Source organism: Solanum stenotomum, chromosome 5 (assembly GCF_019186545.1).
Source record: "Solanum stenotomum isolate F172 chromosome 5, ASM1918654v1, whole genome shotgun sequence".
Lineage (NCBI taxonomy): Eukaryota > Viridiplantae > Streptophyta > Magnoliopsida > Solanales > Solanaceae > Solanum > Solanum stenotomum.
In genome coordinates, this window is record NC_064286.1 from 53890416 (window position 1) to 53951363 (window position 60948).

Here is a 60948-nt window from a genome sequence, read left to right on the forward strand (position 1 = left end):
TATCATATGATAAAATAATTCTCTTTTTCATCTTGTTCTTTCCCCAATTAAAAAAACACATAAAATAGAAGTAATTTCCTTACCACAGAAAATACCATCAATAAATTTCTTAAGTTTGTTTTCTCCTGTATTCAGATTAGCAAACCATAAATAATAAAAGATGAAAAGAAAAACACAAAGACCTATCCGAGTTCACAGAACCCACTGTGTGTCCTTAAGAAATTCAATCCCCTCAAGTACCCGAGGTTGCAGATTAATTCCTCCCAAGATAAAACGGATTAACCATTAAAGAAGTAGCGATACCTCAAACTTCGATAATTTCAACGAACTCAAAATGACAGCAACGAATCACACACACAGACACGATCGATCGATTTTGTTTTGTAAGAAATGTATGGAAAAGAAGGGAAGAATTAGATACAGAAAAATGAGAGAAAACCTCTCTATTTATAGCCAACAAAGGGTAAAGGTCACAACCCTCGGGAAAGAAGACAACCTTTCAGAAAGGTCACAACACTTTGGAAAAGGCATAACCTTTCAAACGGTCACAATCCTTTAGAAAGGACACAACCTTTCATAAAGTTCACAACCCTTCGGCATAGTCACAACTCTTCAGGAGAGTCACAACCCTTCATTTCCTGTTCACACCTTTAAAACCCAACATTTTCCCTGTACACATGTTTTGCTTTGGGTTATTACTTGTTCATATATATTTATATATCCTGTGAATCTTATAATTAGTCAAGGATCTCACCTTAAAAGTGTTCAATCAGAACTGTTAATGCTTGAATATTTTTTTTTGAATCAAGCTTTATCTCTTTAGTATTGTTTGAGAGCATGTGTAAGTTTGTCTTGGATTAAATAAAAATGAATGCATGATTGGTCTGTCCATCTCTTTAACCACTCGTTATGTTAAGCTTTTTGGGGTGATTGTTCTTCATTGTTTATTTCCGTTGGCATTTTTCTCATTTTTATTAGCCTTCCTTTGGGACTTCTAAGTGCTTAATATCCTTCAGTTATCATTATTAAATAAAAATTTTATTTACGCTAGGAAGTCCCTCACTAATTATGTATGTCTGTGTTTAATAGATCTGTCAAATTAAGTGTTTATTTGGTCATTAACTAATTTTGAGCAACAATCTTACAAATTATGCCAAGTTTAAAGGGCTATCTAGATAATGGTAACCATTGGCACATATTGTCAATAATTTGCTCTAAATTACCCTTATGGTTAAATGTTACCCAATGGATCAAAAATGTTATTTTTCTTAATAGATTATAGTAATATATAGATATACTTTAAAATAATTTGTTCTTGATAATAATATTATTGTTAAAATCACTTTAATTAATAAATAAGTAGAAAACATATTTTATTTCTTCTGAATCTTACTTTAACAATTAAAATAGAATAAGTCTGTGTAGCATTTAAACTGATTATATAGGTCATATATATATACACATAATAATGACAATATTTTTTAATAAAATAGAAAATATTTTAATTTTCTATTTTATGTATAAGCTTCATTCATTGCTGATCAATCACATGTAACAACCCGTTTCCGTCGTTATGGAAAAGCTAATGGGGAAAGAAATTGGGCCAGAAAATTTTTGAGTAGTGTCTTGGAAATATCTAGCCTAGTCCAGATTTGGACGAAATCTGAGTCAGGTAAGGTCTAGACAAATCTGGTAACGAATGGGGGATTTAATTATGAATTTGATCATGAGTGGATAACCAAGACGTTAAGGAGTCTCTACGACTTTACGAATTGAATCAGGCGAGTAGAACTCTTGAAATTGATCTTGGCATGAAAGGGTAGTTTCTGAACGTCAGGGGTTGAGGTGTGTTATGAAATGGGAGCTTGGAACTCAAATTCCGAGCTTCTGTCTCCGTGCAAGCCGACGGGGGCGGGACAATCGCGAACCTAAGTCGGGAAAATCCTAAAATTGTTATTTTCTGCAAAACTTCGTTCTTGAGAGCTAGGAGACGACCCAAGGTGATTCTTGACAGTTTTCCACTATTTCTAGCGCTAAAGATAAGTTAATTACTCCCCCACCGTATTTCGATTTCTAGAACTTAGAATCTTGGGTAATTATCATTGGGGGAGGGTTTTGGCCTAAAGTTAATGGTGGGAAAAGCCCTAGCTGAACTTTAGGATCATGGGTTTGGTCTTGGTTATTAAGATTGTTATAATCTGGGTAAATTAGACCTTGTTTATTGATCCTTGCGTAATTACTTTTGTTTAGACTAAGAACAGGCAGAAAGAATCTGAAAGAAAAGGCTCAAGTGTCTTAGGAGGATTCAAGCTTGGTTTCGAGGCAGGTGATGGTTTGATTTCCGATTTGTGTGATATATGCCGGTTGATTGCTACATTGTATGCATGCGTGTGTGTCAATACAAAAATGTGAATCGAACCTAATGAAATGATTATGTGCGAACAACTACATGCAATGAACTTACATACTTGACTATGCGACTATATGTACCATTCATTATGGTGTGGTTGTGATTGTGGTTGTGCTGATTGGATCGGGTGTCACGTTCCGACACATACATTGGATCGGGTGTCACATTTCGACACATATATTGGACCGAGTGTCACGTTTCAACACATACATTGGATCGGGTGTCACATTCCGACACACTAACTGCAGTTTGTGTATGGGTTCCATGAGAGAACCACTTGTGATTATTGTGCTTATGTCTACTTGTCATTGATAATGGAAGATTGTATGTTGCTCTAAAATGATGACTGAACTGTATTCCGTCTATGTATGCTTATTGTTTGTAATTGCTTGCGTGTATTGTGCTTATGGGAGTGGTTTGAACCTACCAGTACACTGTGGTTGTGTACTAATATTGCACTTGCCCGTTCTTTGTTGAGTACAGGGCATCTTTAGGCGACTACTGACAGACCTCAGTTAGGAGATCACTGATCGAGACCGGATTCAAGGGTAAGTTAATTCTTCCAGGCTATCATGGGTCCTCTATTGTTTAGTCCATTCTTTTCGGACTCAAACTTTATAGTTAAATTTATTCGTGTTGGTATCGGAGTTGCACCCCTTGTTCTTAGACTTGTCGTTAGTAGAGTTTTGGTACATTGTCTTTCAGATTCTAGAGGTTGAATTTCCGCAATAGTTATGTTTAGATGTCTATTTAAGTTTTCGGAGTTTATGGGAACTCCATGTTATTCTATCATTTAAACCTGCTTCCATATCTTTAAATACTTAGTTTTGCGTTAAGTTGCTTAATCGGGTTGTAGTAATGATTCTTCCACTGGAGGGTTAGTATAAATGCCAATCACGGCGATTTGGGTCGTGACATCACATTTATGTATACACTTCATTCATTGATATTATATTGTTATAGTTGAAGGTTGTAACCAAATGACACAAGGTTGCTAATTAGAGTTTTGTGGTGCTTGTTTGTATAAATTCTTAATTTTTGGTTATTGGTGATTGCAATTGATTTGCCTGTCAGATGTAAGTAATTGAATTCGAGGAGCATGAATGTTCTTGAAGTTGTTCGCTTAAGCCTCTTTGAGTTCTACTAATTTCTCTATTGCTTCTTTTCTTCCTCCTTTCTATTGTAGAATTAGTTCTGGGAACGTGTACGTTAACCCCAAAATACTTCATATAAATTTTATATTGCAAATGACATATTTTATTTCCTTTAAATCTATTGTCATGTAGTAAAAATAATTTTAAAATCCATCACTTTTACTATAGAAAGTACATATGTCTTTCTAATAAAAAGACTGAAATTACTCAAAGCTAAAAGAGTTTGAAACAAAGTAGAGTAATTTTGGTTAATAGGGCAAAGCTGAAAGCACCATAAAGTTATTTCGATTACAATATCAGATCAGATTGGCGAATATTTAAATAAACAGAACAATATCATAGTATTGACTATTGAATTAGAAGAGTCAAATATTTTCCTTAACAAACAAATGAAGCTACTAATGAAATTATTGAACAAAGAATTGGATATGTATTAGAAGAAAGTTTGTTGCCTCGAACTCCATTATTTGACAATTTAAGTTGGTGGAAGACAAATGGATTGAAATTTCCTACTTTACAAAAGATGGCCCGTGACCTCTTAGCCATTCTTGTGTCTACAGTTGCTTCTGAATCGGTGTTTAGCACTAGTGGGAGGTTGATTAGTTCAAATCGCAGTAGACTCCATCCTACTACTTTGGAAGCTCTGATGTGTGCTCGCACTTGGTTATGGAACGAAATAAATGGTAACTAAAATATGCACAACTTTTATTTACTAAAAAAAAATATAGTTACATAGTTACTTGTTTATCTATTAAAAAAAAATAGCAAGAATTGAGAGATTACTATGTTTAAAGGAGTTGTTGTTGTGTTGTAATAGTTTTATATGGAAATATGCACAACTTTTATTTCCCCGTCTTAGATTTTTATTTGTATACATATGTTTTAGACTGATCATGGGCTTATATTTTTAGCTGCAGCATTATTGAGCTTCTTGATTCTAGCAAAAGTTGCATTTCTAGTTGGTTGTGATGAAGTTGTCGTTGGCCTGTGACCTCATTCATCACCGGTGTAATCTTCATCCTTCACCGTAATTAGACTTTATTTCCAAAATAACATTTAATTTCAATTAAAAAGAGTATAAGTTGTACTAACAGTAATTCTAGGCATATTATAATTTCTAATATCGCTGGATGTAATACCTCTTATGTGACTACTATAGATTATCCGCTTTGAGATAGTACATGGCACATATCGTTTTTTTAGGTTTTATCTGTATATGTTTACCCGAAAAAGTACGGTTGAATTTATACGTGAGGTTTAAAGGATAATAAGTATCATTCCGATCGAGGCAAATCAATGGCAAAGAGACATTCAAATTCAAATAAAAAGACTAAAAACCTTATTATCAAATATGTTTTATTAATTCATTATCCAGAGACATGTTTTAAGGTTAGAACGTTACTAACAGTAACGACGACTCTTAATCCAATCACAGACCTCCAATAAGCTATTGACAAATTGAACATATTAAGCAATTGGAGCGACGATAAAGTTGTCCTCTGTGTGAACTGTATAGGTCACATATTTGAGTCGTGCAAGCAGTCTAATTGAAGGTAAATGCAGAGAAAGAAGAAGAAAGCTTTTATTGATTGAGCTCAAAGACTACTGAATACAGATGGAAGAGTTGATATTTATAGACTCTTCATTCCTACTTTGTAACTAACTTGTGTAACAAACTATTTAGAAGTTGTTATAACTAACTTCATACAATGACTTATTTACCCCTAACTAATCTTACTACTTTTCTTAAACTGATTTAAAGTATCTTCATATCACAACAGCCCCCTTCAAGCTAGGTGGGGCAAAAATGTTAAACACACCTAGCTTGGACAAAAGATACTCATGTTGCACTCTGGCTAACCCTTTAGTTAGGATATCAGCTGGTTGTTCTTGAGTAGGAAGATAGTTAACACTAATTAAACCTTGTTGTAACCTCTCCCTTATGAAATGACAATCTATTTCAATATGCTTAGTTCTCTCATGGTATACAGGTTTTGCAATCTGTATGGCAACCTTGCTATCACATTATACTTGGACTGACAATTGAACTTCAGTGTCTACTTCTTTCAGCATTCCAAGCAGCCACACTAGTTCTGATACAGTGGAAGCAAGACTTCTGTATTCAGATTCAGCAGAACTCCTTGAAACTGTAGTCTGTTTCTTAGCCTTCCATGAAACCAATGAATTACCAATCTTAATCATATAACCTGTAACAGACTTTCTGGTTAGTGGACAAGCAGCCCAGTCTGCATCACAAAATGCAGTAACCATACCATCAAAACAACTAGACAGTAGTAGACCTTGACCAGGTTGTCTTTTTAAGTATCTGATCACTCTTAATGCAGCCTCCATATGAGACTTATTTGGATGCTGCAAGAACTGACTAAGAGTTTGAGTACTGAAGGTTATATCAGGCCTAGTCATGTTGAGATATAGCAGTTTACCAATTAACTTCTGATACATTGCCTGATCTACCAAAGGATCTTTTGAGGCTTCTTGATTCTTGTTTACATGATCATCATACTGCTTGGATGTAAGTTTCACATTGGTGTCAATAGGGGTTCCTGCAGGTTTAGATGCTAACATACCAACCTATAAGCTCTAATGCATACTTTCTTTGATGCATTAGTATACCCTCTGCTGACCTAGTGAACTCAATACCTAGAAAGTATTTTAGTTCCCCTAAGTCCTTCATTTTAAACGCTTGCTGCAATGCCTTCTTTGTCTCATCTATCAACTTAAGACTACTCCCAGTTATCAGCATGTCATCTACATACACAAGAACAATAATGATCCCTTATGCGATTTATTAATGAACAATGAATAATCATATTGGCTTTGTTTAAAATTGAGACTAATGAGAGCTTCAGTCAACTTCTGATTCCATTGTCTTGGAGCTTGCTTAAGCCCATAAAAGGACTTTGTCAGTCTACACACCTTGTCCCCCTGACTGACAAAACCTTGAGGCAATTGCATAGAGATTTCATCTTCGAGATCACCCTATATAAAGGCATTGAAAACATCCATTTGATGAATGTGCCAGTGCCTGGCAGCAGCAAGTGAAACTATAGACCTTACTGTAACCATCTTCACAACAGGAGAGAAAGTTTCTATGTAATCAATCCCTTCTTGCTGGCTATATCCCTTAGCAACTAATCTTGCTTTGAACCTCTCTATTTCCCCTGTTGATTTATACTTAAATTTGTATATCCATCTGCAGCCTATGGGCTTCTTGTCTAGTGGCAAGTCAGTGATCACCCAAGTCTTATTGGATTCTAATGCTTGAATTTCAGCCTGCATGGCCTCCACCCATCGTGCATCTTTGACAGCCTCTGAGTATGTAGCAGGTTCAGTAATTGTAGAAGTAGCAGTTATGTAACATTGATATGTAGGTGATAGATGTGCATAGTTCATGTAATGACATAAAGGATACTGAACATCTTGACTGATGTTCAAAGAAACAAAATCTTTCAGCCATGGAGGAGTCTGTTTAGATCTTGTAGACTTTCTAATAGGCTGCTCCTGAACCTCAGGCTGCTGCTGTGCATAAACCTCAGGCTGCTCTTGAACCTCAGGATGCTGTTGCTGGTCCTGAACTATGTCTTCACCAATATCAGTGGCAAAATCACTGTCAACACCTAGCTGATTCTGAGTCATCTCAGTATCACAAGTAGTTGTATCTCGATAAAATTCTTGCAGTCCTTGAAACATCACATCTGAAATATGCAGTGTATCTACAAACACCTTCTGCATTTCAACATTATCTCCTTGTGAAANGCCTCTGAGTATGTAGCAGGTTCAGTAATTGTAGAAGTAGCAGCTATGTAACATTGATATGTAGGTGATAGATGGGCATAGCTCATGTAATGACATAAAGGATACTGAACATCTTGACTTATGTTCAAAGAAACAAAATCTTTCAGCCATGGAGGAGTCTGTTTAGATCTTGTAGACTTTCTAATAGGCTGCTCCTGAACCTCAGGCTGTTGCTGCTCATAAACCTCAGGTTGCTCTTGAACCTCAGGATTCTGCTGCTGGTCCTGAACTATGTCTTCACCAATATCAGTGGCAAAATCACTATCAACACATGGCTGATTCTGAGTCGTCTCAGTATCACAATTAGCTGTATCGCGATAAAATTCTGGCAGTCCTTGAAACATCACATCTGAAGTATGCAGTGTATCTACAAACACCTTCTGCATTTCAACATTATCTCCTTGTGAAAAGGGAAACAGGTCCTCCCTAAAAATTACATCTCTGCTAACAAAGAAGGACCTGTTAGTGAGATCAAATAAAATGTACCCCTTTTGTATCTCTGAATATCCCATATGAACAGCTGACTTAGATCTTGGCCTTAGTTTTTCATGTTCAGTAAGATTTTTTGCATAACATAAACAACCAATTGTTCTCAAATGAGACAACATTGGTTTGATGCCATATAACCTCTCATAAGGAGTTTGATACTGAAGAACACTGCTAGGTAGCCTATTGATAATATAAGCTGCTGCTAAGACACGATGCCCCCAAAATCTCAAAGGAATTTTATCTTGAAACCTTAGAGCCCTGGTTACTTCAAGTAGGTGTCTGTGCTTCCTTTCAGCAACTCCATTTTGCTGAGGAGTATAGGGACATGACTTTTGATGAATGATTCCCAGATCTTGAAACATGGTTGTACAAACTGAGTTGACAAACTCTGCCATTATCAGACCTTAACACCTTTACAGTTTTACCAAATTGAGTCTTAACATACTGAAGAAACACTTTAAGAGATACACAGACATTAGACTTTTGTTTGAGTAAGAATAGCCAAGTCATTCTAGAAAAGTCATCCACTATAGTAAGAAAATAATTGTTTCCATCAAAAGTTGGTGAATTATAGGGACCCCAAAGGTCAACATGTATCAAGTCAAAGCAATTACAACTTCTAATTGTGCTGGAAGGAAAGACAAGTCTTGTTTGCTTAGCATAGGGACAAACTAAGCAATTAGAAACTTTACACATACTTTGCTTATTCATGTCAAACATCCTAGCAAGAACTACAGATGACACATGTCCTAATCTTTGATGCCACACTTTTATATCTGAGCATACTTGATTAACAGCAATTGTAGACTCTTTCACACCAATTGCAGACTCTTGCACACCATTGTCCTGCAGATGATTTAACTCTTTGAGCAGTAGATACAATCCACCTTCCTCTTTACCAACCTCCTTCACCCTTCCACTATAGAGCTCCTGGAAAACACAAAAATTAGGAAAGAAGGTGACTGAGCAACCTAATTCCTCAGTGATCTTGCTTACAAACAGAAGATTGTGCTTGAAGTCAGGTATGTGAAATGCATTTGAAATGACACTTCTGGGTGATAATTCACAGCAACCAACATGAGTCACCTGAGTAGTACTACCATTTGGAAGATATACACACTTAGGAACAATCAATTCAGATATAGAGTCATTGAGAAATAAATCTGAAGTAGAGACCATGTGATTTGTTGCACCAGTATCTATTATCCATACTTCACTACTTTCTGAAGTAAATAATTCTTTACCTGCAGCATTACAGTTAGAGACAGTTGGTTCTGATCATTGTTGGAACCCTTTAAGAATATGATCATACTGATCTTTTGTAAATGTACAACCCTTAAGCAATTGTTTGACATCATTTTCAGCTTGATCCATTGGTCTATTGATGATAGAGAGTTCAGCTAGCACTTCATTGTTAACCTGTTGGTGTTCAACCTTTCTTCCCCACCCTGGTGATTGACATTGACATTTGTATTCATACCATAGGAGAAAAGAGCCTGACCTGACTGATGTTGATCAGAATAACTGGCGTCTGAACCAGTCCCTTGAACCTTCCTCTTAGACTTGAAATCAGGTGGGTAACCTACAATCTTATAGCAAAACTCCTTGCTATGGCCTTTACATTTACAGAAATCACATACCAATAGAGAATTCTTCTTAAATCTCTGACTTACACCTGAACTTCCTGCAGATTTTGAATACAAGGCAATGGAGTCTGTACCCACAACATTCATCCCCAAACTATTGGTGTGTGTGATTACAGACCTCTGACTTTCATCTCCTACTACCAATGCATATGCATGATTAATAGATGGTAAAGGGTCCATCATGAGAATTTGACCCCTTGCCTGATGATATGATTCATTTAAGCCCATCAAAAACTGATATAGTTTCTGTCTATTCATGTGAGCTACAAAACCTCTAGATTTCTCACAATTACAGCCAGGAGAAGGCACTAAAACTTCAAATTCATCCCACAATGTCTTGAGTTTAGTGTAATAGACAGAAACAGATGCAGTACCTTGTTGCATCGTAACAATGTCTTTGTGCAGGCTATAGGTTCTAGATCCATCTACCCTATCAAACCTTCAAATCACTCCAAACTTCAAAAGCACTAGATGCAAAAGCAATACCACATAGTAAACTCTTAGACACTGAGTTCATCAACCATGATAAGACAATCGCATTAACCCTCTCCCATTGTCCCCACAATTCTTCACCATACATCTCTTTTCTGCAAGTGCCATCAACCAATCTTACTTTATTTCTACCCAACAAAGCTAGTCGAATTGATCGATACCACAGAGTATAGTTCTCAACACCAAGCAATTGAAAAGAGATAATGTTGATTCCACTCACATCAGAAGGACTTAGAAACAAGGGATGGTTATAGTCAATACCTTGTCCTTGCACAGAACTGGTATTGAAAGAAGTATTTGCCATACTTGCATCTTGGCCATTGTTACTAGGTTGAATCGGATCTGCTTCAACTCTGACATTCACCATTAAAAACTTCTACAGAAAACCTTTGTCGCAGAAGCAAAAGAAAACGGAACAATTGAACAGCAGATTTGTCAGTCAAACTGTGATCTGCAACGAGTTCCTAAACAGCAATGAATTCAATTGATGAATCTGTGAATCAATTTGATGATTCTGTGATTCTTTAACAGAGACCCAAGTGCACAGTGATCACTGTGACACAAGCTCTGATACCATGAAGGTAAATGCAGAGAAAGAAGAAGAAAGCTTTTATTGATTGAGCTCAAAGACTACTGAATACAGATGGAAGAGTTGATATTTATAGACTCTTCATTCCTACTTTGTAACTAACTTGTGTAACAAACTATTTAGAAGTTGTTATAACTAACTTCATACAATGACTTATTTACCCCTAACTAATCTTACTACTTTTCTTAAACTGATTTAAAGTATCTTCATATCACAACACTAATGCTTGTATTAGGTTAGGTTGTCTACATCACACTTCTTTGAGTGTGACCCTTGCACAAATCCTGCTAATACAGAATGCTTTGTGCGCCAGGCTGGCCTTTCTTTTCCCAATTGTCGGTACTTGCTGTTCAACAGGCACTGAGAAGCACATTTTCTGAATAATACTATCTGTTAACTTCCCATTATTAATTTAGCACCCATATTGTTCTGTAACAATTTCAGAAACAAATGTTCAAGGTAGATATTTTATGGCTAAAGGTTGTAAAATTTCTAGCTATGACCAAAATAGGCTGTTTGTCACCTAGCTTGAGTACTTAAGTGCGCCTTAAACGAGCTTTTGACAACGTTGTAAGCAGAAACTTATTCTGTAAAGCAGTTATCTTTGGACAGAGGCCAGAACATTATAGTATATATCGATCGAGCATCTACTGTACACAAATGGTTACCTTCATTTCGAGTTCCAAGTGCTAATACATCCAGGAAAGACAGGCTTCTGTTAGTTTTGATTGTGTTCATGATCACAGATGTGAACTTATCACCTGGAGTTGCTCCTTAAACGTTTTGAATCTATATCTAATCGATGCCAGAATTTGAGGTCCTATGTATGAAATTAGGTAACAGAGTTGATAAACAATACTGAAAAGAGAGATCATAATATCAAACATGGAAGAAAACTATTCTTAGTCACCAAATATATTGAGTTTGTTTAGTTGGAACCCACAAACCAACAAACCAATATGCAACTAGGATATCAGTAGTGAAATTCGAACTACTAATATCCGTCCTTCCCAGCTACTTCTAGCTCTATCTTACATGAGAAGGTTAACAAATGGCTACTCTATGTTCTAAGGAGGGACAATACATGCACGTCTAGTGGGACTTCATGTCTATCTCACTTTGCATTTCCCGGTTAGCAGAGGAGAAATTTACAAATACTAAAGAATATGAGCACCAAGATGCACTTATCTTGGTATAATCTCGGATACACTTTGAAAACTATGGAAATCTGTTGTATTTGTGGATGTTACACCTTTCTTTCCCTTGGAGGATGTAGTAATGTTACTACCACAACTCGATCGTTTAGAGCTATGTGGTCTGTAGACTCCTGGCTCGGTTAGCAACTTCTCATTTAGCTTGACCCCTTTAGACAACATTTCAATCACTTGCTTCATGTTAGGTCTTTGGTTATAAGCAGATTGAATACAAAATAAAGCAACTTTGATGAAGCGTAGCACTTCGGCTTCTGGATACTCTGTCAGCTCCGGATCAACAAGATCTAGAAGCCTTCCTTCTTCTCTAAGTTTCCATGCCTGCAACAGTTTAAGTTCAAGAAATCAGCATAATAAGATAGGATTTCTTGTAAAATCCTACTGGCAGGTCATATACTCTGTATTCAAAGTTCAAACCGATGTGAGGAGTTATCACTTTTCACATCCCCTTAAGATACAAACTCTACCGGCTTCTAAGGCTGGATAAAGGATTTGAGTCGCGGTAGGTTGATGGATGACTGAAATAGTCTAATTATGATCAATCCTCTGAATTTTGAGGTATTGAATACACAATTTGTATAGCCGACTCCAACTAGTTTGGCATTGAGGCGACTAATATATGCATCTAAAAAGTTATTATTCCTGAGGAAACCTACCCATTCCACTAGTATCAACAGATCTTCTCCAAATGCTGCATTGCTACTGCTACTGCCACTTACAATTTCGAGAATAAGAACTCCGAAACTGTAGACATCAGCTTTTTTTGTGAGCTGTCCTAGCAACGCATATTCGGGAGCAAGGTATCCTCTGCACAACAAGAAGATCTCCGATAGTGAGAACAGAAAAAAGGTCCTACTTTATGTGGAAAAAACAATGGATGCAGTTCAAAATTGCTTGTGTTTTCTCTCTTGAATGTACACTCACATTGTTCCAGCCACTCGAGTACTAACATGAGTGATATTATCAGGGAAAAGCTTCGCGAGTCCAAAATCTCCAATTTTAGGATGAAGATTTTCATCAATAAGGACATTACTAGCCTTAATATCCCGATGAACAATTGGTGGTTGTGCTTCCACGTGAAGAAATGCTAGACCGGATGCTGTACCTAAACATATAGCTGCTCTCTTGGTCCAGTTTAACGGAACATGTTTCCCTTTAGAACCTGCAATGGTAAATTGTATACGTCGTTAAGTCATGCACTTGGATAACACTCCTTCCAGTACTAAAAGCAGATGATCACAGAGAAATTGGCAAACAGAAAATAGAAATATCAAAATTTGGAAGCACATTATATCAGCTACTTGGGCCTTATGTTATCGTAAGGGTTCATGCACGGGCTAATGCAGACTCATTTGCTATCATCTATATACTTATGTTTTTTTGGTACAAATAAGCATTTAACTTTGTGAAAAGTACCTAGTAAAGCACTGGCAAGGCTGTTATTCTCCAAGTATTCGTACACCAGTATTCTATTGACACCCTCTACGCAACAACCAATCAACTGAACAAGATTTGGATGTTGGGTATTTGAAATCATATTAATCTCTGTCAAAAATTCACTGGTCCCTTGTTTTGATTCAGCGGAAAGACATTTGATAGCTACCGTCCTTCCATCCCTCAAAACCCCCTGCAACCAAACAATCAAGTTGCTTAAGTAATTAGTACACTAACAAGGATTTCATATTTTCTCTCAATATTTGCACTATAAGGCATTATTTATGTAGAAACAAACATTGTAAACACACTAGTAGATCGATTGATACAAGTCTAACCTTATAGACAACTCCAAAACCTCCTCCTCCTATTTTCTTTGATGGATGGAAATTCTCCGTTGCTGATCTCAACGAGTTATAAGAAAACAGTCTCACATTGTTGGTGGCAATCTCTAATCCTTCAAAGTAAAAATATGAAAGAACATCAAGTCTTGGAAGATGAAAATGGAGGAGAAAATCAACAAAAGAGAATGGGAGAACACGTTCAAATTTCGAGCAACTACTCAAAACAAATTATGCCTTAATAGTTCATACCATACAAAACATTTGGTTGTTCAAACAGGTATTTCAGAGGCAATATGTTAATATTAGTTCTATGATCTAGGTGAAGTATTTAAAACATCTAAATACTCAACATTGTAGCTTAGACATGAGAATGGCATTGGCATCGATCTCTAATATACCACGTATTGGATCAAACTAAGGCCTCAATCTGCAAATGCCCATGTTATTCAAAGCTCAATCTAAACGAACTCTGCTTCACATTGATTCGCTGAGGAAAACACCACATATAAAGTGCTTAATCTATGATACCCTATGGCTTATGGAAAGTGATTAACATGGTTCATTTATTTAACAAAATGGGCTAAAGATTAGTAGATTTCCCACAACATTTTGTACTAGGCCAAGCTGGATTGTTCAGTCCAAATTCACATCAACATATTTTTTTAAATCTGATTAGTGAAAAAAATTATATTTTCAACTTTTAAGGTCTGTGACAAATCCAGAGGTTCAAAAATCATCATTTCCATTCTGTAACAACAAATTTGACAGTTTTTTTTTTTTTAACATGAAAGACAAAAATGAATTTAACAACAAACAGAAAATAACAACAACAACAACAGCAAAATAGCGACTATTTCCAACAAACCCTTGACTCAATTAATTCAATAACTTGTCATAAAAAATAAAAGAAATCTTGAAAACAGACAGCGGAAGATGATCTTACCTTGTACTTGAGTTCCTCTATTATCCTTGCACTGCCTAAAAGAACCAAAACAACTAAAAGCCATTCTTGAAATATATTCAAACTTTCAAGAATTGAATTTTGAAAGCACCCCCCAAAAAAAAACACAAGAAGAATTAACAAGTACTAATTCAAGTGGAATACATATTAAGTAAATTATACAAATTGACTATGATTAGAGATTAGAAATATTGTATATTGTATGAAGTATAAAGAAGTGAATACGATATTTACAACTAGTGGCAATTCATGTTTCACTTTAATTTATATCATCCATCTGTGATGACAATTGACATATTCTTTTTTTTTTCTTTTAGTGGTATCCAAAATACATCTACTGTGGGAAACACACTAAGAATTGGTCCATGGAGAGGGTCATTATCTCTGTTTCTTTTTCATTTTTGTTTAACAGTCACAAATCCAATGAAAAAGGAACATGTAGTTTCCTCAATATAATTTACCCTAAATGAATTAGATTTTATCGATCGATTGATTAGATTCAAAATTCATCTTTTTATATAATAGTATTAGAGTAGGATCCAGCACAATTGTTGTTTATATATAAAAATGTTAGATTTGCACGGGCCAAATGTCTAGTCTTGGGCGTGATGCGTGAATCATTGTGTTGAAGAGTCTCACATTCAATAAAAAAAAATACATAGTCTACTTTATATCCCCCTTTAGTCTATATTAACTGAATTTTTGAATTTTTTTAATTGTCCATAAAAAAGTGAATTGTTTAAATTTTCAGACGAGAGGGAGTTGCTCGGATGGTAAGCATCCCTCACTTCCAACCCAAAGGTTGTGAGTTTCGAGTCACCAAGGAAGCAAAAGGGGTGGAAACTCCTAGGGAGGATAAAATAAAATTTTAAAAAAAAATTGTTAAATTTTCAAGAAAATTATTGAGAATTTTTTTCCTTTATATTTATTTTTTATTAATAAAGTTTTTAACTATTTTACATTTTGTAGGAAAATAATTAAGAGGGCAATAGTAGAAAGTAGCAGTTAATCTATGCCATAAATTATTTTGAAAAGTGTCATGCCCCAACAATTTATTTAATATAGATTTAAAGAAAATATATGCTTACTTTTAAAGTTGAGTTAGACTCAATATTTATTTATTTATACTCTGTTACTCTAATAAATCTGAGTCAACTGTTGACTTTTCTGATGTATTCATGACAATTTGTGACGATTTACGGGTACAAGAATCCAGCACTTGAGCCAATACACTGAATGATACAATTGAGATTCAACTATACAATATTTACAATTTGTTTGGATGACTATTATTTATCGTATTGTATTGTTATTTTAAGTATGATTTTTATTTACATTTTATTCTATTATATTTAAATTTATTAATATTTGAAAGGTGAATAACTTTATTTTATGTTATAACTGATTTAGTGTGATTGCATCGTTAACTTATATTTTTTTTTCATTTTGTTTTACTTATTACTCCCTCCATTTTATTTTACTTGGTTGTTGATTTGACACTTTCTTTTAAAAAATATTTATTAAAGGATTTATTTTACTAAATTAATATTATTAATAGTATTTTTAAAATTTGATTACTAATACTTTATGTAATTATTTAATGATAAGGATAGTACTGAAAGAAAATAGTATAAAAAATTATTTGCTAACACAAAAAAATCTATTTTAGTATAAAAACCAAACAAAATAAAATAGAGTGAGTATTTAAATTTTTACTCAATTCCTTTTAATAATAATTCTATCTTATCTCTGATTTCTTTTTTAATTTTATTTTTAAAGTTAATAGTATGTGATATTTTTATTAACAAAAATATAATATTCATTAAAATAATATCGCACAAATTAAATCACTAGATCATTTACTTTGAGGTCCACAATAAAGGTCATTTATAACCACGAGCTTCATCTGCCTCATCAACTATAATTACCACTGTACTTTTAGTTCCGTGGCAGGAAAATCCCAAAGAGCCTACAAAATGGGACAGTTAAATACTTTTGTGTTTCACATTTGAGTAGTTGAAATTCACGTCGGAAAGTTTTATTTTGGATTAACTTTTCGCGATCAAAGGTTATGTTAATAAAAATCATGCATCTATACTTTTTTTTTTAATTTCTCACATAGTGTTTGATATTTTTTTATGGATTAACTAATTCAGATTTAGGTACATTACATTAAAAATAATCTTTAGCAATAATTAATTTTTGTTAATAGTTTAATTACTGCTAAATATGTATTTTAGTGATAATTAACACTCTTTGTAAACATCTCTAAAGCTATAGCGACATTAAATCTAATAACAACTAATATCAATAAAGGTTTAATTTAGCATTTTTTGTTAATGTGCATATTTATTGCTTATAAAAGTTGTTTTTGTTGTTAGTAGCAAAAACGCTGCACTTTGAAGTTAAGTACTCGTTACCAAAGATAATTTCATTCTCATAACTCAAATTCTAACACTCTAATTAAGGATGAAGAAATATTTATCACTCCACCTCACTCTTTAAATGATATACATCTAAAGAGCTTTTTGCACCAACTTAATTAAATGTACGTACCAAAAATGGTTGTTGTGATGAAGTGATAAATATTTCTTCATTCTTAACCAATGTTCATGAATTTGAGTCCCCCTTAGATACGGAATCATTTTTGTTTGAGAGCGTTTTACCTCTGAAACTTTTCGATGCGAATCCAAATTTACTCGAACTCCGGGAGAAAAAAAAAAACTTAAATGTACGTCCATGCATGACTCAACGCGTCAATTTGAATCATATATTCAAGTGTAACATGTCATTTATAAAATCAATCAAATAAAAAGTTGAAAATAAAAACTGGAAGTAGTAAAATTATGGGTTCATGAATCACATTTTGTTTGACAATTGACTCATGAAAGTAATAAAACAAACAATGATTTATCTTCACAAAATATGCTTGAATGAAATGTGAACTGTTAATTGATGACATATAGGAGTCGGTGCAAGCATGTATTAGCTAGCTCTAGCTGGGCTAAAAAAAATTGAAGTTCTCTAGAACTAATTCTAATTCATTTATGTACGATAATCAAAGGTGAATTCATAATTTCAAATAAGATGATTTTAACAATAACATATTTGACGTTTACTTTGTGAATGTAGAAAGACATTGATAAATTTTATTGGCAGTCTTTTAAATTTGTTAGTAAATTTCATTTAGACGCTTGAAACTAAGACTTATTTTAATTGAGAATCTAAATCCTGATAAGATATTTCTATTAGATTTTTAAAATTCAAATTTTGAAAACACATTTGCGCATGTTTTCAAATATTCATTACTAGATAAAATAACTATTTAAAATATGTTATATTCTTCAATTATATGAATTAATCTCTATAAGCCATAAACATATTCTAATTAAGGATGATGTAATTAGACCTTAAGGTAAGAGAGTTTACCAACAGATCAATAAGTAGTTGACGGGGGAACTGGTCCTACTACTCAGCCAAGGTCGAACTTTTCATGAAATTTATAATTGTATTACTTATAGCTTCTTGGTTCATAGACAAGTCGGTTTTAAAATTGTCTATCATTCGAGACATAACTTGTATTCGTACACTTTATATTCGCCCAAAGTTTGCTCTCATCAGAAATATAGACAATTTTGCCCCCTCAAGGACCTCTTATTCATTCTCATTGAACAATGGCGGGGGAGTAAATACAATTAGAAACCCCCATCCCCCTCTTCATTGGGCTAAGGAATAATCAGGCCTGAACTGATGACTTTCACCATGTTAAAGTGACACTCTATCATTGAGTTATATCATTGAGCATCTAAATACATGATAAAATATTTATATTACCTATAGACACTTTTGATTTAAATTTTGAATATATTTTTACGCGTAATATCGAAATTTTCTTAATTATATACATCATCCTCAATTAGAACATGTCTAAGGTTTTACGACTTACAGAGACTAATTCTTATAATTAACGAATCTAAAATATTTTAAGTAGTTAATTTTTTCACACATAAAATAAAATTATATCAAAAATATCTAATAAAAACATTTCTTAAATATCTAAATAAATCTGTAGCAAATTTTAAAAAATTATCAATATATTAAGCCAAAAATAAATATAAGTAAAAGACTAAAAGTTATTGAATTCATGTAAATCCACAAATTACGCGTAGATATACCTCAGACTATAACAAATCCAAAACTCTCATTTATTTCGTATTTTGAATTATTGTAAAGGACAAGTGACCTAGTGAGAAGGCAAAGTGAAGATAAGAGTGGATCATGGTACCGTCCAAATTATGGTCAATGTGTTAAAGACACAAGCCTCAACTATTTAAGGATGATATCACCAGGTTTTTCTGACATTTTATGTTGAAAAAGATGGTTACTACTATAATTTCGGGTTAAGAAAATGTGAAAGCGCGCTTATATCTCTATAAGTCTATATATAAGAAGGGTGAGTTTTGAGGTGTGAAGTGGGAAAGAAGGGATCGACGTCTATAATTTATTGACTAATTGTTTGCTCAATCATAATTAAGATATCGAAATATTCTAAGACGTTATATCAATAAATTACATATTTTTATATATTTTTTATCAATAAATATTTGGGATTATATGTTATTACAAAGTTTCAATTACACATAATTTACAAAGATTTACTAATCCAAAATCAACAATATTATTAACTAATTGTTCTTTAATTTAATTCTTTCGTATGATATATAGGAACAACTTCTTCACGTCGAGCATTTAATTTTTAAGGATTTGAAATTATAGGTCCTTTGTTACCCAAAACATTGATTTGTGGGGCAAATTTTTAAATTTTAAGAAAATTGATATCACAGACTTGGAATTAAAATCCTACCTTTTAATAAGAATATTTGAAATTTAAAAAAATTCAATTTCAAATTGAAGTTCAAGTTTTGTTCATATATTATAAATATATATTTGTTTCAAATTTAAACTTCAAATTGCATGGCCAAACGTGTGCGTGTTTGGTATGAAGAAAAATGTTTTTCATGGAAAATGATTTCCTAGCTAGAAAATGTTTTCTTCGAAAAAAGTGCATTTCTTATTTATTTTCTAGTGTTTAGTAAGTAAGTATGAACTTATTATTCTAAAGACATTTGAGGCCAGATGGGATGAGGAGTGGGGTTCAGGGGTGGTGGAGGGCTGGGGTCGGGGAGATTGCGTGGGTGGGAGGAGAAAAAATAAATTTGGAATGTCACTTATACAATCTGTTTTCCTTATCTTTATTAGGGAAGTCATTTTCCTCATTTTTAAGAAACTTATTTTCCTCGAGAAAATATTTTTCAAACATTTTGATCAACCAAACACAATTTTTTTGAAAAACATCTCCATATATATAAAACACACCTTATACATTTCCTCAGTTCTCTCCCAACTCATTAAAATATGGGCTCATTTCGATCTATATTTTTCTTTTCACGACATTATAATAAGAGAGCAAGCAAAAGATCATGAAATCACTAAAATTCAAACTAGCAATTTTTCAAAGAACATTTTTTATACATATATTTACAATTAAGTAGATATATGATTATCACATACATTGAATTTCCAACCCTTTTTATGACTAATTAGAAACTAGTTTAACATTTTTCAACGTGTACCAATTGAAGTTAACAAAGAAACAAAAAAAAATAGAAGCATCCAATGAAAGAAAGCTACTTAATTAATTAGCTCATGAAATTAAACATTCCCCCAACATACAAATTTGAGGAAGATTAATTAAATTAAACAAACTAATTAAGAACACGTCAAAAAAGGAACGCCCGTTTAATTTCATTTTTATAAAAAGAAAATTAAATACATTTATTATTATTGCTAGACTCTCTCTAATTTCAACATGGAGAAATTTGACTTAGTCACTTTTTTTCAAGAATTATGTATGTATTTCTCTACATGAATTTTCTTAGCTTAACATTTCAACAAGAAAATTAAGACATAAAATTGTGTTTCAAATTCTTAATATAAGGTATTGGTTGGTATTACTTGACTAATTACCACATTCTTTATTTACAACTTTCAATATTATTTTCTTCAAATTAATTATATTTATTAAATGGAAGTTTCAGTTAGAACAGGTTGATGGCCAAGAGGCCAAAATTCAACTCACCGTTTAAATCTCAATAATAAAGTAACTTCAATAACTTCAAAAAATTAGACTGCACTCATACATATATGACTGAAGTTTTAATCAATTTTTACATGTAAAATTCGAAGAACAAATTTTTTTGGTAAAAATATCAATTGCACTTTTAATACACATTACTAAAATTTTAACCTGCTTTACATGCACTTCACTCATGTATGACCGAATTTCAGAAATAACTTTTGTTTTAGTAAAAATATTTAATCGCACTTCAAACACACATGATTAAAGTTTTAGTTAATCTTTACTTACACTATAAAATATTAGAAATTAACCTTAGCAAATTATACCAAACTTCAAATAAAAATACTTGATATTTGTGCACTTTTGCACCTATACGCGTTGACACACAAACTTTTCAAAACTTGCAAAGTTTTCAAATTAGCTTTCTTTTTTGGAAAAAAAAATTGTCAAAAAATTTCACTTCATTTTTGAGAAAAAAGAACCTACTAATTGACCTACAACACGTAGAAAAAGACCATGAAATCACTAAAATTCAAACCCAACAAATTAACTATCTGGCTGTCCATTTGGACATATTCAATAGGATTAATTAACTAATTAATTAAGAAGATACCATATGATTATCTCATACATTGATCTACCATTTTAAATTATGACTAATTTGCGGCTAGTACTAATAACATTTTTCAACGTGTGACTTTGAAGTAATAAATAAAGAAACAGAAAAGTAAAAGCAAGTCACACAAGACTCATAGAAATTAAACATTAAGTACAAAACTGAGGAAGATTAATCAAAGAGCTAAAACTAATTAATTAGGAACAAGTCAAAGTATGAACACCCGTTTAATTCCATTTCTATTAAAGAAGAAAAATTAAACATTCTAAATGGAGAAATTTTGACTTAGTCACTTTTTTCTACATATCTTTAAAGAATTATGTATTCTCTACATGTATTTTATTTTCTTATTCTAACATTCCAACAAGAAAATTAAAACATAAAAATGTGTCTCAAAATTCCTAATATCAGTTAGGTTGATTTTACTTGACTTACCACATTCTTTATTTACATTTACAACTTTCACTATTATTCTCTTCATTTAATTATATCATTATTGAAAATATCAATTAGAACATGTTGGTGGCCAAAATTTAGAGTAGGCAATTTCAATAATATTATATGTAGTAAGGTGATCAGTTGAATATTTTTTGTCAAAAATTATATTATATATATATAAGTTGAAAATTATTTTTATACAATAATAACATATCTAGTGAAATCCCACAAAGTGGGGTTTGGGGGAGTAAAGTATACGTTGACCTTGTCAGTACCTTGTAGAGCAAGTAGAGAGGTTGTTTTCGAAAGACCCTCGACTCAAGTATAACAAACTCAGGTAAAAAAAGACGAATACAATGGACAAAGCATAAGAGAGAAATAGTAACAACAACAAAATAAAGTGATAATCGAAATGCAATAAACAACATATGAAAAGAACTATAAGGGTACGACTAGTCTTGTAACAGGCACTAAACCTCTACACGGCAAGACAACATTCTACCCCTTCTAGCCTTCTACCCTAATATGCGACCTCCACTTCTTCCTATCTAAAGTCATGTCCTCGGCAATATGAAGTTGCACCTTGCTATGTCTAATTACCTCTCCGCAATACTTTTTCGGCCTACTCCTACCAATCCGTGTATCCTCTATATCCAACCTCTCGCGCGCACCTCCTCACTAGGGCATCGATGCACCTCCTATGCACATGTCCAAACTATCTCATGTTTATACATATATATTAAATGTTGTGAAGCTTCCGACTACGCCTTACGACTGATTATTGTTAAAATAATTTTATCACCACCCTTCATCTAGAACTCTGTCGTAAGAATATAAATATCATTGAACTATATGTTCTAATCCCTCTTTTAATTTTTTTTAAAATTTAAATTATAAGAAGTCTTTTGTGGTGACTTTAGGAGAAAGGGACATGCACTAACAAAAGCAAAATTTAAGGCCAAAATCAAGGCCACATCTAATTAATAACAATAAGTAATCGCGTTGAAATATATAAAATTAACTGCTATATTATAAATTATATTGTTGTTTATGCTACTGACTCTCAGTTTAGTCCTGCTTTTGATTTATATATATATATATATATATATATATATCAACTTAAACGTTTGAGGAAGTGGTCAGCTACCTAAGACGTATGGAATATTTGTCAATTTCCGCGTATCTCTATTTTATAAGTAAACCATTAATTAGTACAAAAACCAATCACTTACTGCCAATTGTCCTTTATAATACAAAAAAGTAATCACTGACTTGTTTAATTATAACTTATCGTGGCTAAGTAATTTAATAAAATAATTTTTTGATTAATTAATCATGATAAGTGAAAGTTGTGTATGTCTCGATATTGATGTAAACACTGAGTAAGATTTTACCATTCATATTTTAGAAAATACTGAATTATTGTATTGAAATGATATTTTTTGAGTAAATTTATGTATTATGTTATGTGGAAATTAATTATTCATGTATTAATTATGCTATCATTTATCCTGCATAAAATAATATATAAATTCCCTCATACTTTATACATGTGTATTAGTTGTGTGGATTTCTAAAAATTAATACATAAATAACCTATTTCTTAATCGTACAGTTAACGCCCCCTAAAACTAGATTTGAGTAAATATACGTTATGAATCCAGAGTTAGGTCATCTTGTTCATTACTGAATGAAGATGGATTAGTCCCATGTGGTAATGTTCACAGAAATATCACACGATGATTAATTAATTAATTATTCTCTTCTTCTTTTTTAATTTTTGTCAGGTACTCACATTAAAGTTGTGACTCGTGACAAATTTAGATTCTCATTAAATTACTATGACAAATTTAGATTCTCATAGTCATGGTGTAAGGCCCATTGGAGAAGAAAACGCTCCCTATAAAAAAAAATCTGCACATTATTATAATTCTAGTGATGTGTTATGAATCATATATTTGTCATGGTATCAACTATCAAATGCTTTTCCACTATTACCTATATTCATATTTCTTGGGTTCCTCTTCTACACCATTTTGGCTACTTACTAATCTCCATCTTTTACAGCAATATGAGTCCAGAGGACCTTGGTAACAGCTGGGTAAGAAGACAGTTACAGATGTGACCTAAGAGACCGCGCGTCCCCCAACAATTTATGTACCTAAATGTGGTTAGCAGTGTGATCAAGATCAAACAAAAACTTCAGCCAAAATACTGAAATTACACTTTCTGGTTGCTTAAACCGATCTGCTAACTGCTAACTGAATACTTCACTTCCGTCAAAACAAGTATAAGAGCTAAAAGGATGACCATTCTAAAAGTATCCTGTAAAACTTGGCTATTACAAGTTAGCGTATGAAAATCAAGGTTCCTTATACCAACAAGGGAGGAAGTTAGAGTATGTACAGTTGACTATTAAGGGATGAGTAATGATATGGTAGGATGGCTAGTTAAGGTTCATCATCGCTTCCAAGCTCATCATCATGGCTTACTGTATAGAGGCTTCCATCTGGACCCGCGACCTTAAACCTATAGATTAATAGTACAAAGAAAAATACAAGAGAATTAAACTCTTGGAATACCAAGATCCCACATTAAAACGCGAAAGCACACTAGATACCTCTCAAGAATGAATTTCCCTTCCTTGTACTTTTGAGTCTTGTCATGTGCGGCTTCCTGGGAATTAGTTGAGAGTTGACAGTAAGAATATCAGGGTAACTAAAGATCAGAAAAAGAGAGATAAAAATCAGATCTTTGGTGAAGAGAAAGCTCACATATTTCCAGCCCACAATTGAGCCACACCCCACACAGAATATGTCAACAACAGTGTGCATTCCGGTCATCATCATCCGCTCTTCTTTTGCTCCAACTGTTACATTCACACTGCAATGCACAAAAAAGGAGCAAGACATAAAACACAATTTACAAGTGTAAAGCATGAATCATTGCATGTAATGACTGTGTCTACTATGCCTATCCTCAATATAGTATCTGAGAAATGTGAATCTTAGTCTGTGATGTATAACACCACTACAAAGACCTTTGTGACCTCAAGTAGATTATGTTGCTAGTAGTTCAAGTAATTGCAACAAAAAAATTAAGTTATAAGAGAATGTGGAGATGCATGAACTGATATAATTCAAGCATTCACTGCCTGATTTTAATCACTGATGGCTTCAAAGTTTTCCTCCACTATTAAAGGTGAAAGCACTCCATATAAAATGGCAGGTAATTTTGAGCTTCACAAGTCAAAGAACACTTACACTTTATCAAAGAGGTAAGCTCTCCCATGACTGCAGTGGAATGACTGTAAAAAAACTTACAAGATCATTAGAATACATATATGTAAAGCAGAAATATCATAACTCACGTAAGTGTAATGTGTTTTCCAGCCAGTTTGCAGTTAGTAGCATAAAGACAACATAATCCAGAAGACCAGGAATAAAACCAGTAACAACTACTAATAGCATCCGTAGAGCTTTCTTCAAGGGAATAGCAATTAGAAGTGACTTAACTTCATTTGTATTCGAAATAACCTAGTAAGTCATATTGACATAGATAGAAATAAGATAGCAATATATTGGACATGATGGTTCGAGGTAGTCTCTTCAAGGGTATACCCATTAGAAAGTTCCTAACTTCATTTATATTCTAAAAAACTAGCGAGTTCAATACTCACATAGATTGGAATAAGATAGAAAAAGATTGAAATGGTTGAAAAGATTAGACTTAAGGACAAGAAATGCTAGTTGGCCTTATATAAAACTGATAACAACAAATGGAAAGTTATCCAAACTTCGTCATAGAAAAATGGAACCAACACACTAAGACTGAAGGTGAACCTTCAAGATGAAAAAGTCAAATAATTACCTACAAACATAACTTATAAACAAGAATCATAGATCCTTCAGGTACCATAGGTTGTCAGTATAAGAAGTATGATCAGTTACTTCTATTTGGTTGTTACATGTTGCCTAACAATATCAAACAGCTGATGTTTTGCATGACTTTGTCCATGGCTAGTATAACAAAGTCTCACTGTTAAAATATAGGGATATTGAGTATTAAAATGATTATCCAGCATTAAATTCAGAGCTCTCTTCCATCGATACAGGATGGGTAAATGGTTATGTGGCAGTATTATGTGAACTACAATGGCAACTAGTGCCATAAAAAATTCAACATCAAGACCCAAAGTGGATTTCTGCCATTGTGAAGCATCAGTATGTCAGTGCTTAAAGTCATGGTTATAAGAAAAAGACACAAACGAGAACCCAACAATTTGTGGTGATCTACTACTTAACTCATTTATAGGTAAGAAAGCTTTGTAGAAGACTAATGCTAAGAAAACTAGACTATGCCCAGAGGTTTGTGCACTGGGGTAACTATCTATTGCAAGCTACACAAACCCCTGCTCCAGAGACCAGATTATGAGAGAGATAAGCCATGTAAAGCCAACCTAATGATTAAAATGGTGAGATCCATTTCATAGTGGACCATTCTCTAAGGTCAACACATTCCCACAATCGTACTAAATCGACAATCACAATTTTGAGCAATCAGGATTCCATCTCCAGACTCCAGAGAAAATCAATAGATAAGACGCCCTCGTATCTGAAGTTGATTATGGGCACCACAGACAAGACCTCAGAACATTGGCTTCACTTATGCACCCAATTTCTTTTTGCCTAGGTTTCATCTCTTAAAAATTTGTTCTTCCATGAAAAGGAAATTAACTGATCTTTTCCTTTTTTGATATAATTGACTCTCATCCTTCAACTTAAAATGGAAAAGAATCATTAACAAATTGCATTCACATTTAAGGACTATGAATTTAACAAGTTAATAAGAACCTACAATGATAAGGTAAAAAAAGTAGGTCCAAATGAACTGAGATCAATGTATTCAACCTAATAGTAGGATTCCCCTTTCCTAACTAATCCCCCTACAGTAGTGAAAGACTCATGAATCACAAATATTCAAGATTCCTATCACTTCATGATTCTTAACTTTTGAAAACAACTGACAATCCTCAAATTCATTGTATCTTCTAGATTCTATAACTTGAACCGACTATTGTACTTCTCTTAAGTACTGCTTCTCAAAGCCCCAAAGCGGAAAATGAGTGGGTTTTATCTCCTTATATTGTCAAAGATCAATCCTCATCTTTTGAGCTAGATCTTGAAGTTGAGTTAGGTCCAATTTCCACTTCTTTACAAATACACTCGGACAAAATCGAAGGGCGGGTCACATACGGATTTCTCGGTTATCAAAAAAAAAAAAAAAATCGACCGACAATAACAGGTTGCAGTTTGTAAAACCCACAGATAAGGTTATGCTTGATTTGTCTGATTGTAATATTTTGAAAAATATAACTTTTTAGACATGTTGACACAAACCTGATTATTGCTGGCAAAATGTTACGTGTCGAGGTAACGAAAGAAAATACAAACCAATATGTGATAAAAATATATCGGATAACCAGAAAGAGACTAATGGAATCATAATTAGTTGATGGGCAACGGTTATGCTTGATTTGTCTGATTGTAATATTTTGAAAAATATAACTTTTTAGACATGTTGACACAAACCTGATTATTGCTGGCAAAATGTTACATGTCGAGGTAACGAAAGAAAATACAAACCAAAATGTGATAAAAATATATCGGATAACCAGAAAGATACTAATGGAATCANGACAATCCTCAAATTCATTGTATCTACTAGATTCTATAATTTGAACAGACTATTGTACTTCTCTTAAGTACTGCTTCTCAAAGCCCCAAAGCGAAAAATGAGTGGGTTTTATCACCTTATATTGTCAAAGACCATCCTCATCTATTGAGCTAGTCTTGAAGTTGAGTTAGGTCCAATTTCCACTTCTTTACAAATACACTCGGACAAAATCGACCGACAATAACAGGTTGCAGTTTGTAAAACCCACAGATAAGGCTATGCTTGATTTGTCTGATTGTAATATTTTGAAAAATATAACTTTTTAGACATGATGACATAAACCTGATTATTTCTGGCAAAATGTTACTTGTCGAGGTAACAGAAGAAAATACAAACCAAAATGTGATAAAAATATATCGGATAACTGGAAAGAGACTAATGGAATCATAATTAGTTGATGGACAACCTCTATAAAACGTGAAAATGAAATACAGTTTGCTCTAAACAAAGTCTAGTATTACATGGAGGTGAATCAAGAAATTCTTATAGGAATAGCGCACTTCGTAAAGAGAAGGTTGCCTACCAAGTTGGATAATGGAAAACTTTTAAAAAACACTCATCATTTATCACTCTTGCCTACAATTTTACTGAGATATATCTAGCTAGGTTGCTTCTCATATTCCAATCCAAGTTTCCAACTAGTAGCAAAAGCACCAATTAGGTAGGGGGTGGGTGGGGAGGAAGAGAAGTGGGGAGTGGAAGAGGGGAAGGGGGAAGAGAGAGATAACCATACTCATGTGATAATTAAAATCAGAAATTGGTTCATTTTCCATCCAAAGGATGATATATCATAGAATTCCAAACCTTTTTTTTCCGAATAGGATTAAAGATTCCACTTTTGCTTAATTCACATAATAATAAAGATGTCGGTGAAAAAACACCATAACTCAATCAACTGTGCCTCAATCCCAAGTTAGCTGGGTCGACCATATAAATCCTTTATATCCATTCCTCGTTGTTTGAGCCTATTTCATTCAATTACTAGCATACTTAAGACAACTTAGTGGTTCCCCTAAATTATAGACTTTATAAATGGTACAGCTATTTTTCCTACATTGGCATACACGTATTCAACCAAACCAAAAAGACTCGTAGCAAACACCGAACCTCGGTATGTATTGTAAATAGGCCTTAATCCCAACTAGTTGATATTTTCCATATGGATCATTTCCTTCTGTTTTGTTTGGGTCTTAACAAGATCCGCATTGATTCTATGGGATTTTGGGTCTTTGGAGACAATTGGGAAGCTTGCAATTTTAATTCTAGCTTGTCTGTTTTTAGAACTTCAATCATTATGATATCACACCTGTTGATCAGCGTATTGGGAAGTTTAAGTAGAACATGGTCAAACCATCTCAAAGCGACCTTTGTCTTATTTTATCGTCTATGAATGTCAGTTGTGTCCTCAATATGATGTAATCGTTTCTAATCTGGTCCAATCTTGTATAACACTATATGTCTATCATAAGATTCACATTTCCATAGTAGCCATTTCGAATATAATTTTTAGGTCCAACATTCATTTGCATATAACTTTGTTGGTGACACACCCATTATTAGGACTTGCCTTTAGACATTCTCCTCAAAGACTGGCCTAGATTTTTGAACTATCAGCATTTAAATACCAAATTCCTAGCTAATCTCACTTCACCATCCCTTTGTGCCACTTATAGGAACTATATTTTTAGTGCATTTATTCTGTCTTACTCTTAAGTATCCTAAAACCTATACTCTCTAATACTTTTTCAAGGTTCCGTCTGAATTCCTAGATAATTTGCCAATTGATACATCGGTGAGAAATGTAATATGTATGTCCCAAAAATTTTAGTTAAGAAATGGGAGGGAGTAATCGACAAATATTTCAGATGGCAGTTAGCTAAAAATATCACGTGATCATCAGTTTTTTTCTTAAACTTTTAAATAGCTAGTCAAGTCTTAAATCAGCTATTTGCCACTTGTAAAAGGAAAGAAGTGACGATATTCAGGAACAAAACCAAAAGGTTGATTATTCAAAAACCAGAATACATCCACTTTAAAACAGGACAGAAAGAAATTAATTACATAGGCTACAAGATAAATACAAAGATATCCCGCCAAGTACATCTGTGTGTTATTCAAACGTTTGTTGGGATGTAATACCATAATACTTCTCTAGAAAAACATGAGAATGAATTAGACCAATGTCATAGCAACCAGTCAACCACCACCATCTAGTGATAATAGCTCAATCTAAGCCTAAATGCACACTTGAGATGAGTAGCACCCGACAATTCAAAGTTCTGGGNTTCAAATGTTGTTGGGATGTAATACCATAATACTTCTCTAGAAAAACATGAGAATGAATTAGAACAATGTCATAGCAACCAGTCAACCACCACCATCTAGTGATAATAGCTCAATCTAAGCCTAAACGCACACTTGAGAGGAGTAGTTCCCCAACAATCCAAAGCACTGGGATGCACATCCAACAACGAAGGTAGGGGGAGAAATATTCAGCATATTACTGAATCAAGCAACCTTGCAGAGTGGAAATTGTGAAGCGACAAAGGAATAACTGCAACTACTATTACTGCCTCCCACACCTAACACTCCCGCCCCCCTACCCCCCAGACCTAAAGCTCTGAAGAGGCCATGGGGAATTACTGGCCTTGAATCTCAAACAAGCCCATCCACAGCATGGGCCGCACACTTTGTATCCCAGTCTGTCCTAACTCCCAAGGCAGAAAAAGTTTTTCCTGTTCTTTTTTTTCTTTTGAGCTTCAGAGAACGGAAATATACTAGATTAGAAATTTTCTTTCTTTCTCCATTTGCAATCAGGTATTAAAATCACATAGTTATATATGTCAGTAAGGAACTTGCACTAGACTGCAATTGAAGCCATAGTATCAGAACAACAACATTTTACGAAGAAACAATATCGACACTAAGGAGAAATCAATCAACTATGCAACCTATGTATTCGTTCCACTCTGATCAGATCAGTTTCCTAATAAGCATCATTATTATCAGCACAAAAAATCTTATTGAGAGCGCGGCCCTAGAAATGGTATCTCCAATAAAGCATCAAACTTATAATATTTCAAGTTCAGCAGATTCATAACACAATCATGTTTGGGATCCTCCACCCTAACCAGAGTTCTCGGATTCAAGCCTGAAAAAAGATACTATTGAGAGCGCCCCCCTAGAAATGGGCCCTACAACCAAAATAGAGAAAGGGGGAAAACCAACCTTAGAAATAATGTGATCAGCCAAAGCAAAATGGGTTTGACAGTGCTTGCATTTGTAGATACTTCCTTCAAGAGTTATCACAAAAAGCCTACCCATTTTCTCTACTTGCTATGTACCTTCAAATAAACCGATCAAAATTATTATACCCTGAATTCAACCACAAAAATCACTGTTTCATCACAAATTAAAACATCAATACAACAAGATAATCGATCCAAAGTTACATTTCGAAGAATCGGTACAAAATAACCAGACCCATTTCATAAAATCATATATAATTACAGATGAATCAAGGAAAAAAAGAAAAATTGAACCGAGACGATGAGCTCACCAGAGAAAAAGTAGTAATCTTTACCACAATTAAGCCTGTGTTCGTTACATTTATAGGCATGACATAGCGAGAAATCTGTATTTTTAGAAACTCAGCAAAATTAAACTTGGGGATTTGTTGCAGGTGTCGTATTTCCTTTCCCCTATTGACAATTTGCATGATAAATATTATTCCCTCCGTCTTAGTTCCGTTATTTATGTAACACGATTAGAATTTTTATATCCATCAATATTTCTTTAAATTAATTTTTTTATTTTTTGATATATTAAGTTATTAGTTATTGTAATTTATAGTATTATTTATATAATTTTCAATATATAAATTTTACTTTTAAAAATTTAAAATTTTTATGTCTAAATTCACGATCAATGAATTTGTAGATAGCTAGTCGAGTTGTAATGCTTGAAATTGGTGACTAATAAAACTCATGTTAGTTACAAAAAAAAAAATCATTAATTAATATGCATATGATGATAAAATATTAATATCAATTATTATTTTTTAAGAAGCGTACAAATCCAAATTAAATAATTAAAAATATATGGGGGAGTATATCTCTCCATCTTTTATACTAGGGAAAAGGGTGAAAAGATCAAAAATGTCTCTCGTTTATACTTTGGTTCATTTATGCCTTTATTGCTAGAGAAATGGGTCAAAAATGCCCTTAATGAAACGAAAGTAACGGAAGCTTCTTAAACAATTTAATTAATCTTAATTAACATTTTCACTTATTAGATTTTTAATTTTTTATTATTTTTACCCTGACCCATTTACCATTTAACCCGGCCCACCCTTCTATTTACTCTTCTTCCAATCATTTCTAGATCAAACTATCCCGCTTGTAGTTCAGATGAACACTATGCTTCTTATTAGGGTTTCTTATTGTGAGGATTTTACCAACTTTTGAAGCAAGACAATCAAGTTTCTCATAAAATATAAAGCTATAGATTCAAGGTATGCTACTAATATTCATCATATTTTAATGTAGGATTAGGATGTTTTGGTCAGAATCAAATTGGATTTGTGTGTTTTTGTCAAAATCAAGTATTGTTGCGTTATGTGTAATATAATGTTGTTGTCAGTTAATATTCACATAAAAGAACTTAGTTTTAGAGATAAAGTTCATCTTTTTATGATTTTGTTGGGTGTTTTGTGGTGCCGAAATTTTTTATTATGTTATATGAGATTCTTTATGATTTTTTTGAACTAAAATTGTGTTTAGTTACTGATAGGGGCCCTTCTTTGTTCCTTTTTCTTGGGTTGTATTTGATGATGATTGACAAAGTTGACTTGATTTTTCACAACGGGGTACATAGGTAATTTCTCCTGAGCTATTATATAATCAGAATTCGGTGCATGTTTTGTCTGGGTATGAAGCCAATAATGTTAGATTTGCTGATGTTTGCAAAGAGTTCACAAAGAATTTAGGGTTCACTAAAGTAAATCAACATTTATTAACTGGACCTTATGGAAGGTACTATTTGGTGATAGACGATGATGGTATAAGAACTTTGCAGTACTTATTCAGTAAGAAGTTTAGAGTGATAAATTTCTTTGCTGTAAATTCTTTCAATTTGAGTATTTTTGCTCAAAACACCACATTTCATACTGAGACATATACTGTGGATGTTGATGTAGCTTCTGACCAAGAAAGTAGTTCTAGTGAATTCGACGAATCAGATTCTAATGATTATAATGAGGAAGAACTTGAGGTCTTTAGCCAAGAAAAAAGAAGGGGTGTGACTGATACTTTGGAGAATTATAAAGTTTTGGAGAAAGGGCAAACATTTAAGGATATCCCGGAAGCTAGAAGGGTAATAAGCTTCTATGCAATGGCCAATCGTTATGGACTAAGGGTGAAGAAAATCGATACAACTAGGGCCGGGTATAAATGTGTTAAAGGTTGCTCCTTCACAGTTTTAGTATCAAAGGATAAGAAAAGTAGTACTTGTTCCATCAAAACATTGAATTCAGTACATACATGTGATTCTACTTATAAAAATTTGAGGGCTAATGCTAACACACTAGCACATTTATTCAAGAGAAAAGTTCAGTATAATCCTCAATTTAAGGCAAAAGACATGCGTGAAGAGTTAGAGACTATTATAACATGAATGTGTCTACATCTAAGGTTAAAAGGGCTAAGAGGTTGGCTCTTGAAAAGCTAGAAGGGAGTTTTCTTGATGACTATAACAAACTTGAAGCATATGGACAAGAACTTAGAACTTCTAATCCGGGAAGTGATGTTTGTTGTGCCGTAATTTTCCTATCTTTAGAAAAATCAATTTTTTTGAAATGTTCTAAGTATAAAACAATTTGAGAAAAATACTTAAAAAAAAGTTGCCACTTAATTTTTTAAAGAAATTAAGAAAACTTATAATTTTCAAAGATTTAAACAGAAAAAATCATTTGAAAATACCAAAGAGGGTTCGGGGTTCAATTTACACTTTGAGAAGGGTTTAAGCATTTGAAGTGTCTGCTAACATGTGGTTGACCTGCGACTTGACTAAAATATATTTTGACTATTTAAAAAAAATGATTTAACACAAGAATAATAATTTACAATATTTGGTTAACTTTGAGAAAAATAGTCAAATAAATGATGCATTTTATTTCATTTTTATTTTTTTAGAGAAAGGGGTCCAAAATGTAACATTTGACTCGAAATACAAGTGATTAGAATATTAATAAAACTAGATTAATTAAAATTTATTTAATTCATTTTGAAATAATAATTTAAACCAATTTAATAAATTAAAGCATGAACTTCATTTTAAATTAATTGACTAACCCTTTTTGAGAAAATGACTAAGTAGGTATATTTTATTTTAATTAATTGAAAAGGTTTTGACGAACATTTTTAAAGTTTATTTGAGAAAAATACTTTAACTTAAAAAAACAATTTTAAAATGAATAAAATGTGAGTAAGTGAAAAGCATTAAAGAACATCTCTTTTTAAGAACCAAATGTTTAACTTAATTGAAGATACAAAATTTTGATCAATATACTTAATTAATAAAATAAATGAACACAAAAAAAAATGTATTAAAATTAAACCAACCCAAAGAAAATAACTCATCTTTTGGAGAATCTAATTAAGCTAAATCACAATTATAAAGTTAAGGTTAATGATAAGAAAACAAACAATAAATAAAGACAATAAAATAATTTAAAGGCAAAGGGGAAATGAATTTGGGTCCCTTTTTTTGGGGCAAAACTCTTTGTTGATTTGGGCTTTTGGCTCAATACCTTTTTGGTGTATAGTTGTTGTATACGAGTGTATATCTAATGTATACAACCCTTTTTTCTGCTTTCCGAAACTTGTAGCAGCTTCATTTAGACTTGTTTCAGCTTCCCGTATCCTGATGAGCGAGACTGACAGGAGGAGAAAGGATTTTGGCCTCCGTGGCCTATTCGAAATGTAAGTTCGGAGACATTCGAGTCCAAATTGGACTCCACCCAAGGGAGTTTACATGCAACGTAAATAAATAGAAAATATATAAATAACAAACCTATTGACTAAAAAAAAATCAAGTAAAAGGAGGAACCCATGTGCTAATGTTTCAAGTATCACACATCATAAAAGAACCAAGATAATTCCTATGTGATTAAGTCCATGATAGGGAACAATTTCAATTTGTCTTGACAAATTATTACTCACAAAGATATATGACAACAAGCAACAATACAACTAAAATCAAAACTAATCAAACTTAAAACCCAACTAATATACGTAACATTCCAACCAAGATCATTAGGAGAGAAGTAACCAAGTTAGAACTAACTAGTCATTATCTAGCCTTAATTAAAAAATGAGCTCACACATGCTAAGTATATGGACATATGAGAAAGGAACACTAAGAACAATATGCATAAGCATAATGAAGCAGGGAGAAGAAACCATGTCAAGCCTTAATAGCTACAATTGACTGATCAGAGCTAAAGCAAGAATGGCATTTGAGCAAATCACGAATTTTCCAATTAAGAAGGTCACATGTAACGACCAAGAAGCCAATTGAACTTAGGCTAAACAAGGAAAACTAGACTAGGAGGTTAAATGCAAAATAATCATGAAAAATGTCTCAAACTAAGCTATCGATGAAGAAGCTACTAAAGACTTGGTGACATAGATGAAGAAGCTACTAAAGACTTGGTGAAATATAAACCTCAAACTTGATGTCGGGCGTACTTTGATACTCATTGTAAAAATATCATGGTTGACAATAATTTCACTGAGTCATTTAATGCATGGATTCTGGAAGCAAGGCATACGCCTATCATCAAAGTGTTGGAAGAAATAAGGGTGAAGGTTATGAGAAGGTTGGTTTCTAATAAAGCAAAAGTTAGGAGTTGGAAGGGAGATTTCAGTCAACCGTACATGAAGCCATACAATGTTTATAGGGAAATTGCTCATGGATGCAAGGTTGAGTTCAATGGTGACTTTGGTTACGAAGTCACAGAAGGTGATGATAAACATACAATTAATCTGAAGGATAAAATATGCACATGTAGGGCTTAGGAATTATCGGGAATACCATCCCCCATGCTATCAAGGCCATGTTGTATGATAAGGTATTTTATCCTCAATTTTAGCCTTTTCAACTTGTTGTCTTCATTTACTTATTTTAATTTTTAATTCATTTTTATCTTGTTGGCTTTTAAGGTTGAACCAGGAACACAAATACACTGGTATTATTGTAAGGAGGCTTATTTGCTAACTTACAAGAACAAAATACAACCTGTTAGGGGAGTTAAATTTTAGAAATTCGATCCAGCCCAAGCCATGGAACCACCAGAAGTTGTGAAGACTATAGGAAGGCCTAAACTTAAAAGAGATAGAGTACCAGATGAAGCAGGGAAAAGGAAGGGAGAGTGGAGTCAATCCAAGAAGGGATCAACCATGCATTGTAAAAAATGTGGTGAACCTAACCATAATACAAGGGGTTGTTATAATGTAAGCATCTAATTTGTAACTTAACTATATTGTAACGGCCTGAACTAAAGTAATATGTTTTCCTTTGCTGATAGGACAATACTCAAGGAGCTAGTTCTAGTTCAAGAAATTGTAAAAAGAAATGCAATGATACAACCTCAACTCCAAGGGTACATCATTCAGGTGACACAAATGATGAAGCAGAAATAGAGTTTCAAACTGAAGTGGAGACACAACAATCAGTTTATTCAACCACACAACCTTATGGTCCTGAAGTCGGTACTGAAGAAGACTCATCACTTAGGCCAATGGTTGTTTCTGAAGTCACAAGGCTGGAAGCGAAAGAAAAAACCTAAGCCAACAATTGGATCAAGGAGGATTAGATTTACTGGAGATTCTAGTGGAGTGTCAATACCGATAAATTTGTCTTATTCACTAACTAAAACTATTTGGAAAGGTAGGGCAGCAACTACACTTCATCAACTACAAAATGAAGGAAAAAAGAAGAGAATGAAGATGATGGTTAGAAAGGGACAAGGAATTCTAGATAATGATGACAATGATGTTAACTTTTAAAGACTAGGAATTGTACTTAGTGTTTTGCTTGAATGCACTTGAAATATTACCTTAAAAAATGTTTTGGTGGTTCTTTTTAAAATTCACATTTGTCTTGGTGATAGTTGACCACTAAAATGTGGATGTGCATTTGGTTGGATGGTGTAACTTGTCTTGTTGACAGTTGACACTAGAACTTGTTTTGTGTTTGATAGTTTTTGGTGTTGGTGTGCAGTGAATCTGCATTTTTTTGGTGTAATATCTTAAAGTGAATACTTGTTTCTCTATTTAGATTAATGGTTTAATATTTGGTCTTGTTAGTATTTGCTTCTTTTTGGTGTTGTGATGTGCAGTGAATCTTCTTCTTTAGGGCATTTATGCACCATTTGCATACTAGAAGAGTATATCAGCACATTCAAAGCCATTTTGAAATTTTTTAGAGTATATCAGCACATTCAAAGCCATTTTGAAATTTTTTAAGTGCAATTTGTGTTCTTAAAAGCTAACATAAATATAATTAAAGAATTTGCAGCTCTGAAATTTGTAACACCATAATCCATTACCTACTTTATGGCACTAATTAGCAACAATTCCATTTGTTTTTCAGCATCCAAACAAATAAGAAACAACAACAATACCACTTGTTTTTCAGCATCCAAACAAATAAGAAACAACAACAATACCACTTGTTTTTCAGCATCCAAACAAATAAGAAATCAACTTCGAAGTAGTACTAATATTTATTAATGAAAACTCATGAGACGATGATAATTTAATATTGGATAATTCATGTTTTAGAGAGTAAATGAGACTTGTTTGTGAGAAATTAAGGAAAATACAGTGTAAAGAAAAATTACAACAAAAATATGATTTTGTAGGTGAATTCATCATTTAAGAGTTGGAGTGTAGTGGCTAACTATTCATCTTATTCCATCTTTACTAATGTCGTAACGAAAGATAAAATTAAATGCATCATTTGTGAAAAAAATTCAAAAGAAATCCACAAATTTCACAAGATTTTTTTTTCTACGTCAGGCTTGGCATCCTGAAAAGACTTCTTCCTGAATTTAAAGGAATCCGCGATATGAAATTGAGTAATGCTACAATTCCATAATAGCATATGCTCTTATATCTATATGAAAAATTAGAACCTTGAGATATTCCATAAACAATGAAATGTCAGGAGCAAACTCGATATCATCATAAATGAAGAAAAAGTTACACCCAATTAAGAATATTTGAGAAATCCAGAAGAGGGGGCTAGGATTTTGAAAGAAGAAGAAATAAATCTTGTGAGAAAATGGAGTTGGGTTCAGATAAAGAGAAGAAGGTAGAAAAATTAAGGCTAATTAAATTGTTTAAGAAGCAACCGTTACTTCCATTTCATTAAGGGCATTTTTGACCCATTTCTCTAGCAATAAGGGCATAAATGAACCAAATTATAAACGAGAGAAATTTTTTATCTTTTCACATAGTACAAGGGCATTTTTGACCATTTTCCCTTTATACTATTTACACTAGTAACATATTAGAATGGGCTTAATATTTATATTTTTTCTGTATTAATTTATAGACATATTTTTCTTTTTAATTTGTTAAAAAAAATATCACTCTTCTATATTTATAATCAATTTAACTCTTAAATTTCTATTTACCATTAATGAAATGATTTATAACCGACACAAATCTTTGAAATTTATTTTTTCTTTACAAATTTCAAAAGTCTTCATTTTTTTGAAGAAAAAAAATTGTCTAGTCAAATGGGAGAAAATGATCAAAATGGTCCTTTAAAAAGGTAATGCTTTATTTTGGTCTTTAATATATTTCACTTGATTGAAATGATCCTTAATATATAACAAAAGGTATTTATTTCGGTCCTTAGCTTTATCCTAAACCTAACAGATTTATCCAAAACAAAGTGTTAATTTATAATTTAATACTTGCTTAAAATATCTCTACGCTTAAGCATATAATTTTTTGAATCTTGAAGTAAATTTTGTTGAAGAAACTAGAGGAAAATGGTGTTAGATTCTATTGAGTTCTTTCTGTAGAGCTAACAAGGAAAGACAACAATAATGAATTTTGTTATCCATATATGATCCACAACTATTTTTGGTGCTTGTGCATAGTGCCACCTAATGAATTTGTATTCCTTTGTATGTATTTGTATTTGTATGTGTATGTTTTTGTATTAAAAGGCAAAAATATTAGGAGTTGTTCTCGGTTGGAAATAAGTAAATATTTAATAGCTATAATATTAAGGGTAAACTACATAAATCCCATTACTTTACATCCTAATTACTAGGAATCTCGTTAGTTTTCAATATTACTACATATACTATTTTTCGTTCATAAGATACATGACTCTATTAGAATTTAAAAGATACATGTTTTAAAGGATAGGATACATATTTTAATTAATTTGAATTAATTGTTTTAGTTTAATTCCTTAATTAAAGGAGTAAGTTATGGGAGATATAACAACCATAATGTAATTATGGCTCCATCTCATCATCAGCGATTGATATCATCAAATTATTTTCTGAACTTATCTTCTTCATCAAATTATCGTCCTTTTGAATCACCAAAATTTCTAAATTTCTTTTGATCATGATGAATATCACAATATTTTTATGTCATTCCAGTTCATGGGTATCTGAAATCGAATATGAAAATTACAGAAGATACATGTATCTGTTGACTTTTAAAATCGAGATACATGTTTCATTTGTTTAAGTTAATTAGTTGTAACTCATTTCCTTAATTAGAGGATTAATTGAGATACATGTATCATTACTCGCGAAATACATGTATCCATTGATTTTAAAAGTCGAGATGCATGATTTATAACTTTGAATTAAAGAGGTATAACTTATTTCCTTAATTAAAGGATAAATGGATGAATGATTAACAATCAAAACTGATTTACATGATCCTTGATTATCAACTTTAACAAGTTTTCCTAAAATAATGAAATCATAAATCATAGTAATTTTGTAATTGTAAACTTCATCTCCTTCATTAATTCCTTTTTTTGTATCTTAAATTTTTGAATATTTCGGCCTTGAGATACATGTATCATTTTTCGTGAGATAAACGTATCCAATGGTTTTTAAAGTCGAGATATACGATTCATTATTTTGAATTAAAGGGGTGTAGTTTATTTCATTAATTGATGAATAATTAACATACCAAACAAATTTACAAGATACTTGTGTATCAACTCTAACAAGTGTTCCTAAAATAACGAAATCATAAATCATAGTAATTCTATAATTGTAAACTTCATCTATAATTGTTAACTTCATCTTCTTCATCAATTCCTTCCTTGTATCTTAAATTTCCGGCTTGAATGTTGGCGGATGAAGACCCTACAATGACAAAAACCTAATTTGTAAAAGTTTATACAATCAAATTTTACACACAATATGAACTCTATCTCAGATGCGTGAATGGAATGTAAACCAAGATAGATGAGAATAATGAAAAATAATAATAATTTACCTCATTGATACAACAATTGTGTTGAAAAAACCTTGAACTTCTTCTGGATAATATTAGTCATCTGAAAGAAGCAAGTTAATGACTAATTTATAGAAAAGATGTATGGACCATGACGATAATGAATATGAGTTTGTATATGATGTTGATTATCACGATTTGGTTAAGGAAGAGAGAGAGAGAGAGATGGGGTGGATGTGAAGTACGTGGAGTGGAGGTGAACATTAGGGTAATGAGAAAATAATTTGTGTACCATTAATTAAGGTGTTTAAATTTTAAGATAATTATTCAATACCATATTTAAGGGATTTGTGTATCTAGTTAAATCTTATAAAATATATGATATAAATATTAAAAATGGTATTATGTGATTTTTTTAAACTAGAGGTAAAATAAGTATATATGGTAGAAAAGTATGTCTAGTTAGGTAGTTTTTCCTAATATTAACTAATTTCAAAGTTTTAAATAAGGAAAAATTGCAGAAATCTCACATTTTAGTTTACTTATTACCATTATCCCCTATAAGTTTTACAAATCTCCAAAATTCCTCATTTTCGCGCATCAGATTAGTGTATCTCGCTTATCAGATAGTGTATCATGTATAAAATGTACATCGGATTAGTGTATCTCGCGAATCAGATTAGTGTATCTTGCACATCAGATAGTGTATCATGTATAAAATGTACATCATATTAGTGTATCATGTGTAAAATGTAATGTATCTTACTTAACGATTAATGTATCTCCAGATTAATGTATCAATGCTTATATTATTATATCCATTTTGAGGAATTTCTGTAAGTATAAACTTTTAAGGGATAGATTGTAATTTTGCCTTAAAAGTATGTGATTTCTGTAATTTGCCCTTTAAATAATATATAAATTATAGGAACCACATATTATAAGTACTAAATAACATCATATCCTTTATAGTTTTCTATTTACCAAAAATCCCTTAAAAATGATGTTTGCGGGATACATAGCATTGTGCACGGGATACATTAGGTTTGATACATTCCACATAGCGAGATACATAGCGTTGTGCACGGGATACATTAGGTTTGATACATTCCACATAGCGGGATACATAGCGTTGTGCACGGGATACATGAGGGATACATAGTGTTGTGCACGAGATACATAGCGTTTGATACATTCCATATAGCATGATACATAGCGTTGTGCACGGGATACATGCGAGATGCATAGGTAAATAAGGGATTTTTGAAATTTTTTAAATAAGTAGGGATAAATGGATATTAAGGTAAGTAAAGGAGTGTAGTTAAGTAATTTGTCCTTAAATAATTGGGTAAAATGGGCCATTCAAGTGGGTAGCCCAAGTTGGCTAAGTGGGCCTCTGTTATTTACTGCAGCAAAGCCCAATAATGGCAAGCTGAAGCTTCACTTTTTTCTCCGGGTCATTAAGAGATTAGCATAAGCTAACTAAGGTAATTTTTCCAAATAAATCTATACAAGAGTTAATTATTCATATTTTGGAGATATCAAATACCAATAATATATTTATCCGCATCTCGTGTTTAAATTTCAATAAATACTTATTTGTATGTCATATTTATATCAAATCAAACAATTTAATTTTAACAATTAAAAAAAAATAAGAATACATAACTTAATGTGTATGAATAATATATGTTTTGCATTGAAAATGATATCCTCTAATCACTTATAAATTGAACATAAATTATTATTATTTTCAGATTTCTTATAAGAATTTTTTTTATAAAAAATATATAAAATAAGAACAAATTTATTAAAAGGTTACAGAATCGAATCTCATGCGACTCATATTGTAATACAAAATAGACAATAAAAAATAGTGATGTGAACATCACAATACGAAGTTAGAGAATATAATATATGTCAAGTTGCCAACTCAAATAGACTATTAAAAGAAGCAATAATTGAAGTAGTATGTTGCGTTTTTAATAATTTATACAAGTCTTGTTGAAAATAATTGCAGAGAAAACAAAAAAAGAGAGAAAAAAAATTTAAAATGGTTGGACCAAATAGACCACAAATTGTTCTATTTGGATCCTCAATAGTGCAATTTAGCTATAGCCATGAAGGTTGGGGTTCAATCCTCACTGATCTATACTCTTGCAAGGTACTCTATTTATCTCTTATTCTATCTTTAATTTGTTGTTTTATTTTTCTATGTTTTTTTTGGTCTCTTGGTGTTTTAATGAGCAAGGATGATTTTTGAGGGATACAAATTCGAACTAGGGATTTTTGACTTGCTAAGATTTTGACCTATTTGTTCAGTTCACTTTGTCTCTTTAAGCATTCCTTCGCCTTGTCATGTCCTGTCTTACTCATCAGCTTGTGTCCTGCCCTATTGTCATCCCTAATCCCAAGTTTTGTTTTTTAGTATCCAATTGAGAGGAGAGTGAGGGTTAATACTACTTACTTAGCTTCTTCCTATGTTTATATCAAAGGAATGAATGCAAGATTGTGTTTTTCATCATTTAATTATAATTAAATGATATATATTTCTACTCTAATTTATAATTATAAAGATTAAATTATTTAATTTGATGTAAATACTCAAAAAGTAATCCCAAATTGAATGTCCTATGTGCATATTAGTTGAACGAAGCTTGGAGAACAAATTAAGGAATCAAAACTATATAACAGGAATATTATATATTCGTAAATGGTAGTATATTTGAAAGTAGAACTCAATTAGAAGGATATTGAAGCTAATCTCAATCCACAATATTTTTTTTCCAAAAAAGAATTTTCGTGTACTAATTCTACTATAACCAAACTATATGCTCTGAAGGCGGTTCAATTGGATCCTAAATAGTAAAATCCATAAAAATAAATATAAATAAATATAAAAGTGAATAAATATACTTTTTTTAATTATCTTAAATCAAGTTGATTATGGTTTTTATAGGCAGATATAGTGCTTCGTGGATATGGTGGTTGGAACACTAGGCCGGCTCTACAGGTTTTGGACCAAATATTTCCCAAGGTACTTCCTATATCTGTTGTTCAGTGTATAAAATTTAAACTCTTATTTTATTCTAATAATTACAGAGGATTAATATATATATGCTTATTCATAATTATTTGTTTATATATAATTAAGGATGCAGCAGTACAACCATCACTGGTTATTGTATACTTTGGTGGAAATGACTCAATGAAACCTGATCCAAATGGTCTAAATGCTCATGTTCCTCTTCTTGAATATATACAAAACATGAAGAACATTGTACTTCATCTCAAGGTGTCCATTTTGAAACTACTCAACGAACATGATAATTTTATAGCTAAACAGCAAAATTAATCGCTAATGAATTATCAAAATTGCTTGCAGAGCCTATCGGAAAAGACTCGAATACTAGTTCTTAGTACTCCACCAGTGAATGAGGAACAAATCATCAAATTGTTCGGGTAATACATACTGAAATTTAACAAAAACAAGGTTTTATATACTACATATTATTGACTTATAGTAGGGAAATGTTTCTGACAAACTTTACATAAAAAATCTCATAATTTTAGGACAACTTACGTAGATTCCACTAGTTTAGGAACTAATTACTTAGATACACTCTAGTTTGCAATATTATGTATCTTACTAGATTTTGGTGGCTCCAGATACGTCTAGATATATATATCTCGGATACATGAGGTCAAATTTAGGTGTAATTTGTTCTAGATATATTGTATCCAAGTGGATTCACATGTATCTGTGTGATACATAGCAAATATCGCTCACCTCCCTCGCCTCTCTCCCATCTCGCTCGTCAATCTTCTAGATACATGCGAATCACTCCAGGTATATATAGATACATGTATCTAGTGTGATTCTACATGAGATACATATGAATCTCGTTCGCCTCTCTCCCTATTTTTATGCATCTGATAGCAAAAATGCATGTATCTAAGTGTAAGATGCGTAAGAAACTCTTAATTAGTGGTAAAATACGTAATATTTTGAAAGTATAGGTAATAATAGTATATATGGTAGTGAAGTATGTCTAATTATATAGTTATTCTTATTCTTAACGACGTTGTTCGTCGAAAATTCCTATATTTTGTAAGTGATGGCTTGCTATTGTTGTTTGTTTTCGAAAAACAGAAGTTCTCGACGTTCCAATGAGAGCTCACATATATATTCAGAAGCTTGTATAAAAATGTGCAAAGAGTTGGGGATCAAGGTGATTGATCTTTGGACTGCACTTCAAAATCGAGATGATTGGTTGACTGCTCATTTCACGTACGTTTTTCTATCTTAATTTAAAGCTTCAAGTATTAATTAGTGGTAAATAATTGATTGAAAAACAAAATTCGTGCAGATAACTTTATAATTACGTTTAAGACTTCTCATCTACTTTCTAATTAAATTATTTTTACGGAGTGTACGTGAGAAAAATTAGATCCTAACTCATGTGCAACATTTCCTTATCGAGAATCACTTAATTTGACACCCTTACATATGTAACCCCTTTTTGTAGTGATTTCTTCGAAATATATTCGATTTCAAGATTTGAAAATATTTTTGATTTTATAAAAATGGTTTATATATAAGATCTATTTATCCAAGAGAGTAGGCCATCACTCGAACTCGAACTAGGATGTATTAGCGGTACTTTCTAAGAGCAGCATGTCTACCAATTTTATCATAGCACCTTGTCTTGAATTCATAATAGCCTATGAATAAGCAATTGTTGAGATTGAATAAGCTATTTTAGTTTAATTTAGTAATAATTCAAATGGATCAACAACAATAAAAAGTTGTTCAAATAGGATTTGAGGTTGAGGGTTCTAATTTTTAACTTGGGGCCGTAACAAATAATAAAAGATAATATTGTATTCATAAACTAATAAAATTCCAGTGTTATGTACAATTTCCATTACTCGTCTACCGTTGAAAATAACTAGCAAGACTTCTATTTATAGTACTACAAAATCTACTTTAACTCAAAATATGAAAACTTATACCTATATGAATTTAACTACAAATCTTAACTAGAGTCTAGACACGATTTCTAACAACTTTGAATTATTTTTCCTAACAGATAACTTACCATATATATATATACTTGAGGTTCAAATTCACTATGATATTTTGTTATATTTGGGTGTAAGGGATGGAGTTCATTTAACAGCAGAAGCAAGCAAAGTTGTGGTTAAGGAAATCTTAAATGTTGTTAAAGAAGCAGATTGGGAGCCAAATCTACATTGGAAATCATTGCCAAATGAATTTGCACAATATTCACCTACTATCTTTGTTGGGCCTAATGGTAACACTCCTGTTAATGTTACTGATTTGGACTGGCAAGCCCAATGGATCTGACAATATGAATGTTGGAATTGCTTCTGCAGAAAAGTAAGAAAGGCAAGAAAATGCGCTCGAGCAGCTTAGCTTCTTACTATCACTTTTGGAAAACCTACTTTGAACTTCTCTTCAACTCAATGTTCATCATATCAGTTACCATCTTCAATTCATATTTTTTGTAAAACTCTTATTAACTTCTTTAAGAAGGATATTTAGTAATTTTAATTTAATCTAAGTTATCATTTTCATTTGAATATACTTGAAGCTGAGTCATATCTTATTTTATCGCATTTCTCTAATACTTTTTCGGCCTATATCTATCTCTCTTTGTATCTTGTATAATCAACCTCTCACATTTTCACTTTACATGTTCAATCCATATTAATCTCGTTTTCTTCATTTTGTCCACCATGCATGGGGCCACTCCCACCTTAGTTGTGTGAATTGAAATTAATTAATAAATATTTCTTGCTTTTTTTAAATGTTATATATCTTAAAGCAAATTTAATTTGTCAAACTGACTAGTATTTGAGATCGAAAAAAAAAAACAAAAAAAGTATATGGACTCAAACATAATACTCTTGTTAAGTCTTGATAGGTTTTAAATGTAATTCGCATGTGATAATGTAACCACTCGAAAATCCAAATGACATGAGCTGGTCTACAATCTGGAAATTAAATTTCATATATATGAGAAGATCAAATATTTTATATGACTTGCAAGACATAATATATTTATGTCTAACGAATCTAATAATTGAGTCACCATAATAAATTTATGTCTAATAATTATGTCTAAAGTACTGATATGGAATAGCTTTATCTTTCAAAATAATATCGTGATTGTTTCAATTTATTTGTTCTATTTTGATCTAATACAGAGTTTGAGAAAATAAAAAAGATTTTAAGTCTTGTGATTTTAAATTAAGGATATGTCAAATGTATCAAAATGTCTTTTAATTTTGTGGTCTTAAATGTGTAGTTGAAATTAGAGAGTTGCTAAAAAGGGGAAAAAATCATTCTTTCTAAAAGATTTTTTTCTAGGACAAACAAATTGAAACGAAGACAGAGTAAAGGGTAGAATGGATTGGAGAAAAGCTGTAGTGAGCCCCATATTGAATTTAAGGAAATTGCAAAGTGCAAGTTGTCAAGTCTAATTGCAAATGGCAAGCTGCTTTAATGATAATTCATACAGAGATTAGAGATAAATAGTTAAGTATTACTTTAGCACTTTAAGAGAAATTAGCTAGGACGTTGTTTCTCATTGAACAAAAAAAATAATTAGAATCACACAATTTCTTTTTGTCCAATTTTAGTTATATTAATATTTAAGTCCTAAATATTATAAAAAATAGTTAAGTGACAATTATGATTAGTTAGTAATTTAATATATACTTCCGATTCAATTTGTTTGTCTTATTTTTCTTTTTGATTAATCTATTTTTAGAAGAAAAAAATATCTCTTTCCTTTTTGGTCTAACTCGTTAACTTTAATTTTTCAACGGATAGTTTTTATACCACAAGATCAAAGAACATTTTGATACATTCTACATAATTTAAATTTAAAATCACAATATTCAAAAAGTTAACAAAAAAGTGGCTACTTACTCCTATATATACCTTTGGAGTTTGACCACGCCCAAAGGCAGAGTCCTCAACAAAGAACCTATTCCTATCAAGATATATCAATACAATTAATTACTTTGTTAAACTTCGTATCAAATTAAAATCACACAGTCAGATTAAACGGATATGAATAAATATAGATATATGAAGGATGCATCCTATAGACTTGTCAACAACTAATTAACATGGTCAGTAAAGAGTCTTATCAAACTCATCAAACATTCATATCTTATTGGCAAAACTATTTATAAAAGCCAAAGCATTACTAGTAACCTCCTTGACCTTCCCTGCACGATTACAAACGTCCAATTTCAATGGCTCATCATCACTCACATCTTCAAATCCATCAGTACAAGTATCCTCATTGCTCAAAGCCGCACTCATCCATGTTTGAACATTACTCATTTGAAACCTCAACGACTCACTCGAGCCGCCGAGCGTACGCATTTGACTCAACGAGTCGCGTATCTGATCGACTGCATCTCCGAATACGGAGAAGCAGTCGTGGAGCGCAGCCACTGCACGTGGCTGTGCTCCATAGTCAGCTTCGCGAGATAAGTTGGAAACAAAAGCTGACATTCTCTTAGCTTTTGCTAGGCTTACTCCAATAGCGACACGTGCTAGGCGACCGGGGTCTTGTTGTACCGCGGTTGCGTAGTGGTTTAGTGAGTGGTAGCAGGTATCCGGATACAAAGTGGTTTTACAACTTGAACGGATGTAGTCCGAGTCATCGAGGACGATGTCAACGGATGACACCGTGGTAGGGTCGAGGAGGGCGGCGGAGGGGGCCGGGATAAGGGAGAGGTGGAGGAGCACGGTGGTGAAGAGGATGCAAAGAGTACATGAGGTTTTCATGGTTTATCTACTATAGTTTATTTTTCAACAAAATGTAGCAATATATGTAGGCAATTGGTTTGGAGGTGAAATGACATTTTTGTCCTAATTAAGAACCATTTGTAATGGAGTCATGATTTTTGTTGTCGAAAAGAATATTCATTATGCTCCTTTAATTCGGGTAGTACTATTGAACAATGCAAAAAAGGGTGAAAAGTAATTACTTCTTCAATCTATAAAGTGTTGATAGTTATCGTAATCTTTCTAACTTTTTTTTTAGTCTGTTTGAAAAAATAAATTAATTTTTAGTAATTTCTTACTTACTCTTTCCACTTGATATGTTTTAAAATCACAAAAAATTAAAAGACTTTTGAATACATTTTACACCTGATTATGAGTAGAAGATTCAAAAGTCAAAATCTTATGAATTAATTATCAACCACAAGGAGAAAGATTATGGGAGCCATGTTATAAGGTAGATACAAGTACACAATACCTGTTTTTTTGTTCAATAGTTTCACCATTATAAGAAAGTAAAAAATTAGCGATAAATAAATTTTCATAATTAAATAAAAAAAAATATCATGCTAATTTTATTTAGCTATGGATTGCAAGTGCAATGGATTATATGAAAATTCAATTAATTAGGAGATATTTCGTACATGAATTAATTAGAGATTACCAATAAATTCCACAATATCTTGAAAATGATGTATATCATTTTGTGAATAAAGATTGAAAAAAGAAGTTCAATAGTATAAATTGGTATTCTTAATGTGTAGTTTACACATGACTCTTCTTTAATTTCTTCCCCATCTTTTGAATATTTTCACCTTTTTCAAACTCCAAAAATCCTATTTGGATCCAATTCTTTATAAGTGGGGCAGTATACAAACTACTTTTGAACTTTCAAGTTCTTTTGCTGCCTAAATTAGCGCCACTTAATGGGATGGCCCTACAATAATTTTTTTGGACCAAATGACTTTTACTTTATGTGACACCTAATTATATCATTAGTAATAACTACCAAACATTTGATTAATTTTGACCTTTTGATGACAAAAAAAAAAAAGTTGATGCATGTTCTGACCTGTAATAAGAGCTTTCAGCATTTCTGCGACAGGAATTTGAGAGTATGATTAATATGTCCTACTCCTACCTATACAAAGCTAAAATCAAATTTTATGACTTATCCTTGATTCATCTTATTAGTATTATATTTTTGGTAGCTTGAGAGTAGGTAGTTTTCATCAATTTTCTGTTTTGCAAATTAGTTAATTATTGTACTTAATTCCAACTTATTATTAGAAGGGAAACTTATATAAATTTCACTAGTTTAGGAGCTAATTATTTAGATACATTTTAGTTGTAAATGGGGTCAAAATTAGTTGTAATTTGTTTTAGATACATTTTAGTTGTAAATGGGCGTCCTGATACATGTATCTCGGGATACACAGGGCCAAAATTAGGTGTAATTTGTTTTAGATACATAACAAATCTCGCTCGCCTCGATCCCTCATATCTTGCTTGTCTCTCTCCTATGTATCTGGTTCATAGATACATGCTAATCATACCATATACACACTTCACATTTATTTTGAATACATAACAAATCTCACTCGCCTCCCTTCCTATTTTAGTGTATTTAGTCGAAAAATACATGTATCTACATATATCTTCCTCAATATATAATAGAAAATTTTGAATTAATGATAAAATACATAATATTGTAAAAATATAAATAATAATAGTATATATAATCGTGAAATATGTCTAATTATGCAGTGTCTCCATATTAGTATAAGTATTAACTTATATAGATGTATTACTAATCCTTTTAAAGTATACTTTAGTATACATCATAATACAGGTAGTGCTAATGTTGGTGGCTCTCATTGGATTTGTAATGCTTCTATTTTGGTAATTAACTAACACGCGGAGAAAGTTATATTATCATTGTGTTTTTATTTTTTTCTGTTAAGTATGTATACCATGCATTAGTAACCACAATTGAAATGATATATTACATAATAATAACAATAATCTCAGTGCAATTTCATAATTGAAATTAGAAAAAATTAAGATCAATATACATTTTTTATCTCTACCTTTATGAGACACATGGATTATTTTCAATAAATCCTCGATATTTTTTTTTTTAAAAATCTGATAGTGAAAGTAAGCTCACATCGATGGAGTTGAATAGCACATGTCAAATAATTAACTTGCGAATTCTTTTATTTACTAAATATTAAATCATTTGAGCTATAATAAATCCAACTTCTTGGCATTAATTTAATCCAATAATTTAAGGACATGAATTGAATCTTAACAAATAAATATATAGTATCATATTTTTGTCCTTTCGGTGGTTAGATGTCAGTTTAGTGGGGAAGAGTACGCATGCAATGAGTTTTCTTTTTTATATTTGGTCGAAATGCAATAATACTAAGTATAAAAATATATAGGTCAAATAATAATAATAATACTAATAAAATGAAATACTACTATATAATTAATATGAAATAACTACATGACATTTGTTAGCCGGGAGTGGGGTGACCCAATCCTACCGCCCCACATTATGATCTCAATATTATAATACATATACATAAACACACTTTTTAATTTGGTCTTATTTAATATTTATGTACTTTAATTTTGGGTATGTACAAATGAACCCTCAAATTTATATATAGTTGAACAAGTAGGCATACACATTATACTTAACATCCTACGTGATAACTTGCATCGTACGCGACATCCTACATGGTGTCTTACATATATTATGTCACGCAGGATGCATGTGTATACTTGTTTAACTTTATACAAATTTTAAGTGGTCATTTATGCACACATAAAGTTGAAGAGCATAGATGTCAGTTGAGGTCAAGTTAAATGACGTATTTATATAATATGCCTAATTAATTGAGGATATTTTGCAAATAGCCACTATAATAAACTTAATTAGGCCCCTTAGGTATAGTTTGCATATTTATGGATTGAAACTCTAGCTTAAACTGCTATGGGCGACTTCGTTTTTATAATTCACGGGTATATTTGTATAATTCGTTGTACGTTTGTATAATTGAGCTATTTTCGTCCTTACTTGTATAAATTGATCAGTATCAATTGCTTTTTATTTATTTTTATATATAAACTCAAAATATCGAATTTATACAAACACAAACATCTAAACTTTAAACAGTTATGCAAATTATATTATACAAATTACATCATACAAAAGTTCGTTCGTGTTTGTATAAACTGGTTAGTATCAATTGATTTGTATTTATTTTTATAACGAATTTTTACAAACACAAACATCTGAACTTTAAACAATTATATAAATTACATGATACAAAAGTTATACAAATTATATTATACAACTGTACACACTTATACAAACTAAAAAAAAGTGGCTAACATAATTATCACTGAATGTTGGTGGCGACTGGTAATTAACGAAAACTATAGTTATGATGACTAATTAACTAGTAATCAGTTCTATTTTATGTGACATTTTTCGAATTTTGAAATTCAAACAAATCTATCTTTGACCATAAGTTTTTCATAGATCCTTTAAACATTTTGAATTATCAATTATTCTGACTTATATAATACTTTTTATATAATTATATAAATTTCATTTAAAAATTTTTGCAGATTCCGTGGCACAAATTCCCGGTCAAACTTAAACTGCTTGACTCTCGAAAAATGAAAAGTGTCAATAAATTGAGACAGGCGAAATTATATATTTATATAACCGCATAATTTTCCCTAATTAATTTGTTGAAAAATAAATTAATAACCACCACAACATTTTAATATAAAATGATAGATCTTTCTTAAACATAAATTTATAAGTATGTTAGATCTTTCTAATCACAGGCGCTAACCTCACTACCACATGCCTAATCATAATTTCTAAAGTAAAGAGCTCCACATCAATTTTCTCAACTCGAACTTATTAGCATAAAGTCATATTACAAATAAAATATTCTCCATCAATTGCATATATTGAATATACAAATTTTATAAATGTTGTTCTTTTTTCTGTATTCGCTCAAGCCTGTTCTTGATTTTAATTTTTTTTTAAAAAGTCATGTCTTTTATTATATTTTAAGAGTGGCGGAATGACATGAGAGGTCCTTGTACTAGACACCGTTTGTAAGTTGGACCCTTGTATTTATTACTTTGTCAACTAAACCCTTAAACTCACCAAAACGTAATATTTTAAACCCCTCTAACCATTGATCGAGCTTACGTGACATTAAAATGACTGAGTTGAAAAAATGCATGACTACATGCGTTTTGAAGCAAGTAAATGCAATATTTTATTTTAAAAAAAAAAACTCAAAATTATATATAAAAATAACAATAAATTTAAAATATTGAAAATCTCAAATTCTTCATCTTCTTTAACCCCAACCCCACCCCCACCCTTCTTCTTCTTCTTCAGCCCTAGCCCTCCCCCAACCCCTACCCCTACCCTTTTCTTTTCTTCTCTTCTTCTTCTTCTTTCTTCTTTCTTCTTCAGCAATCGTCCTCGTTCATCACTCCCTCTTCTGTTTTATACCTCACTCTATGGTACTTTCTTCTTCCTATTTTGACGGACACCCCATCATCACCATCATAAAAAAAAATTATTGACAGAGTTTTTGCTAAAAAATATACTCATTCGTCATTTTTATAATCTTAATTTTTCAAGATCTATTGCTTGAGTTTTCAACTCGAAGTTTTCTTGATATCTCTCTTTACCAAATCAAAATAAATAAAGCTCTCCTTTAAAGCATACCAATGATTAATTACAGTGAATGATAAATTTTTGTGATTGAAAAAGATTTTGTGTGCAAAGAAGTGAAAATAGTGGAAGCAGACGGTGAGTTTTTCATTTTTTGGAGAGGGATGGGGGTGGGAAAGAAGAAGGTGAAGTGGGGAATGAGAGACATAAGAACAGTGAGAGAGAAAATTATATTTTTTTTTAAAAAATATTTGATTTCTGATGTGTCTTTGTTTTTTTTAATATTTATGATGTGTTATTAAAAAATGACATGAAATTTCATGTGTAAAATGAGTGTACTATATGTGCTCATCAGATAAGAAAGGGTTCATTGTGTTTCGGTGAGTTTAAGAGTTCAGTTGATAAAGTCATAAATATAAGGGTCCAACTTACAAACAGAATCAAGTGCAAGGGTCTCTCAGATCATTCCATCTTTAAGAGTTGATAAAATATATAGCTAATTTAGACGCTCTAATTTGACTACTACCTTCTACTATGTTCTTATATGCAGAAATATTTTCGTTGGTCAGTTTTTGTAGAAAATTCTATTTGTCACCTAAAAAAAGGAATCAGTCTAACATGGACGATTTACTTGAACTATAGAGAGGATTTTAAAGGCTTCGCTATGAGTAAAAATGGCCCTCAAGTGAAGAAGTAACAGAATGTTTCTGCCCAAGAGATTAACAGTGACAAAAGTTGTTAATGAGTAATGTGCACTATTCAAGCATATTATTAAATTACAGATACGTAAAATATACCCAAAAAAATATACAAATCAGATAGAAATACACATTAATGTAATATGCAAAAGATGGAACAACTGCCACACACACACACAATAATGAAACCACAAAAATGAATCTGAAAAAAACCTCATCGCTTTCAAATCTCATTCTCCTCCTCCTCCTCCGCCATCACCGCCGCCGCTGCCACCACCACCACCGTGAGAACTACCATCCGCACCACCATCCATGTCAGCTAGATGTGAAGTGGCTACGAACGCAACTGCCGCTGCTCCGGCGTCGTTGCCGCCGGTATTGGAGGTGGCTCCACCGTGGCTACTACCATCGGCACGATTATCATCAGCATTGATATCTCTATTTTTTCGATTTGATTTTGAATTCGAAGATCCTTCTTCCTTAGTTTTGCTACTCTTACGATTTAGGAAGCAAAAGCAGAAGCTGGTTTTACTAACCATTGTACAATTATGATGAATTGGATCGAATCGAATCGAATCGAAAATCAATGAATGGTTAAGTAACATGTATTTTGCATCGAAATAGTAACATTTTGCTTAATGATGAAGGGATAAAGACAGCAATAATTTTCTCAATGGGGCCAACAGCTTTGGATTCTTTTTTATTATCTTCAATCTTCATATGACAGCTAATTTCTTTTAGCAATATAAAGAAAAAGGTGCATTCTTTAAAATTATTCCTTCCATGAGATAAGAGTGGAAATTAAAATAAGTCCTTGCGATTCAATAAAGGGCGTATAATTATCGACTCCATAGTAAAACTTTAAAGGATTAGGTTTTTAATTTCATCATTTTTCTAACGGGAATATAATTCGAAATGAAAAATTTCAAGAAACTTATTTTCTTCCGAGAAATAGAGATTTAGAATTAAAGTAAGAAATGAACAATATGAAAATAAGAACTTACATTCATAAAATTTGTGATAAATGTCAACTAATTCGTAGGCGGGCGCATTATAGTAATTTGTTCCAATTCGAGAGGTCGAAACAAAAACAAAGACATGACTAATCAGACTTACTAGTAGAGTCGATGTACAAATAAAGAATTTGTTTTGATGTGAAATTTATTGTTAGGTAACCAATGAAATATCTCATTCTATGTAACAATCTATTTGGTGTGATCGCACCGTCATTTTTTTCTTTTCTCAATTTGTCTTTTACTTATTATTAATAATCTTATTTTATCATTTACCAAAATGTAGTCTATCACATACTTCACTTTTCTGGTAGGTTTATCCTTCAAGTTATTAATATCGAAAGAAGTTCCGATCACAGACGTACAACTTCTAAAAGAAGAGAAAAGAGAAGAGGGGCAAGGGCGGCAAGACCAGAGAATGAGCTAAGATCACTTAGGCCTTTTACTATGACATTATATAAAGATAAAAGATAAAATACAATATATTCAAACGTTATATAACCAAAACAAATACAGAACTATACAAATATGATACATTATGAAATAAAATTTTTAAAAAATACATTATAAAATAATATGTAACAACCATCTAAACGGACTAGTGTTAGTAATCATAAAATTTATGAACAGAGCTCTATCGAGAAGCTAAGAAAGTTGATGAACGAGAGGACAATGGGATATCTGAGATGAAAACTAAAGCATGTTGTAGTGGATACATAAATGATTTTAAGATAGATTTTAATAAATATGCATATGGCGAACCTCAAACAAGTAGATACAGACATGGTATACGTAACATCTTACGTGAATGTTTGAATTTTATGTGGCTTCCTACATATATATTATGACACGTAAGACATGTCAAAGTATAAGTATTTATCAGTTGGCCAAGTATAAGTATTTGTAGCCATAGCGGCATGGTACATATTTGTAAGTGCAAATGCCTACAAATATTTCATATTGATATTATCAACCAATGGGCCTTTTTGGTTTCAACGTGGTGTTGCCAAATTTTATCTTCCACTTTATATCTCCATACGCAACTCTTCTCTCTAAATTCATTCTCTATTTTCAGATGTACTTTTACTTGATATTTTAGGTATGTTTTTACCATTCTTTCTTAATTTTTCTATTTTACTGTGGGAAGTGAATTAAGACTTTCACTTAATTTATTTTCATTCGTCAAAATAAATATCATTTCAAAACATCAATTAAGACGACTTTGCCTCCTTCTAGTATATGCTAGATGAGATAGGCCCGTGCAACCACTGGTCCAATAATTTGTATTATAGCATATATTCGTTTCGATAAATACGGTTATCACCATATAACATACCATATTCAATTGAAAAATACATTGAAGTATATACAATTAATTATGTGTTTAGGTAACTATACAAAACCTCATATATACATTGTAAGTTACTCTAATATAGATACAATTCCTAATGATAAAGAAAGGATCAGAATTCAGAATACCTTTTATGACTTGGGCTAGAGCCCAATAATATAGACAAATTTGGGCCAATGTATTCTCTCTTTCAGATTGCCCATAATGTGTATTAGAGTGCATTGGCCCAAACCAAATTTTAGTTCCTATCTTCTTCTGTGAGGCAAGCTCAAGCTTTCATCATCGTCAACCGACATAATATTTGTTATAGAATAATTATTTATTAAGATAGAGTTTTGCTTGTAAAGGCAGTAGGTCAACATGTCTGCTTTAACACTTCAAGGGCATTTAAGTAAATTTGCATGACAGAAAGAAAAGTTGAAATAGAAGAAATCTCATAATCTTTGTGACGATGAAGGATCAAAAGCTAGTGATTTGTATTTTAGCTAACAATAATTAAGAGAATTGTGGAGTAGCGTAAAAATATTTTAGCACAAAACAGAGAAAACGTACGGTAGTTTTTTTTTCCAATATAGTGTTGATAGTGATATATTTAAAAATAACATAAAAAGTATTATAAATAATAATAATTAATAATTTAAATTATTTTTAAAAATATAAAAGAATGATACCCTACTCATTATTATTCTCGAAAATATAATTAGATGAGAAATATATAACTCAAGAAGAATTTAAAAGGTACTACTTCCTTTGTTTGAATTGATGTAATATAGTTGGAATTTCATAATTTAAACTTTTAAACTTTGATCATGAATTCGAGCACAAAAACTTAAAGTTTTTTTAATTAAAATCTATATATTTGGAAACAAAATAAAAATAGTATTATAAATCATAATAATTAACAACTTAGAATATTCAAAAGGTAAACATAGAAGTTTCGATAAAAAAAAACTTTTGACTCTCAAAATTATGTCACAAAAAACTGAGACGAAGGAATTATACGTAACATGCATTACTATATTATATATTTTGATGTGATTGATACTTACTACGTACTCATGTGTAACATTTTATTAATCTTCAAAATCTTGCTCGACCAAATGCATCATATTTCTATATAATATTAATATTAATTAATACATCAAGTTTTTAGTAGTCAATAACTATTAGGAGGAACTTTAATTGAGTTAGGTATACTTACTATTTCTCTTTAATTAGATTTGGGAGTATATATTAAAGAGTATTGAGTTTTTCCACATAGTACCATTTGGAATAATGAAAACATAAATGCTAACACGTTTCATCCACATAACTCATTGTCGGTACGTTTATTATAATTATCAATCTGATTTATTTTGTATCCTCTTGGTTGAAACTATAGGGAGCCTAATCAAGTTCAATCGAAAGAAAGACGCAACTCAACACATTCATAGAATAATATGTCATGGTGAAAGAGTTCAACGCTATATAAATTTCATATTAACTCTCCATTAAATTAATATGAGACTTAAATCTCATACCTTATCGTAGATCATAATAGTTTCGCTTGTGCTTTTACACCTTTTCTAGTTCAAGTTATAAATAACATGGAAACAATATGCAATTAGAGAGTTTGTCAATGGAAATTTGGTGTAGGTCATTTGTCAATTCTTTATTGTCAAGTATGTGTCCCCAACGGTCCTATAGCACCATTAATAACTATTTATCCCTTAGATTGTGAAAACAAAACAATTAATTTATTTTATTGAAAATATGTGATAAAGAAAATAGATTTTGAGTTTCATTTAACTTTATGTTGAGAAATACATATCTTGTACATATATTCTTGTATATTTAGTTTTCATATTAGTAGATCAAATCCCATTAATTGGGGATCACGATTTCTTACCTAAAGCTAGGCTAGATTGATTTGTATCAAGCTATATATATATATATAATAAAGAAAATTACTTCAGCAAAATATATTGTTTTCTCTTCTTTTTCAAGATGGTATTAGAGCTTGATCAATCCAAAAGTCCAAACACTAGCAATAGGAGTAACAATATGAATTCATCAAATCCATATTTTCTTCAACATTCACATCATCCCAGCCTCTTGCTTGTTCCAATCAAGTTGAATGGGATCAATTATCCATCCTGGAGCAAATCAATGATACATGCTCTCACAGCCAAAAACAAACTATCGTTTATCGATGGATCAATTGAATTGCCATCGGAAATAGATAAGCCAACAAAGTATGCGTTGTGGAATCAATGCAATAGTATGATTTTATCATGGCTTGCTCACTCGGTGGAACCAGATCTAGCTAAAGGAGTCATCCATGCCAAGACGGCTCACCAAGTATGGCAAGATCTTAAAGATCAATTTTCTCAAAAGAATGCACCGACAATATATTAGATTCAAAAATCATTGACTTCACTCTCACAGGGTAACATGAACATTTCTTCCTATTTCACAAAACTCAAAGGTCTTTGGGATGAGTTTTCCCACTTGCAATCAAATTAAAGCACACACCGATCAAATTGAAGAAGACCGTGCAATGCAATTTCTAATTGGTCTTAATGATATGTATAATCTTGTTCGATCTAATATTCTCATGATGTCTCCCCTACCTAATGTACGCCAAGGATATTGACTTGTTATTCAAGAGGAAACACAGAGACAAATAACGTCGGAATCAACAGAAAGTTTCTCTATTACGGCTGCAGTTCAAAGGCATACCAATAGTTTTTTCAACAAATCCAAGGATAAGCATTGTAAGCATTGCAATCGAGAAGGACACACAATTGAGAATTGCCGCACTCTGAAATTTTATTGCAAGCATTGCAATAGAAAAGGTCATACATAAGATAGATGTAAGTTTAAAAATGACACTTGGTCTTCCAACAACTCAGGAAGCCAAAATAATCGACAACAACGCGGATCTCAGGGTAATCTTTCTCATGTTTCTAATGTAATAAAAACTCATCAATCTAAGAATGAGATTCACTCGCAAGATACCAATGGTTCACATGGATTTTCAGCATAACAACTCCGACAGATTGCTCAGGCAGTAAGTTTGTTCACGCAAAATAATAGTTCTCCCGGTAATAGCGATGCCTATGCAAATGCAGCAGGTTTATCTCTTTTTCATAATGTTTCAATTAATTATGCATTCACTAGGCCATGGATCTTGGACAGCGGAGCAACTGATCACATTACTTTCGATTCCACATTCTTCACTCAAACAAAATCTCCATTTATACCCATTGTCAATTTACCCAATGGGTCACCAATATCAATTTATTCCACTGGAACAATACCTTTTAACTCAGATATTACCTTAAACAATGTTTTACATGTTCCCTCTTTTCGATTAAATTTAATGTCTGTTAGAAAACTCACTAATGACTTAAATTGTTATGCCTTTATGTTTTCCACTTTTTTTGTATTACAGGACTTGGTTATGTGACGACCCTAAAAAAAATGAACTGGGTGAACTAGAGCCTCTCATGTGTTTTGATGGTTGGTCATGTGGTATTTATGGTCTAAATCAGTGTGTGTTGGTGTGAAGCGTGTGGGGATGACCCTAGGGGTTTGAACATGGGTTTTGGGGTTTAAACGTGTGGGTACGCCTCCCAAAGGAGTTTCCCTAAGGGTCCTTGAAGAGGACCCAAGCGTTGACCTAAAAGCTGTCAAAAAAAACAGCAGTCATCCATGAGCTCCATTGACGGGGCCTGGATTGGCTTCGTGAGTTGAGACTTAGTCTTCTCACCAAAGCCTCCCCAACACCCTCTCTGAATCTTTTGACGAGCAGCCAGGACAGACCGTCAATCCATCCACGGTCCGTGGATGGTGGCCGTCAATTGGCACTTTGCTGCTGTCTAGAAGTCTGCCTAGGTAACTGAGGGTTAAATGGTCATATCTCATAGCTCAAACGAATTAGGTGGTCCATTACCTATCCAATTAAAGATATTTGAGTCCTCTTTCCAACACCACCGAGTTTGCCTAATTTCGATCTCGGAGTAAAAAGTTATGCCCGAAATAGTAAAGCACTGTCAGGCTGGAAATTCTTCACGACCCGTTTGACGGGCCGTGGTGATGATGACGGTCCGTAGAGATGGCCTTGGATTTTCCTTGGCCGTTTGGAGGTTGGCAAGCCTTAGGGGAGCTATTGCCTAGGGACCACGGGCACTTCACGGGCCGTGGTCCCCCATCACGGTCCGTAAAGTCTTCCTTGGTCCCTGACGGGACTGCCCTAGTGAGGGGTTTTTAAATAATTTCGTTTTAATTGTTTATTATTTGGGGTTTGATTTTAAATGGTTTATATGATAAATGTATAAGGTTTTAAGTCTTTTAACAAGTCATTTACTCTCTTTAGATCCCAAATCAAAACCCTATTTCCTTTCTCTCCCAAAGTCTTCTCTCTAGAAAATCCTTTGGAGCTCAAGGTCAAGTCAAGCTAGGGTTAACGATTTCATTGTGTTTCTTCTTCAATTTCGTTTGGTTCTTGAAGATTAAGGTATGGAGACTCTTCATCTTTGATTCCTTCTTCAATCAAAGAGTCAATTCAAAAGATTTCAAAAGTTGTTCAAAAACTCAAAAACAAACCTAATTTCTATTCTAGCATGGCTTCTTGCATTAATTGATTTTAAATGATGTTTTATGTTGTTATTAATGATTATTGATGGTTTTAAGAAAGAAATCTTCATGAATCCATGTCTTCTCAAATTCTCTAAATTTGGCCTAAAATGTGTCTATTGATTTTGAGTAATTGATGAAGGATTATTGAGTGGTTTGATGTGGGGTTCTTATATGATCTTAGCTATGTTGAATTGTTGGAAATTTTTATTGAATTGTATAAGGTGAGGTAGTAGTCTTGAATGGTCATAAATTGGGAGTTAGCCTTTATGTTGGTTATTGGATATTGTTTAGCTTGGCTTGTATAGTTGAATGTTGTTATTATCATTGTTATTGTATTGTTAATTATTGGAATATGAGGATGATTAAGATAACTATGGAAAGAGGGTAAGTTGACCTAATTTGATTAATATTGTATAATTGGCATGGAACTGAGTATTGTGGCTTATGGCCTTTGAAAGGTGGTAAGATGGCTTGATCTCTTAATATTGTTATAATTGCTTCTTAGGTTGGATCAACCTTTGGTGAAAGTGTTGCTTGTTGCTTTTGAATTATGATTGTGGACATGGAGGGCATTATATGAGTATTGTTGTGTTATTATATATATAAATGAAGGTATATGTAAAGTTCTATATGAAGCTATATGTAAAGTTTTATTTGAAGCTATATGTGAAGATATGACGTGAATGAGTTTATGTGAGCTTGTGATGATCCTATGTAAAGTG

The 60948-nt window shown here is 32.2% G+C and overlaps 5 protein-coding genes and 1 pseudogene across 6 annotated transcripts; 2 read left to right on the forward strand and 4 right to left on the reverse strand.

The window, feature by feature from the left end:
• Positions 1-11482: 11482 nt before the first annotated feature.
• Positions 11483-14673, reverse strand: LOC125866201 (putative serine/threonine-protein kinase). The gene is made up of 6 exons (XM_049546513.1): positions 14529-14673; positions 13580-13698; positions 13224-13434; positions 12732-12969; positions 12464-12614; positions 11483-12128 (listed from the first exon to the last, which is right to left on the reverse strand). Exons 1-6 carry the CDS (start codon positions 14590-14592, stop codon positions 11781-11783), a joined length of 1131 nt encoding a protein of 376 aa, XP_049402470.1. The 5' UTR covers positions 14593-14673; the 3' UTR covers positions 11483-11780.
• A 9374-nt stretch (positions 14674-24047) lies between these two features.
• Positions 24048-31169, reverse strand: LOC125865097 (protein yippee-like). Its single transcript, XM_049545265.1, has 6 exons — positions 31035-31169; positions 30704-30819; positions 25003-25046; positions 24514-24622; positions 24360-24415; positions 24048-24268 (listed from the first exon to the last, which is right to left on the reverse strand). The coding sequence occupies exons 2-6, from the start codon at positions 30797-30799 to the stop codon at positions 24190-24192; spliced, it is 384 nt and encodes a 127-aa protein (XP_049401222.1). The 5' UTR covers positions 30800-30819; positions 31035-31169; the 3' UTR covers positions 24048-24189.
• Positions 31170-35247: 4078 nt separating this feature from the next.
• LOC125864150 (uncharacterized) lies at positions 35248-36323 on the forward strand (annotated as a pseudogene).
• A 5667-nt stretch (positions 36324-41990) lies between these two features.
• Positions 41991-45598, forward strand: LOC125866162 (GDSL esterase/lipase CPRD49-like). 2 transcript variants are annotated; one of them, XM_049546469.1, is made up of 6 exons: positions 41992-42148; positions 42944-43021; positions 43139-43279; positions 43370-43446; positions 44138-44275; positions 45148-45598. In XM_049546469.1, the coding sequence occupies exons 1-6, from the start codon at positions 42038-42040 to the stop codon at positions 45353-45355; spliced, it is 753 nt and encodes a 250-aa protein (XP_049402426.1). In that variant the 5' UTR covers positions 41992-42037; the 3' UTR covers positions 45356-45598. The 2 variants fall into 2 exon arrangements, with proteins under 2 accessions (XP_049402427.1, XP_049402426.1); XM_049546470.1 differs by lacking the exon at positions 43139-43279 and having other exon boundaries at positions 41991-42148.
• A 1483-nt stretch (positions 45599-47081) lies between these two features.
• LOC125866166 (pectinesterase inhibitor 7-like) lies at positions 47082-47850 on the reverse strand. Its single transcript, XM_049546475.1, has one exon. It carries the CDS (start codon positions 47816-47818, stop codon positions 47186-47188), a length of 633 nt encoding a protein of 210 aa, XP_049402432.1. The 5' UTR covers positions 47819-47850; the 3' UTR covers positions 47082-47185.
• Positions 47851-53469: 5619 nt separating this feature from the next.
• Positions 53470-53778, reverse strand: LOC125864151 (glycine-rich protein DOT1-like). Its single transcript, XM_049544073.1, has one exon. It carries the CDS (start codon positions 53776-53778, stop codon positions 53470-53472), a length of 309 nt encoding a protein of 102 aa, XP_049400030.1.
• Positions 53779-60948: the final 7170 nt, after the last annotated feature.

What these genes read in the sequence shown, in the direction of transcription:
- LOC125866201 (XM_049546513.1), bottom strand. Translation starts at nt 14,592, where the DNA reads ATGGCTTTTAGTTGTTTTGGTTCTTTTAGGCAGTGCAAGGATAATAGA. An exon ending in GTTTTGGAGTTGTCTATAAG is followed by an intron (nt 13,435 to 13,579) that starts GTTAGACTTGTA and finishes GTTTGGTTGCAG; the next exon opens with GGGGTTTTGAGGGATGGAAG. An exon ending in CCTTGCCAGTGCTTTACTAG is followed by an intron (nt 12,970 to 13,223) that starts GTACTTTTCACA and finishes TTACCATTGCAG; the next exon opens with GTTCTAAAGGGAAACATGTT.
- LOC125865097 (XM_049545265.1), bottom strand. Translation starts at nt 30,799, where the DNA reads ATGGGTAGGCTTTTTGTGATAACTCTTGAAGGAAGTATCTACAAATGC. An exon ending in CTGATCACATTATTTCTAAG is followed by an intron (nt 25,047 to 30,703) that starts GTTGGTTTTCCC and finishes GTTTTTTTACAG; the next exon opens with TCATTCCACTGCAGTCATGG. An exon ending in GGGAAATTCATTCTTGAGAG is followed by an intron (nt 24,269 to 24,359) that starts GTATCTAGTGTG and finishes ATTAATCTATAG; the next exon opens with GTTTAAGGTCGCGGGTCCAG.
- LOC125866162 (XM_049546469.1), top strand. Translation starts at nt 42,038, where the DNA reads ATGGTTGGACCAAATAGACCACAAATTGTTCTATTTGGATCCTCAATA. An exon ending in TGGACCAAATATTTCCCAAG is followed by an intron (nt 43,022 to 43,138) that starts GTACTTCCTATA and finishes TATATAATTAAG; the next exon opens with GATGCAGCAGTACAACCATC. An exon ending in ACATTGTACTTCATCTCAAG is followed by an intron (nt 43,280 to 43,369) that starts GTGTCCATTTTG and finishes AATTGCTTGCAG; the next exon opens with AGCCTATCGGAAAAGACTCG.
- LOC125866166 (XM_049546475.1), bottom strand. Translation starts at nt 47,818, where the DNA reads ATGAAAACCTCATGTACTCTTTGCATCCTCTTCACCACCGTGCTCCTC.
- LOC125864151 (XM_049544073.1), bottom strand. Translation starts at nt 53,778, where the DNA reads ATGGTTAGTAAAACCAGCTTCTGCTTTTGCTTCCTAAATCGTAAGAGT.